Source organism: Solanum dulcamara, chromosome 7, assembly GCF_947179165.1.
Source record: "Solanum dulcamara chromosome 7, daSolDulc1.2, whole genome shotgun sequence".
NCBI lineage: Eukaryota > Viridiplantae > Streptophyta > Magnoliopsida > Solanales > Solanaceae > Solanum > Solanum dulcamara.
Genome location: NC_077243.1, coordinates 78,840,975 through 78,908,983, shown reverse-complemented (window position 1 = coordinate 78,908,983; position 68,009 = coordinate 78,840,975). Strand labels below are relative to the sequence as shown.

At 33.7% G+C, this 68,009-nt stretch overlaps 5 protein-coding genes and 3 pseudogenes across 6 annotated transcripts; 4 read left to right on the top strand and 4 right to left on the bottom strand.

Annotated features, from left to right (window-relative positions):
* Positions 1 to 15,583: 15,583 nt before the first annotated feature.
* On the bottom strand, positions 15,584 to 16,642 carry LOC129894945 (chlorophyll a-b binding protein 3C, chloroplastic). Its single transcript, XM_055970541.1, has one exon. It carries the CDS (start codon positions 16,578 to 16,580, stop codon positions 15,777 to 15,779), a length of 804 nt encoding a protein of 267 aa, XP_055826516.1. The 5' UTR covers positions 16,581 to 16,642; the 3' UTR covers positions 15,584 to 15,776.
* Positions 16,643 to 18,153: 1,511 nt separating this feature from the next.
* On the top strand, positions 18,154 to 19,221 carry LOC129894944 (chlorophyll a-b binding protein 3C, chloroplastic-like). The gene has a single exon (XM_055970540.1). It carries the CDS (start codon positions 18,233 to 18,235, stop codon positions 19,034 to 19,036), a length of 804 nt encoding a protein of 267 aa, XP_055826515.1. The 5' UTR covers positions 18,154 to 18,232; the 3' UTR covers positions 19,037 to 19,221.
* Positions 19,222 to 19,677: 456 nt separating this feature from the next.
* On the bottom strand, positions 19,678 to 33,190 carry LOC129894943 (uncharacterized). The gene is made up of 10 exons (XM_055970539.1): positions 32,837 to 33,190; positions 28,641 to 28,684; positions 28,243 to 28,342; positions 28,023 to 28,137; positions 27,023 to 27,648; positions 25,744 to 26,017; positions 24,936 to 25,203; positions 22,745 to 22,906; positions 20,924 to 21,385; positions 19,678 to 20,279 (listed from the first exon to the last, which is right to left on the bottom strand). The coding sequence occupies exons 1-10, from the start codon at positions 33,030 to 33,032 to the stop codon at positions 19,986 to 19,988; spliced, it is 2,541 nt and encodes an 846-aa protein (XP_055826514.1). The 5' UTR covers positions 33,033 to 33,190; the 3' UTR covers positions 19,678 to 19,985.
* A 6,504-nt stretch (positions 33,191 to 39,694) lies between these two features.
* LOC129895671 (3-isopropylmalate dehydratase large subunit, chloroplastic-like) lies at positions 39,695 to 48,508 on the top strand (annotated as a pseudogene). Its single transcript, XR_008767817.1, has 15 exons — positions 39,695 to 39,892; positions 40,204 to 40,338; positions 40,448 to 40,618; positions 41,419 to 41,571; positions 41,682 to 41,747; positions 41,842 to 41,958; positions 42,634 to 42,708; positions 42,851 to 42,928; positions 43,014 to 43,108; positions 43,282 to 43,331; positions 44,427 to 44,481; positions 44,773 to 44,904; positions 46,435 to 46,482; positions 46,584 to 46,742; positions 48,034 to 48,508. The product of XR_008767817.1 is annotated as a 3-isopropylmalate dehydratase large subunit, chloroplastic-like (transcript).
* Positions 48,509 to 49,202: 694 nt separating this feature from the next.
* On the bottom strand, positions 49,203 to 50,372 carry LOC129894914 (uncharacterized; annotated as a pseudogene).
* A 5,614-nt stretch (positions 50,373 to 55,986) lies between these two features.
* Positions 55,987 to 59,870, top strand: LOC129896576 (uncharacterized; annotated as a pseudogene).
* Positions 59,871 to 62,231: 2,361 nt separating this feature from the next.
* Positions 62,232 to 62,878, top strand: LOC129895592 (mitochondrial import receptor subunit TOM9-2-like). The gene has a single exon (XM_055971317.1). It carries the CDS (start codon positions 62,321 to 62,323, stop codon positions 62,633 to 62,635), a length of 315 nt encoding a protein of 104 aa, XP_055827292.1. The 5' UTR covers positions 62,232 to 62,320; the 3' UTR covers positions 62,636 to 62,878.
* A 1,608-nt stretch (positions 62,879 to 64,486) lies between these two features.
* LOC129894913 (agamous-like MADS-box protein AGL29) lies at positions 64,487 to 65,050 on the bottom strand. The gene has a single exon (XM_055970511.1). The coding sequence runs from the start codon at positions 65,048 to 65,050 to the stop codon at positions 64,487 to 64,489; it is 564 nt and encodes a 187-aa protein (XP_055826486.1).
* Between the last annotated feature and the right edge of the window lie 2,959 nt (positions 65,051 to 68,009).

Below are 68,009 nucleotides of genomic sequence, written 5' to 3'. Positions count from 1 at the left end.
TCAAAGCAGTGTTCAAAGGTTTACAATTAATAACAAGTCTGGGAGAACATCTTTCTTTCTCCGCTGCATTGTTAACATAAAAAGTTGAATAGCTCCATATGGATTTAGAAGGTCTAATAATTCTATTGGCCAGAAGAGTATCAATTTCTTTTTTTACAGATTTCCATTAATTCATGGTTCATCTGAATAGGCCTAGCTTTCGTAGAAATTGCCTTTTCATTGAATCCATCAATGTAAGGAAGTTCAACAGTATGAGTTTTTCTTTACCAAAAAACATTAGGAAAATCTGAGCAAATATTTTCTTCAAAAGTTTTCTGAAGATTGGCAATCTTAGTTACCATTCGCGCGGTTTTTAAAATTTGCTCAATTTTCTTAATTTTAATATCAACTTTTAAGAAAAATATTTGTTGAGATATGAGGTTTATTTTGAAAGCAGTTTGTCTATGCAAAAGTTTACTTTCTTCATGAGAAAGAGTTTTTATAAAAGGAAATGAAATTTCTTTTCCTAGAATATTTGTGTGTATAGCATCAAAATATGAACCATAAGGTTTTATCTGAGTAATAAAAGGTGTACCCAAAATAATTTCTTCATTAATGTTTTTTGTAATAACAAAGTCATTAGAAATACAAGTATCATGCAATGGATAACTTTTAGTCTATCAAAATATGTTCTCCAATAGCGCTGTATAATTTAGTAGTTTCCTTAGTAAGGTATTTTGTAGGAATCAAGCCTTCGATAATTAGGGGATTTTGTTAATTTTTTCGTATGTGTTAGCCCACATATTTCTTAGGTTCCAGGAGTTCGGGTCGAACTTTCTTGAATTCATCATCAGTAACGCTCTTAACAACCTAGTGAATGATCTAATATCCCCGATCGGGCTTCTACGGCATTTAAGATCACTTTAAGTGCGACACAACAGCAATTAGGCGATTTTGTCATTTTTTCGTGTGTGTTAGTTAACGAAATTTTTAGGTGTTGGGGGTACGAGTTGACTTTTCTTAGATTCTTCATTAGTAGCAGCTGTAACGACATGGAGAACAACTCCAGTAGGCCTGGTGGAGCTTCTACGACATTTAGGATCATTTTAAGGACGATGTTATAGGAATTAAGCGATTTTGTCATTTTTTCGTGTGTGTTAACCTACGTAATTTTTAGCTATTCGGATCGATTTTTCTTGGACTCTTCAGAATTAGCGTGTAATGAGCTGGGGAATGACTTCAGTAGGCCGGACAGAACTTCTACACCATTTAGGAGGATTTTAGGGGCGACGCAATAGAAATTAGGTGATTTTGTCATTTTTTCGTGTCTATTAGCCTATGAATTTTTTAGGAGCCGGAGATTTGGGTCAAATTTTCTTGAATTCTTCTTTAGTAGCATCCGTAACGACCTGAGAACGACTCTGATAACCCCGATGGGACTTCTACAGTGTTATTAGTATTTTAGGGGCGACACAAATAAAATTAGGTGATTTTGTCATTTTAGGGTTGACGCAATAGGATTAGGCAATTTTGTCTTTTTTCGGTATGTTATCCCACTAATTTTTTAGGTGTTAGGAGTCCGGGTCAAATTTACTTGAATTCTTCATTAGTAGTGCCCGCAATGACCTAGGGGAACGAATCAGTAGCCTCGGCAGGGCTTCTAAGGCGTTTAGTAGCATTTTAGGGGTGCCACAATAAGAATTAGGCAATTTTGTCATTTTTTCGTAAAATAGCCCACAAATTATTTAGGTGTTAGGGATCCGGGTCAAATTATCTTAGATTCCTCATTAGTAGCGTCTGTAACATCCTGGGGAATGACTCAAGTAGGCCTGATAGGGCTTCTACGGCGTTTAGGAGCATTGTAGGGCGACGCAAGAGGAATTAGATGTTTTATCTTTTTTTCGTGTGTGTTCGTCCGTTGATTTTTTAGGTGCCGGGGGATCGGGTCAAGCTTTTTTGGATTCTTCATTAGTAGCATCTGTATCGACCGAGAAAACGACTCCAATAGGCCCGGCAGGGATTCTACGGCGTTAAGGAGAAATTAAGGGGAGACGCAACAAGATTTAGGCGATTTTTTTTTGTGTGTGTTAGCCCACAGAGGTTTTAGGTGCTAGGGGTTCGGGTCGAATTTTCTTGAATTCTTCATTAGTAGCATTCGTAAAGACCTAGTTAATGACTCCAGTAGCCCCGGCGTGGCTTTTACGGTATTTAGAACATTTTAGGGGAAACATAACAGGAATTAGGCAATTTTATCATTTTTTTCGTGTGTGTTATTCCATGGATTTTTTAGGTGTTGGGGGTCCAGGTCAAATTTATTTCTTAGATTCTTCATTAGTAGTATCTGTAATGACTTATAAAATGACTCCAATAGCCTCGGCAGAATTTCTACGATATTTTAAGAGCTTTTTAGGGGCGACACAACAGAAATTAAGTGATTTTGTCATTTTTTCATTAATGTTAGCCCGAGGATTTTTTAGGTATCGGGGGTTCGGGTAGTATTTTTTGGATTCTTTATTAGTAGCATTCATAACGACCTAGGAAATGACCATAGTAGGCCTGGTGGGCTTTTACGAAGTTTAACAGCATTTTAGCTACGACGCAACAAAAATTAAGCGATTTTGTCATTTTTTCATGTGTGTTAGCCCACATATTTTTTCGGTGTCAGGGGTTAGGGTCAAACTTTCTTGGATTCTTCACTAATAGAATCCGTAACGACCTTGGTAATGACTCTAATAGCCCCGATGGAGTTTTATGGCGTTTAGGTGTATTTTAAGGTGACACATCAGGAATTAGGCGATTTTGTCATTTTTTCATATGTATTAACCCACAGATTTTTTTAGGTGCCAGGGATTTAGGTCGAACTTTCTTGGTTTCTTCACTATCAGTGTTCATAACGACCTGGATAATGACTCTAGTAGCCCCGACAGGGCTTTTATGGAATTAAGGAGTATTTTAGGAGCGACACAATAGGAATTATGCGATTTTGTCATTTTTCCATATGTGTTAGCCCTCAGAATTTTTAGGTGCCGGAGGTTCAGATTAAATTTTCTTGGATTATTTATTAGTGGCATCCGTAAAGATCTGAGGAATGACTCCAGTATGCCCAGTGGGGATTCTACAGCGTTTAGGAGCATTTTAGGGGCCACTCAATAGTAATTAGATGATTTTGTCATTGGAGAATTTTTTTTAACGCTATACTATGTGATTTTTAAAAATCTTAAATTATCAAAATGTAACACCTCAAAAGTCCCTAAGTGCATGTGCAGAAAATCCGAAGTCCAAAATTTTTTGGAATTTATGCATGAAATTTATGGACCGTAAAACAAACCACGGCCCGTGGAAACCATCCGTAGAGAAGTCTTCAGCATATTTCTGAGCTAAGATTATGACTCATAGAATCTTTTATTGATCATAGATTATAGTTGTAGATCAACTTCAAAGACTTGAAAAAACTGGACTTGTACAAGTCGAGTTAAGATTACAGGACATAGAAGTGTTTACGGGTCATGGAGGGACCTCGTAAACGAAAATTTCGGAAACTTAGAATTCCTCCGTGATTTTTATGAACTCTTTTTTACAGATCATAGATTGATCTACGTACCATAGAAGTGTCTTGTAGATCAAACTTCAGAACCTCAGTATTTCAGTACCTCATTTCTACGAATCACCAGGACATGTCGCAGAATTGTTTACGGACCGCATATTGTTCTATTAAACCTAATCTTCAGAAATCAGAAATCTTCCTTGACTTCTACGAACAAGCTATACAGTCCAAAGTAGGAACTACATTTCATTTATGCCACCAATGCCTCTGTCAAATATTTAATCAAGGGTTTTTCAGTCTTTTTCTACTCTTTTAATCTCTATAGTATGTTGTTTTGGGCTATTTTAAGTGGGATTAAGTAATTCCTAGCATTCTAAATCTCTCATTCTCTCATTACTCACCTAATTAAGATTTCTTCGCTATAAAGTTTCCTCCTAAGGCAAGATCTAGCCTCCATTGAAGGAATTGATCCAAGGTTTCTATTCAAGGTATGTGGGATTTCATCAATGGGTTTCTTTTACTCATTGATTCCTAAAGAAAAATCTTAATTCTTCAAGTTCTATGATTCTACCAATCTAGGATTTCGATGATCTTCGGGGGTTCTTTTTGAATTTCAAGTATTCTTCAAGTATGATATCTAATTTCATGAGTTTAAGTATAATTCTATGTTTTCAATAATAATTTAATGAACCCATGTTATATAAGTATTTTCATGACCTAGAATTTATGTAATTTCAAGTGCATATCTCAAGTTATTCGATTTTCATGATTTTTGATAGTTTTGAGTAAAGTATCCCTTAGTTATGATTAGTTTTAAATCATGACTCAGGAGTTACTCAGTATTATCAGAATTATAATATCATCAGATTATTACTGCATCTGTTTTATGCATGTTTTCCATGAGAGTATTAGTTAGCACTGAGCAGACTTAGGGATGAAAGATTTCGATCAGCATTTGTGATCCTTTAGTAGCAATCCCTACATTCCAGAATTACGTGCCACCGTATATTTGTCCCGATTGAAAGTAAGCTTAGTGGATTCACATTAGCTCAAACTCATGCCTTTATATCTTGGCAAGTATATTGTGACCTTTCGGTTGGGAAATACACCATAGTATATGTTGTAGCTCACATGATTATATATCGATTAATAGTATCTACCACAGTCAGTTTTCAATTATTGCATTAATCAAGTCTTTCAGTTATGTTCATGTTCAGATATTTCGATTTCATGTTATTACATGATCATTGCATCAATATGTATTACAAATTTATCACGTTCAGATATTGTGCTCATGATGCATATTTCTCATATCAATATATTCCAAATACTAACCACATACTTTCTGCCAATATTTTTTTATAATTCAGGTTCTGACACCTCTCTTCTAGCTCACGGCTAGTACATATCCAGTCTACTTAGTATTATAGTTGGTGAATCCTTATGTTTCGAGGATGATATTATCTTTTCATTATAGTATTTCTACCTTCGATTACAAATTTTGGAGTAATCTAGGGACTTGTCCTAGCAATTCACTTATGTAGTAGAGACTTTCAGATAGTTCGTTAGACTTTCGTATATATGTTGTTCAGATTTGATTAGACTATTTTGTTATTTCTGCTTTTCGGTTGATGTTTGTTATATCTTAGAGTCGTTCCATGCCATGAGCTTACCTTGGGTCCACTTGTGGTTTTAAACACAGTGTCTCGACTAGGGGATAGCCTCTGATCTTGAAAAACTTGGTATCAGAGTCTCAGGTTCAAGTGTCTTAAGGTGTCTGAAAGCTGCGTTATGTAGAGTCTTATTCATAGGCGTGAAGTACACCATATCTATGAATAGGAGACTATGAAACATTTAGAAACTAATTCACTTCTTTCATACTCTCAGTCGTGTGATAGGGTGAAACTCTATATAGTTTCCTTCTAACTCTTGCTATATATGTTTGCAATATCATTCCTCCAAGAAGAGATTTTATCATAAGAAACAAAAGATAAAGAAAAACAAGCTCTTTCATCTCCAGTAGAACCTTTGAATGAACAGGTCTATCATGCTGAGTTTATTCAATTTTATCATTTTTTTCGTGTGTGTTAGCCCTACAGACTTTTTAGGTGTCGAGGATTCGGATCAAATTTTCTTTAATTCTTCTTTATATTGTCTTAACAACCTGTGGAACGACTCCGGTAGGTGCGGAAGGACTTCTACGGCATTTAGGAGTATTTTAGGGGCGACGAAACAGGAATTAGGCAATTTTATCATTTTTTCGTGTGTGTTAGCCCATAAATTTTTTAGGTGCAGGGGGGCTGGGTTGAATTTTCTTAGATACTTCATTAGTAGCATCCGTAACAATGTAGATAACGACTCTAATAGCCCCTGGAGGGACTTTTACGGCATTTAGGAGCATTTTAGAAGTGACGAAACATGAATTAGGCGATTTTGTCATTTTTCGTATGTGTTAGCCCACAGATTTTTTAGATGTCGGGAATCTAGATCGAATTTCTTGGAATTTTTATTAATAGCATATGTAACGACCTAGGGAACGACTGTAGTAGGCCCGGTGGGGCTTCTACGAAGTTTAGGATCATTTTAGAGGCGACACAACAGGAATTAGGTAATTTTTTTATTTTTTCATGTGTGTTAGCCCACAGATTTTTTAGGTGCCGGAGGTTCAGGTCGAATTTTCTTAGATACTTGTCCCCCGGGTACTTACAGAGGGTACCATAAAGGTTTCACAAAAAATAATTGACCGAAATCCATATCACCAAAAATATTACGGGCTAACACACGAAAAAAATATAAAATCGCCTAATTCCACTTGAGTGGCCCATAAATGCTATAAATATGTCGTGAATTATGCCGAATCTACACATACTGCTCCATTGGATATCTACGGTGGGTCCCATAAAGATTTCGCAAAAATATTGACTGAAAATCCTATCAGCAAAAAAATTCATAGGCTAATACACACTTGAAAAATATGAAAATCGCATAATTCCTCTTAAGTGACCCCTAAATGCTATAAATATATTGTGGATCATGTCAAGACTACACGCATTTCTCCCTCGATTACTTACGGAGGGTCACATAAAGGTTTCACAAAAAAATTGACTCAAAGTTATATCACAAAAAAAATCATTGGCTAACACACACAAAAAAAATGAGAAAATCACCTCATTCCTCTTGAGTAGCTCTTAAATGATATAAGAGTATCATGGATTGTGCCAAAACTACACGTACTTTTCCATTGGGTACTTACGAATGGTCCTATAAATGTTTCACAAAAAAATTGACCGAAATTCATATCACTAATAAATTAAAGGGCTAACACACGAAATAAAAAATGAGAAAATCACTTAATTCTGCTTGAGTTTCTTCTAAATGCTATAAATATGCTGTGAATCGTGCTGAGGCTACACGTACTGCTCTTTCGAGTATTTACAGAAGGTCCCATAAATATTTCTCAAAAAAATTGATCGAAAACTATCACCAAAAAATTCATGGACTAACACATACGAATAAAATGAGAAAACCGCCTAATTCCACTTGAGTAGCCCCTAAATGCTATAAAATACTGTGGATCGTGCCGAGACTACATGTACTGTTCTCCCTGGTACGTACAGAGGGTCCTTTAAAAAATTTGCCAAAAAATTGACGTAAATTCATATCGCCAAAAAATTCATGGGCTAACTACACGAAAAAAATAAGAAAAATCATCTAATTCCGCTTAAATGACCCCCAAATACTTTAAATATGTCGTGGATCGCTCCGAGGCCACAGGTATTTCTCCCCCAGGTACTTATAGATGGTCCCATAAATATTTTGCATTAAAATTGACTGAAATCCATATCACCAAAAAATTAATGAACTAACACACGTAAAAAACTGAGAAAATTGACTAATTTCGCTTGAGTGGCCCCAAAATGCTACAATTATTTCTTGGATTTTGCCGAGGTTACACGTACTGCTCCTATGGGTACTTACGGAGGGTCTCATAACGGTTTCGCAAAAAAACTGATTGAAAGTCATGTCACCAAAAAATTCATGGGCTAATACACACGAAAAAATATATTGCCTAGTTCCGCTTGAGTGACCTTTAAATGATGTAAATATATTGTGGATCGTGCCGATGATATACGTACTACTCCTCTGGATACTTATGGAGGGTCTCATAAATGTTTCGCGAAAAATTTGATCGAAAGTCATATCATCATGGTATAACTATAACCTTTTTTGTGAGCATTATACAAAAAAATTGTTACATTTTAATCATATTTATCATATTCAATATTTATTATGATCGCACGAAGCGCGGCCAAATTTACTAGTATCCTTATTCTTGAATATCTATATCTACTTTTTTGTTGGTGGATGGATGATAATTTGTAACATTTTGCATACTTGTCATTTGTCAAAGTTCATTAAACATGACTAGATTTTCTTAGATACTTTACATGTTTTAAAACTCTAACCCAATGAAGATTTTCTCTCTTATATCCAATCAATAGTTGCCATATGTGATTGTTGATTATTGCAATATAATATCCATTTTGTTCACCCACTTCATTTTATTTGGCTGACATATGAAATAGGACCACTTTTATGAGTGGCAAATTGACAATGAGGCAAAATAAGGAAGAAATTGAACTTAGGTAAGGCAAGTTCAAGTGTCCCAACAGCTAACCTTCCATGAAATACGATTTTCTTTTTGGGGTGAGATACAAAGATGGTAAGAAGTCTTGCTAGTTTCGTGAAAATTGTCGACCAATTGAACGATACGTACAAATTTTATCATCAATTCGGCAAAACTTATGAACAATTGTAATAACGTTATGCTTGTGTGTCCATCATAGCTTTGGTAATACAAGTTTAGCTTAAGAATGTGTCAATAATTTGTATTAAAGTTATGACTCGTATGACATAGCTTGTCAAAGCTTAATTTTTCCATTCTTACGCCTTGTGAAAAAGTTGAATTAATATCCCAAAAGGTCACTCAATTTTAGAGATTTATCTAGCAAAGTCATTGAACTTTGTTTGTATCAATAAAATCACTCAATTTAGGCTTTGTATTAACTAGTTTTTCGACACGTGCGTTGCACATGTGATAACATAAAGTAGATGATATATAATTATTTATACGTTGAAAACTTTGACTACTTTGTCTTAATGTTAGTGTTCATTTCTTTCAAGTTTCTACATCCTCACCATCTATTCTAGCATAGAGTCCTAAATATAGAAGCCAAAATACATTGAAGTTTTTTACTTCATGTCGATGGGCCAAGTAAGTCGGGCTAACAAAATGTAGTATCTATCCTGCTCCTACTATCGTCAATCTATTGTAGATACTTCCTTCGTTTTAATTTATTTTTCTTAATTTTTTTAGTCCCTTTTAAAAAGGATGTTCATTTTATTTTTTTAGAAATTTTCAATTTTTACTTTCCACATGACATGTTTAAGACAATAATACTAAATAACATATTGGTACATTCTATATATTTTAAATTTAAGACCACACAATTCAAAAATATTTAAATTCTAGTTTCTCGACACGTGTGTTACATGTGTACAACAACAACAACAACAACAACCCAGTGAAATCCCACATCATGGGGTCTGGGGAGGGTAAAGTGTACGCAGACCTGACTCCTACCAATGTAAGATGGCTGTTTCGAAAGACCCTCGTCTCAATAGAAGCATAGAAAAAGGTCAGACAAGAATATTAAAAATAGATAAGTAGATAACGAAAGCGGTCCAAACAATAGTATAATCAAAGCACAAAAAACAGTAGATATTATTAGATAATAACATAAATACCATAAATAACATAAATCAGAGTACAAGAAATCATAATGCATTAATACGCCTATGAATAAGGGAGAATAATGCCACTATGTACTAGCCTTCTACCCTAATGTGTGTCATCCACACCCTCCTATCTAAGGTCATGTCCTCGGTAAGTCGTAAATGCGTCATGTCATGTCTGATCACCTCTCCCCAATATTTCTTCGGCCTACCCCTATCTCTTCTGAAACCATCCATGGCCAACCTCTCACATCTCCGTACTAGTGCATCTAGAACTCTCCTCTTCACATGTCCAAACTATCTCAGTCGCGTTTTCCATATCTTGTCTTCCACCGAGGCCACTCCTATCTTGTCTCGAATAGCCTCATTTCTAATCCTGTCACTCCTGGTATGCCCGCACATCCATCTCAACATTCTCATCTCGGCAACTTTCATCTTTTGCACGTGGGAGACCTTAACTGGCCAACACTCCACCCCATATAATATAGCTGGTCTAACCACCACTTTGTAGAACTTGCCCTTAAGTTGTGGTGGCATGTTCTTGTCACATAACACACCGGAGGCGAGCCTCCATTTCATTCATCCTGCCCCAATACGATGTGTGACTTCCTCGTCGATCTCCCCGTTGCCTCGCATGATAGAACCAAGGTATTTAAAACTACTTTTCTTTTGGATGGCTTGGTCCCCGAGCCTAACTTTCGCGCCAACCTCCTGAGGTGTCTCACTGAACTGGCACTCTAGGTACTCTGTCTTGGTCCTACTCAGCTTAAACCCTTTAAACTCCAAGGTGAGTCTCCAATCTTCCATCTTAGCGTTAACTCCGCTACGAGTCTCATCGATGAGGACTATGTCGTCCGCAAAAATCATACACCATAGCACCTCACCTTGAATTTATCGCGTCAATACATCCATCACCAAGGCAAATAGAAACGGACTAAGAGTTGAACCTTGATGCAACCCCATCACAATTGGGAAGTGTTCTGAGTCCCCTCCTACTGTCCTTACCCTGGTTTTGGCATCCTCATACATGTCCTTGATCACCCTTATGTACGCTACAGATACACCTTTAGCCTTCAAACATCTCCATAGTATCTCTCATGGGACTTTATCGTAAGCCTTTTCTAAGTCGATGAATATCATATGCAAGTCTCTCTTCCTCTCCCTATATTGCTCCATTAGTCTCCTCATAAGATGGATGGCTTCGTAGTTGAGCGTTCTGGCATAAATCCGAATTGGTTCTCCAAAATAGACACGCCTCTTCTCACCCTCATCTCCATCGCTCTTTCCCACACTTTTATAGTATGACTTAGAAGCTTGATACCTCTATAGTTGTCGTAACTCTGGCTATCCCCCTTGTTTTTGTATAGAGGGATCATGATGCTCGACCTCCATTCTACGGACATCGTTGCCATCATAAAGATGACATTAAATAACCTAGTCAGCCATTCCAAACCTACCGAGCCCGCACTCTTCCGTGTGCTACATGTGTATGTCGAGATATTAATGTACACTAAAAAAAAAGGGCAGCCCGGTGCACTTAAGCTCCCGCTATGCGCAGAGTCCGGGGAAGGGCCCGACCACAAGGGTCTATTGTACGTAGCCTTACCTTGCATTTCTGCCAGAGGCTGTGAGATATTAATGTACACTATTGTAAATAATATTTTGTAAACAATGAACTTGAATGGAAAAAGTACAAGTTCAATGTCTCTGAATAATCATTATGGATGTTGTGTGATGACTTGTTTGTCGATGTCAAAAAGACTGAATATTGTCTGAAAATATATAATATAAAGAATCAAAATTTAATTTATAGATACATATTTTATTTTTATGAGTTTCAAACATTACATTAATAAGTGGTTATAAGTAGATAGTAGTTCATCGACATGCCTATTTCTAGGCGAGGGTAACTGAAAAATTCAACATTTCAATTTATTTGTCTTACTTTCCCTTTTAGTTTGTTATATATTTGAAAATTACATAAAAAAGTTCTACAATTTACAATAATTAACAACTTCAAAATATTTGACTAACTTTCAAAATTTTATTCAGTATCACGTAAATTGAGACAGAGAGCAAGATTTTTTATTTGATAAATGAAAAAGAAAGTTTTTATGGAAAAAAAGCATAAGTTCAAGCTGGATTAGAGCAAATGCGGCAGAAAAAAATCACACTTAAATAGGTATAAATCATTCACCTGCTCACATTTCACGGAGAAAGTAACATATATTATTTGAAAAGAAAAAAAAGATTTTTTATGAAAAAAATGTAAAATCAAATTGGATTAGAGAAGATGCAACGCAAAAATATCACAGTTAAATAGGTAGAAATCAGTCACATTGCAAATATTTTTTAATTCTTTGAGTACAATTTTAATTTGTGCCCTAATTTAACTGAAATCAAATAAAAAAAATTCGACCTTTGTAACCCAATAAATTTATCTATTTGAGAAACCTGCAAATATCAATATTCTATAACAATATTTTCACTCATCGACCACCATAAAAAGTCAAAAAAGAATAATGTAAACCAAAAAAGGGTATTCCCTTTCCTGTTGAATACCAACAAACTAATAGATATATTCTATCCCAAAAAAAAATTGAATTTTGTAAAAATAACATGTACCCGTTCTATATAACCAATAGTTTTATTGATAGTTCAACTGATAACATATTAAAATTTGTAGTTATGTTTAGAGAGACACAAAAAGATAAAAACTTAACTATGGTAATTGGTTGGTGTATGAACCATTCATAAATATTAGAATGAACTTATGTCGTGATATCGGATCATCTCTTTTCACTTACTTTGATGTTTTTGAATCTCTTGATAATGTCTTAACCAGAAGACATGACATGAATCGATATTGGTGTGTCAATGAATATGTTCAACTTTTATGGGGTCGACACAACCATTCATAATATGCTCCTTGAACTCATAAAATCGAAAACAAGGGACGAGTCTTCAAGAAAATTTGGCAGATAACCTGCTGTCCCTATAGCAGTAATCAATATTATATATGTTATATTAAGAAAATATTTACCATTTATAGCAATAATTTTTTTTCTCATTGAACACTTATAAATATTTTGTAATACAATTTTAATACATACTAAAAGAAAGGGCAGCCCGGTGCACTTAAGCTCCCGCTATGCGCAGGGTCCGGGGAAGGGCCCGACCACAAGGGTCTGTTGTACGCAGCCTTACCTTGCATTTCTGCCAGAGGCTGTTTCCAAGGCTTGAACCCGTGACCTCCTGGTCACATGGCAGTAACTTTACCAGTTAATACATACTATCGAGATTAATTTATAAAACAAATATACTACAAGTTCTATTCATGGATAATATATTTATCACACACTTTAATACACTTATAATATATTGTGTAAATTTCTTACTAAACAAGCATAATATATTTTAAAACACTTCTAATACATTTATATTATATGCATAATTCACTTTTAATAGTAAATTTATCATAGTATTACTATGTATTGTTATATATAGTAATAAATAAATAAAAATATCATTAAAATCAGTAATTATTTATTAAAAAATGTGTTCACCCAAGTATTTTTTTCATATTATAATATGCTTCTTCAACTCTAGGCTTCATCAGTTCAAGGGGCATATTATAATATATATATATATATATATATATATATATATATATATATATATATATATGGCAGATGGTAATTAAATCAATTTTGAGATAACGTTTTCTTAATAATTTATAAAAATAAATAGTGTTATACAAAAATTTATCTTTTATTTTAAATTTTATATTATTTTATAATGAAGTAGTAGTTTTGAGTCATTTGTTTATTATTTTAATCATGAACATAGCATAAAAAATAATTTATTTTGTCATATCAAGATTTGTTTAATGATAAATTTAGTTGGGTGATTTTAATGATACAAAACCTAAGTTGAGTGATTTTATTGATACAAAATAAAGTTTAATGATTTTGCTAAATAAATCTCCAAAATTGAGTAACCTTTTTGAAATATTAACTCAGAAAAAGTTATGACCCGCTTCTAAAAGTTATGACCTTGAAAATTATTTTTGCCCATCCGTATAACTTAGTATAACTTACATAAATGTCATAGTGTAAGGAACAAATTACATCATGTCCCTGTCATTTTTTAATTTACAAAAATCTCCTAAAATACGAGTCATCTGGATACATCCTAATATGCATGATACATAATAATTGATACGATTAAAAGGAAACAAATCATAAGCATTAATATGAAATCCACAAATCACGTTGATGTCAATCTCTTCCAAGTTATAACAACTTCAAACAATTCAAATTTTAATTTTTCTTCTCTCACATCTCTCCCAAATCTTTCCAAATTCAAAAAAAATTGAAAAAATTATCTGATACATGATGAATGTATCTATTTTGTTGAGACATTCAGGAAATGGAAAAGCGATGTGAGTTATAAACGATACAAAAGTGATGGAATAGTTGTTGGACAAACTACGGCTTCACCCAAATTATAAAAATTTCTTTCAAAATCATTGAGAATTATAGAGATATATCATGAATATCTCTATTTTGTTGAGACATTCATGAATCTGAGAAAACAAGGTGAATTATAAACGATACAGCACATGTATTATACTGTGTAGTAGATTTTAATATTTATGATGTCGAGATGAATACATAAAGGGTGCGAAGGACCACCACTGGGACATCACTAATGTATATGTGTGCATAATACACAGAGATACAGTCAAAAGCTCAATATGTTTATGTATCAAAAATATTATATATTTGGAGATAGATTCATTTAAAATTGATACACTTAATGTATCACTAAGAGTATGATGTATTAAATGCATCATATTTTGTATCAGATGAAATAATTTCAAAATTCCATTCATGATAAAATTTATAACTTGATAAAATGCATTTGATACATTTTTTTGATAATTATGTATCAGCTAAATACGAATTTAACATTAAAGGAACAACACATTGTACAAATAAAATTAGGATTTATATTTATCAGACGATGCAATTTAAATCAGGATACATTCAAATCAATAAATCACCAGAGCATCTACCAAAAAATCACGGTCACCAACTTTATGCTCAATGTTACAAACTACAACACCTTCAGATATAGATTTGAGTGCAAGCACATTACCGACCATAAGATTAGCCTTTTTCCCACAATAAATAAACTGATCAGTATACATCCCTTCTGCAACAACGAACAATTCCTTTTGATGCTAGCAGAATTTTGAATATGAAAATTTTAAAAGAAAATAGACCACAAAGATGAATGGTAAGTTGGAGAAGAAGAAGAACTAACCATGAAATAAGTTGAAATTTTGATTGACTGGAGAGAGAATCAATTTGAAATTCAAAATAGTAATTGTTGTGATTGAGGGAGTGAAAATAGGAAGAGAGAAAATAGGAAGAAAAAACGTGAATTTGAGAGTTGTGGAGTAATGTATCCGGATGATTTGTGTTTTGAAGGAAAAAGAGAGATTTTTAAAATATTTTGAAATGATACAGAATAATAAAAAATATGGTAAATAAAGATATGTAGATAGGTTATTTTTCCTAAACTTATGAATAATTTGTATCAAATTTTTAACTTTTCTGCCACTCATAAATAATGTTGGAACAAATTATACTTTGGAAGTCAATAGGAAACAGGAGAATAAAAAGAAAATTAAACGTATGTAATTGTTACAAAGTATTAGAAGTCATGAACATCATTAATCAAGAATATTATATAGTTTAAAATACGAAAAAGTTATGGATATATACCGTTCGACCAACTAATCTATAAACATGATTGAAATATACACTACATATACACTAATAATGTATATATTGTGTATATAGGTATGTATATATTATAATATTATTAGTATAGCATACATGTATATTTTGTATAAAGTATAAACAATCTATACATTCTGTACATATTTTGTAAATTAGTTGACTGAAGTATTTAGGATTATAATGTTCCTATAAAAGTACTTAATAATTGTTTCATTATTATTGATGAAGAGTGTTACTATTAATATTGCTTAGAATATCCAACAGTTAGAAACTTTCTTATTTTATGCAACTTAAAAACCTCTATTCAAGAGCGCACTCGTATATTGCTAATCAAATTATATTAAAAGTTGAAGTTGTGTATAATGTTGCTATTGTAAAGAATTTTTTATACTAATGATATAACTATCTTAAAAATAAGACAGTTTACCTAGATTGAAAGTAGAAAAATAAATATGAAAAGATTCACAAGTTCTTCATTAATCCAAACCAATTTAGACCACATTAGTGTATTACAATCTCTTTACTGAACCCATAACCTAGAATGCTTAAAAAATTGACCCCTTCTATAGATTCATCTCTCACAACCTAAACAACTCATAATCTCACACTAATTGGAGATTATAGAGATCTAGATTTTGTTGCACTCATTTTCCGGGAACAAAGTTTGTGGCAAAGGCCCAGGCGTTGTTGTTAACTGGATCGGCAAGATGGTCAGCAAGGTTCTCCAATGGACCCTTTCCAGTGACAATAGCTTGGACAAAGAATCCAAACATGGAGAACATAGCAAGTCTGCCGTTCTTGATTTCTTTCACCTTGAGCTCAGCAAAAGCCTCTGGGTCGTCAGCAAGGCCTAATGGATCAAAGCTACCACCAGGGTAAAGTGGGTCAACAACCTCACCAAGAGGCCCACCAGCAATACGGTAACCTTCAACAGCTCCCATCAACACAACTTGACAAGCCCAAATAGCCAAGATGCTTTGTGCATGGACCAAACTTGGGTTTCCCAGGTAGTCAAGTCCACCCTCGCTGAAAATTTGTGATCCAGCCTTGAACCATACAGCTTCACCGAACTTGACACCATTACGGGCCAAGAGTTCAGGGAAGACACAACCAAGAGCTCCAAGCATCGCCCATCTGCAATGGATCACCTCCAATTCACGGTTCTTAGCGAATGTTTCAGGGTCAGCTGAAAGTCCAGCAGTGTCCCATCCGTAGTCACCAGGGAACTCACCAGTCAAGTAACTTGGGGATTCACCAGAGAATGGGCCCAAGTATTTGACACGGTCAGGACCATACCATGGGCTACCAGAGGAGACAGGCTTGGCCTTGCTAGCGGTCTTCCTCATGGTGAATCTCCCATTTCCGGTTATTTCAGAAGAAGATGGTGTGAGTTTTACTGCCTTTCCAGCAAAGGTAGAGGAGGAAAGAGCCATTGTAGAAGCAGCCATTGTAAAAAGTAGAATGAAAAAACAAAAAAAGAAGAATTGATTTGTGGCTTGAGTTTCTTGGGCCTTGCATCAACTATATATAAATTGGAAATTACTCCTTAGCCCCAATATATCATTATCCTTGAATATCTCTATCTGAATTTTCATTGGTCGATGCAATTTGTAACCTTTTGGGGTTATTGTCCATTTGGCAAAGCTCAACACCATTAAAGATGACTAGATATTTTTAGAAAAAAATCCAACACATTGTAGATTTCCTTTCTTACAACCAATCCAGAGTCGCCACGTGTGATTGTGGATTACTTCAATATAAATATCCACTTGACCAAACACATAAGAGTAACTCATGGCCATGCAATAGTTAACACACTTGTGTGTAAAATAGGACCACTTTATATGAGTGGCAAATTGACAATGAGACAATAATGTTTGAATTTAATTTGCATGATAATTCATATGTATAGGCTCTTCGTGAAGCTGCATTTAACTAAAGGAAATTTCTTGAATATGAAGAGGAGGGGGGGGGAGGTAGGTGGAACAATATTAGATTTCATTCATGTATTTCAAATTAGCAAAAGAAAAAATTGAAAATAATTATTCAAATTAGCAAAAGGAACATAAAGAATTAAATTTAAAAAGACTGGTTAATTTTGCATCCTTCATTTTCACACACAAAAAAATCTCATAAATATTCTATAGTAGATAGATTAATATTAGATAGTAGGAGGTCACGGGTTCAAGCCTTGGAAACAGCCTCTGGCAGAAATGCAAGGTAAGGCTGCGTACAATAGACCCTTGTGGTCAGGCCCTTCCCCGAACCCTGCGCATAGCGGGAGCCTTAGTGCACCGGACTGCCCTTTTTTTTTTAGATAGATTAATAAATGATTGGCTACAAAGGGATTTTTTTTAGTGAACGTGTATAGAGAAGTTAAACGTCATATTTTAGTAGTAACTTTATATATGTGCATAAAAAAAATTGACCCTATATACACGATATAATTTTTCAATGATGAAGCTTGAATGAACCCCTTCTGCCCATAATCGCAGTAATGGAGCGACAAATTTATACACCTAAGATTTTGAAGTTGTGATCTAAACTGATTATTCAACTTGCGACTTGACTTGATTTTTTCCTTACATCAAAGGAATTCAATAATTTATATACAGGTAATAATCCTTTTTATCTTATTTACACAGTATGATTCGTATAATTTCTTAATGAACAGGATTCCATTAAACCCCTTTTCCTCTACTTAGCTCCAAGACTGATTCAAAGCATGTATAGAGACTAACTTCAGAAAATTTACAAGTTTTAGTTTCCTTGAATTAATTTTTCAGTTTTCAGATCAACACTTGCATGAAAAATATCAAAGAATCTTACTGAGAGCATATAGGACAGTTTGCAATATTCATAGCCACATATTTGTTGGACCAAATATCTTGAAATATTGATAGGATTACAAAATGCCATGTAGACTAATAGAATCTTGAAAACCAATGAAATTGTAGATAGAGATATCATAAGATAAGAGTAATATTCCCTTTCCTCCTATATATTATATAGAGTTATTAATCCCAATTGATCATAAATCATCACACAACAGCAATCAAAAAACACTTAGTTTCTTTTTATTAAAAAAAATAAAAAAATCATGGCTGCTTCTACAATGGCTCTTTCCTCCCCTACCTTTGCTGGAAAGGCAGTAAAACTCTCACCATCTTCTTCTGAAATTACTGGAAATGGAAGATTCACCATGAGGAAGACTGCTGGCAAGGCTAAGCCTGTCTCTTCTGGTAGCCCATGGTACGGTCCTGACCGTGTCAAGTACTTGGGCCCATTCTCTGGTGAATCCCCAAGCTATTTGACTGGTGAATTTCCTGGTGACTATGGATGGGATACTGCTGGACTTTCAGCTGATCCAGAAACTTTTGCCAAGAACCGTGAATTGGAGGTAATCCATTGTAGATGGGCCATGCTTGGAGCTCTTGGATGTGTCTTCCCTGAGCTTTTAGCCCGTAATGGTGTTAAGTTTGGTGAAGCTGTATGGTTCAAGGCTGGATCACAAATTTTCAGTGAGGGTGGACTTGACTACTTGGGAAACCCAAGTTTGGTCCATGCACAAAGCATTTTGGCTATTTGGGCTTGTCAAGTTGTGTTGATGGGAGCTGTTGAAGGTTACCGTATTGCTGGTGGACCTCTTGGTGAGGTTGTTGACCCACTTTATCCTGGTGGTAGCTTTGACCCATTGGGCCTTGCTGATGACCCAGAGGCTTTTGCTGAGCTCAAGGTGAAAGAAATCAAGAACGGTAGACTTGCTATGTTCTCCATGTTTGGATTCTTCGTCCAAGCTATCGTCACCGGAAAGGGTCCATTGGAGAACCTTGCCGATCACCTTGCTGACCCAGTTAACAACAACGCATGGGCCTTTGCCACAAACTTTGTTCCTGGAAAGTGAGCTTAACAAAATGTTGATCTCCAATTAGTGTGAGATTATGAGCTTTTTAGGTTGTGAGAGATGAATCTATACAAGGGCGTCAGTTTTTTAAAGCATTCTGGGTTATGGGTTCAGTACAAGATTATTGTAATGTGGTGTAAATTGGTTTGGATTAATTAATGAAGAACAAGTTAATCTTTTTCATATATTTTTTCTTGCACAAGCAATTTTTAATATTGTAGTTACAATTTTCATCCCAAATATATCTCTTTAGATTTAAGTTGTTATAAACAAATAAAAAAACGCATCATTAATATTTATATCAGGTTATCAAATGTGGTTTATCAATATTTCAGTTTGGGTTTACAATGTTTTTTCTTAAAATCTTAAAAACTCATAACCAAAGACGATTTCAAAACATTTTAAGCAAGTTCTCAACACTAAACTCATTTGTAAAATAAAAACCATAGTCCATATCGAAAATTATTGGTTCAGATAAACCCATACCCAAAAAGCAAAACCCGCCTCTGTTATTAAAAGATTTGGTAGTAGTATATGCACAAAATTAGTATTAACCACATCAAACGTAGCAATATTTCAAAACAATTTATGTGATAGAGACTGGACATGAAAGTAGAAAGTGGGAAACGTAATGCAATAGATTACTACTGGGAAACATAACACTAATAACTATAAATTAAAAACGACGAAAAAGGGGGTTAACCGTGTCAAACAAGAGCTAAAAGAAAACACAGATGAGACCACTAGAGCACTGTGTTAGCTCAGACATTACCTACGTTACATTTTAACTGAGATAAACACGTAAAAGTACAGCCTCGTGGCACCGGGTAGCAGCCAGTCAAGTCTCTTCAGGGATCGTGAACAATGGTTATTTCCACAGAAATAGCTCGAAAGGCCACTTTCACACTCATTACAAGACCCCAAGAAAAAACAAGGGAGGCAGTAAGATTTAGTAGCCGTTTTGCCATATCTGTTGTTGAGACTGCTTTGGCTGACCTTGTGAACCAGCTAACGATCCATCCCGAAGGTTTTGTTGCTGTTGTTGATCCAACGAGATACCAGCCTGAGAATTGTAGAAATGTGGGTAGCCCCCCAAAGATCCATAGCTCTGTGATGGCTGTTGGCCTTGCCTAAATCCGCCTGTTTGCTGATTCTGTCCTTGAAAGCCATAATAAGTGTTGGCGGGCACAGCTGACATTGTTCTTGAACCAGGTCCATGAAGCCACAAAGCTGAGTTCTCACTCTGAAAGAGGATGGAAACAGGAGAGTCAAATAAAGCGAGACGCACATGACAGATCGAGCCAGTGACAAATTGAAATTTCAGTGCATTTCTAAAGTTTTGTGACAACCACCAAGGTGGAGCTTCATAAATGTAATTGACCAAACAAAAGCAGTAGCTAGGGGCGTCAAATGGGTTAAAAAGTGGATCATGACCCACCCAAAAATTACTTGAGCAGAAATGAACTTAAAAGCGGATCATAACTCAAACCAGTCCAATTCTTACTAAGTTTTAGTTTCTTTGATTATTCTTTAATAGTTTTTTAAGCACCTAAAAACTAATATTTTTTTTCTTTATTATGGTTATATCTAACATAACATATTTAAAAAATGTCTTTTTGAAAATATTTTGACAAAGTTTCTATCGATCAATTTGAGCTACATATAAGCCCAATTTGCAGATTGGCTGAGATGGGTTGGACTAAAATCGGTTGAGCTAATAAAAATGGAGAACGGATTGGGCGAATCACGTTTTCATGGACTGATTTTGCTACCTCTAACAATAGCTATCAAAATGATCATGACATAATGACGAATCATGACAAGCAATTTCTTGGAGAGAGAGAGAGTTCAGTAGGAATAGTTGTGCTTGCAAAAAGAAAAGGTTACCTGCTGAAGAGACATCAAGTGATTGGTATCCTTGAACTGAGCACTTAACACATCATCATAACTTAAGTTAGTACCAGATGGAGCAGCAGGGGGGTTGATTGGGAAGTTCCCGGGGATATTGGTTGTATTTCCAAAAGCACCATATCCAGAAGGAATACTGGCAGACTGAGGCAAGCTGCTGGCAGAAACTGTATTCTTATATTGAGGGAGCATTGCTGCAAGCGACTGATGGTAACTGCTGTTACCAGGAAATGCTTGTTGGAATGCAGATGGCATATATGAATAGTTCTGATGCATATAGGGATAACTAATCATGTTTGGAAATGGTCCTATAGGAACAGCTTGTTGAGAATATTGGTGTACAGTTAGATGTTGTGGTACGCCAGGTCCTGTGGCGACACTATTTCCAGAAAGCATCTGTTGAGTAGGCTGTGCTGATGAAAAACCAACCGTCTTTGTAGCCTGCAGGAAATGCGAACACCGTCAACTATTACAACATCGACATACCCAATGTAATCCCACAAGTGGGGTCTAGGAAGGGTAGAGTGTACGCAGACCTTACCCCTACCATGTAGAGCTAGTAGAGATAGAGAGGTGGTTACCGATAGACCCTCAGCTTAAATAAAGCATTCCAAACAGTTTGAAAAAGGGGATACAGATATGGGAGCAATAACGACGACGAAATAAGGAGAAATAGAGAGCATTGCACAATAGACAGAAGAGAACAACGATTACACACCATAAAAACAAGAGAAGGGAGAAAAATTATTGCACTAACTTTGAAAGGGAGGAAATAGGATGGATAATGCTTTCCCCTTCTCAAATCACCAATTCATACTACATAGAGTTGTGATAGACAGCACACTGGCCAGAATATGAATCACCGATCAAACTAAAGTAACACGTCACTTAGAGGAACCACATTTAAGATATGTGTGATCAATATTTGTATAAAATGCTGAACCTTTTAACCACTAAAACCTATAACTTTATTTGCTTTTGGGATGATCAGAACAGTCCAAACGAAAAGCTTCCTTGAGAAAACAAAAGTGTACTTCTGAGTACCAGACTTGATACTTACGAGAATGTTAAACACCAACTCCAGCCTCATTTTACTAGATGAAACAGCACTTCTCTCTTCCCTCCTTCCACCAGTTATACTTGATTGCCACAAATTTAGCATTCAAAATACTCTGAGAAACCATGACTCTTTCGGGGAAAGTCGGAAAGAGGGTGTTGCAGATACAATTTTGTTAAGAATGAATATTGACATGCACTAGAGGGGAATTTCAAAATATACAATGTATTTTGGGACTTTGAGAGAGGATAAATTCCAACTTTATTTCATTACTTCATTTATTTTACAAGTTAATTTATAACTTCATAAGTATCCCTCCTTTTGTTGAATTGATTGAAAAAAACGGGGAAAATAACAATGCAAGATGCCTATACTAGAAGGATATCCTTGGCTCCAAACAAAATATAGCATGAATTTAATGTGAAAAGCTTCAAGATTCATAACTTTACTCCAAAGTGTTACATAGTAATCATCTTCTCCTTTATGAACAATCTACTTCATCAGGGAAAAAAGAATATAACCAGCTTTTAGCTAGACCCTGACTATTCAAACTCGCCTACCTGGAAATCAACAAGCATAAGCACTTGTACATTTTAACTCAAATCAAACTGGTCAATTTTTTCCCTCATTCAATATAAAATAGTTAAGGTCAATATGCCTGCAGGCAAAGGTACCAACACCACAGCTGAATCTAGGATAGAAAGACATGTGCAATATTGATTAGATTCCTGCAGAAACATTACCTCAGGCATAGAAATTGCTGAACCACTGATTGATGAAATTGAGTTGCCATATTTTGTGGGCATTTCTTGTGTTGTTGAGAAAGGAGAATATGAAAGCTCAGACTCTCGACCAGGATGAACATTAGCAGCCAACAAGGTACTCTGCAAAGAATTTGTGTAGACCTACTCAAACAAAAAATAGCAAGAGATCAAATTTGGTAAAACACAGATATTATGCTCTAGCAAATAATGGTAACTCGGATCAGGTTGGCGTGCTTCTGCAGTTAAAAAAAATTGACATGGGACATGCTTCTTTATTGAAGTTGTCTCCGTGTGACCTATAGGACACGTGTTCGAGCCATGGAAGCAACCACTAATGGGGTAGGTAGTCTACATCACACGTCATGAGGAGCGTCCCTTCCAATGTGGGATGCTTTGTACACCAGCTGCCCTTTTTTTAACATGCTTCTTTAGTATTCTGTTGGGAGCATTACGGATGTTCAGCTACTTGAAACTTTTTTGGGGGGGATAAGATATTATTCGACATAGAGCACCAAGCAGGCAATACTTTTCTATACAAAGTTCACAAATAGTTTAGCTACGTTGGACTCGTAATAATTGGCTGAGGGTCTTTCGAAAACAGCCTCTCTATCTCCGTGAGATAGCGGTAAGGTCTGAGTACATCCTACCCTCCCCAGACCCCACTTGTGGGATTCCACTGGGTATGTTGTTGTTGTTGTTGTTGTTGTTGGACTCGTAATAATTGACGGTCAAGTGAATTAATGCTATGATATGTTAGAATGCTTCTAGGTTATAATATGAAATATTTATTTTAAAATGGAAAACTGGATACATTTCAAATAGTATGAAATATACCGTGTTATAATAAGGAATCCAGTAATTAGGAAAGTTTCCATAACCTATTTCGAGTAGCCTAAACACCAACGTAAGGAGCCTCTTATTTGTTTCACAACCTATTCCAACAAAGTTCACTTTATTAATACTTGTTACAAGACTGACCAATTAGTGAAAATAGCAAAACATGTCATGTCGAGAGGCTACACAATATTACACACATGTTTTATTAGTTACAAGCTCGCAACCAGCATATTGTGTTGGGCACTTTAAAAATAGATTAAACAAAATGAAGCACTGTCAATATTATCTGTTTCCCCATAGCAAAGGAGCCAAAGAAATGAGAGCGTCTATGCAGTAAAGAAGACTTGCAAGGATTAAAGTACTCTTTGCCTCGAAAACACCAAAACGGTAATGGAAACGGCTGAGTAAGTTCATATGACAGGAACATACGCACACCTCAATTTAATACTTGAATATTATTTTATTACAAAGCTAAAGTTCAAAAGAAGTAAGCCGGTGACTAGTGCAAAATTTTATTTTCCTGTTAATGTGCAAAAGACCTAATTACATTACTTTGATATATATATATATGTATATATATATGGTCTAAACCTGTGGAAAAGAGAAGTATTGTCTATGACTTTCAAAAGTTTTGAAGTTTTTTCTTCTAATGTAGAATATATAACAGAGCTCTCAAGCACAATTGAACACCTAACCAGAAGAGGTCCCTAGAACCATGCCAAACCTTTCCTTTTATATGCATCCCTCCACCGGAAAAGAAAGCCTACACAATCATATAGTGGCAGAATACAAAGCCAACTAAGTTCGATATTTAATGTCACTCATCACTCAAATATACAGAATAGCAATTGCCAACTCTGCAACTCGCACTGCAGCCATCCCATGTCTCTCCACCACACATATAACTCAAAAATTAAGGGGTTGTTTGGTATGAGAGATGAGGAATAATAATCCTGGGATAAAATGCAAGATTAATATCCTGCGTTTGGTTAGGGGTATTAGTTAGTCCCGGGATTATTTATCCCAACCATTTGTACTATAATGATGGGATAAGTTATCCCATATTGGTGGGATAACTTTGTCATCCCATCCCCCATACCAAAGAACCCCTAACAGAATAGCATTACCAGCACTGCAACTCCAGCTGCAGCGTTCCTTGTCTCATGCGTAGCATACACACTAAAGTCATTTTCAAACTTGGGAACATAATATTATCAAAGTTTAACAATTGGATGATTTTTTGCAAAACTAACAACAGGAAGTGCATCCCAAGGAGAGTACAGTACATGAAACCATTTTATATCCTGAACAAAAGGTAGAAAAGTATTCTTACCGTCTCATTTGATAAAGAAGCAAGATTTTGCATATGTGAACTCGTCTGTGGCTGACTGAACGCTGCATTTAATTGTTGAGCACTTTCGTATGAATAGCCAGAAGCAGAGGACGGATATGAGTAATGCCCATCACTAGTTTCTGCTTTCAGAGATTCTGGTTGTGAAGCAGCTGGCAATTCATAATTTCCAGGATTTGCATTATTTCTGTGGAATAAATTACTATCGGACTCATTTCTGAGAGTATCATCACCATAGTATTCAGCGGCCCTGTAAAATAGTGTAAGTTCACAATTAAAGACTAGCATTTCCCCATTGCTTTGCATAGAAGATCTCTCCTTCAAGAAAAATTATTTGTACTAAGGGCATACAAGTTTCAAATAATGACAAAGAGAGCATTGTGTATTAAATTTTAGATGGAAAAAGGCAATACATCATCATCATTTTAGTGCATCAAACAAAGATTTCATTAATGAGAGTGCAAGCTAATATTACTATTTGATTGAATAAATATGGAACAATTCTTGAAAACCCAATTAGTAAAACAAAACGAGATACATGCAAGGATATTCGGTTGATGTCATTTATTTATCAAATGAGAAAAATGTATAGGGAACCGATAAAAAGATAAACCTACATGACAAAATAAATGATTGAAGAACTTTTTAACATCATTGTCCACGTACAGAAAGAGTTAACTAGAGTTCTCAATTAACATATCACAAACAGACAACTTCCACAGTATATGCAAATATTTAATATAACAACCTAGCAAACTAAGGGAAACACCCAACTTAAAAGAAGGTAAACCTGGTGCCCAAGGGCCCAACTGAAGAACTATCTGCATCTCTGGATGCATCTTCCAAGCTAGTTTTCATGGGGGCAGAGGCCAGTGATCCAGAAAAGGACACACCACCAAAGCTACCAAAACTTAGGTGTGAGCAGTCAGCTGTTTGAACTTGAAGATGGTCTGGAATCACAACAGATGGACTATCCCCATCAGATGGCAAACCTGCTGCATCCTTTACATTTAGTTGTTGCAAGTCCGCAGCAACTGATGAAACTGAGACATTAACATCTTCAACTGCCACAAGATAAATGAACATTCTTATATAAACGAGAGGGTAGTACTTTAAAATTTTGAAGAAACAAAATTACAGTTGTACCAAGGAATAAATATTTACTTAAAAGTGCAAGTTGCAACAGCTTACTACGGATTGGTACTTTTCTTGATAAAGTTAAGTAGACATAGGTACTCTCAAGTTCAAATATTCATTCCTTCAGCTCCTGCACCTTTTTCTTTAAGAACTAAAGACAAAGGATGCAGGATGAAATGCATCCTAAGCAGCTCACCCATGCATGCCAAACACCCCATAAAGTTGTAGCTATGCTGGGATTTGTAGGTCAGAAGATGGAATTTATTTATATTGAAGAGAAAAAAGGAAGCACTAAAGAGGGGGAGGGAGGGGGAGACTGCAAACGTGTGTTTAGAGGAGCCAGGGCCACATCTACTCAGGAAGATCCTCATAAAAGTAATTTGGCAGGAACATTGTCAAAACAAACAAAAAGTTGCAGAAGTTTAGAAGGAAACCGGTTATCCAAAACATTTAGGTTTCTGATATGCTAAATATCTAACAGAAGTAGACAGACAAACAGACTGACACGAAGTAAGGATGAGATAAAGATGCTACTACTATAAGATTGGCACACAGTTAAGATTTAACATTTCATCTCTTTCTACTTAATCCATCTTCCAACTTCTGCAAATTAAAAGGCCGACATCTAATGATAAGATCAGATAGAGGGAGAAACAGCCATAAAATAGATCTGATGATCCCAGGATGTCACAACTGCATTCTTAGAACAAAAATCTCAAGATCTACTCCTAACATGCCATATTAAAATAATAAGGTAGAGGGAGATACAACAGAGAAGATTGAGTTAAGAGGAACTAAAGACCCGCCAAATCAATTCCAGAGCCTCGCTGCTAAAACGCCAACCAATACCACCTTAGTTGAACTAAACAAAGATTAATATATCCAATAATATGCATATCTCATGCCAAGCCAAGACTTCCACATATATTCACCTTGTGGATGGTCAAAAGTGTGATTCTGGTGCTGATATCTGTAGGGGTCATTGTCATAGAGAGAAGCACTATCAGCATTATCCTCCTGCAACTTTCTACTGGAAAGAGAACTATCAAGATCTTCATTAACACTTTCATCTGCCTCTTGAGACTCGTCCATCTGAGTTTGATGATCAATGCTGTCAAAAGACATGTTAGACGGATCAGGATGCAGCACGGAATTAGTGGGAGGCTCCAAGACAGCAGGCTGGCTAGCATCTGATGGCTGCTCAATTAAAGGCCATTCATCATTCGCAGAAAGATTTTGAGATGAATAATCCCTTGGTTCCTGATGTACCTCAGGAACTATCGAATGATCATCAGAAAACTGCATATTACGATGTGATGTGCCATAAGGAGGTGGTGCCTGATCATGGTTTTGGTTGACACCAACAATACGGTCAGATATATTGGGTACACTAGCCACTTTACTCTGTGGCCTACCCATCTTCACAATATCAGCCATTGATACTTGGCCTGGCACCCCGCCCCAAGTAGGTTGATATCCAGAAGAAGGCTGTGAAGCAGCTGCATGACCATCAACTGCTGCTGGTGCCAATCTTTTACTGTCATTTCCAGCAGCATCACTGCAACAAATTAAGTCAAACATCTCCAATAACATGCTCACTTTGCACATATGAATACATGCAATTCCTGAATACACACAATCCCTGAATTACTTAACATGCATGGGTTTTTTTTGTTGTTGTTTGATGAGTATATTCAACTTAGTAATTTGATTCGGCAATTACAGATTGTTACTGCTAACTAAGTTTGATTTTTCAATTACAGCTCGAGTATGATAAGAACTTCCCTCTAGTGGAAAAGAGACATTGACAAACTTAATGGACCATACAGTAGGGTTCAAAGTATTATTACACTCAAACCACCAACAGAATCTGAAAGCAACTCATTGTCTAGTGAAAGAACCAAAACCTTCTAACAAGACAACAGTACTAACCTGATGGCAGTTGGTCTCCTGTCTGTGTTGCTTCCTGCAATTAGAGGGGTTGAAGAGAAATTGTTTGTTTGTGATCCACTCTCCTTCCTGTAAGCAGGAGCGGGCTTGGTAGACTCTGTCAGAGTTGGTTAGAAATCAAAACATTCCAGTATCAGATAACATCACTTAAACAACTCAAACCTACCTCTCTTTCAGAAATTGTGCATTAAAATGCATATACCTGATCCACCACGCCCAGCATATCGTTCCCCACCAACCCTACTGCCACGGCTTGGAGTGCTACTCGTGATCCAGGACCTAGATTCAGTTGTATCCTTAATCTGAACCAAAGATGAACAGAAGTAAATATATAAATATTTAAAAGCAATTGAATTAAAGCACCTCTTTAAGGTCAGTGACTCAGTTGTAAGCAAGCTAAGCTTTGAAGAATCAAGAAACATAGTTACAAATCAAGTGGAGTGTGTAATGCAGGGCCCTCAGGATTGTACCAATGTAAATCAGATAAAATAGAACTTGGAACATCAAGAATATAGAAAGCATTACTCTAGAGATATAAAGTTCAGAAAAATCTAGAAATACATTGGTTCTGGAATTTATGCTTTAGTAATGATTACGAACCTCTTTTCTCTTTTCTCGTTTGCTCTTCACCTCATGAAAAGGATCTAGTCAATTAACAAACTTCAAATTAGAAGGTGGTAAGAAATATCAACTTATTCCAATTAACAAACTTCAAATTAGAAGGTGGTAAGAAATATCAACTTATTCAAGCAGGGAAGATTGACAAAATATAACTAGGTTTTTAGCAAGATAACTACAAAAAATGTCACTTCACTATCACAGTATAAAACAGTGAAAGCATAGGGAGAACATAAATAGCAACAGAAATTCAAATTTTATGCAGCTTAGGCAACGCAATAGTGCTAAAATCACCGGCAGAATTAATCTGAAGCTTTTTCAGAGCCCAATACTTGATTCTTGCTTAAACCTTGTTTCCAAAGGCAGCCTATTGTCATCTCAAGGTAAATTCTAAATAATGTTCCACGTATGGCATTTACAAATAGTATCAAAATACCACCTCCCATCTGACTGGTGAGTACAAAGTCATAATGGCTCACAAATAGCTACATTTAGTTGTTGTGTGTTTTTTGATGAAGTAAATGTTTTCTTTCAAAAGGCACCAAATAGATGCATGTGCCTGGTTTGACCAGTAAAAAGTTTTAGTAAACACTTGGTTTCAAGGACATGATTAGGAGTTGTAATACCATCAAAACATCCTCTATTTCTTTCAAACCTTTTATTCCTATGTTAATCAACATTGAGATTGGCAATCCACAATTACCTCCAAAAATACAAGTGAAAAGGTAGTCATCTCAAACTGAAATACCACAGGGTCCATTAAACATAAAGATGACTCAAGGATTTCACCAAAAATTCTTCTGGATTTTCAATATACATACCAAAAAATCAAAACTTTTACTGACCAAATGGGTATTTCTCCATAATAAAAGTTACAAAGGATTACAAATATGAAAACTTCATATATACACAACACATTAGATTAATCTTTCTTGCTTAGTCAAAGCTTGAATTTAAAGAACACTAAACTCAAACACAAGACACCACTAGTGTTTGAAACAAAGATAGCAATTTGCAAAGCATAAAAAGGGATAATCTATTCTTCTTTTCTTTTCTTTATCCACTTATTCTTACAACCCATACCTTGGTCTCTCTCTCTCTCTCTCTCTCTCTCTCTCTGAGTATTCGTTTCATATATTTTTAACATTATCATTACTAAATATTCTTATCCAGAATAGCAACACAAGGCAACTGAAAAAGAAAAGAGGTTACTTCACATATAATCTGAAAACTGAAAAATAGCATGCACACAACACTAAAGAACCAAAAAATCCCCAATACCCAGATATTAATTACAAAAATTTACCAAAAAAGAGTTCAACTGTAAGGGTTTGTAGTTTAAACTCAAAGGAACCTCAAGTAAGAAGTCAATAGACAGCTTCATTAGGGTACTCTAAACTCTAAAAACAGAAAAATTGTATTTTTCATGCACACAAAACTACAGGAACAGAAAAATCCCCAACACCCAGAAACTAACTATGAAAAAAGTGTTCAACTTTAAGGGTTTAGAGCTTAAAGGGACCTTGAGTAAGAACCCAAACAACGGTATGGAATCTGAAAACTGAAAAATTGCATGCACACAACACTAAAGAACCAAAATATCCCCAAAACCCAGAAATCAATTACGAAAAAAGAGCTCAGTTTCAAAGTTTTATAGCTTAAACACAAAGAAACCTCAAGTAAGAAGCCAATTGGCAGCTTCATTAGTGTACTCTATAGTCAGAAAAAAGCAAAAATTGTATTTTTCATACACACAAAACTCTAAAGAACCAAAAAAATTCCCAAAACACAGAAATTAATTACGAAAAAAGAGCGTGAAAGCTGGCCCGGACACCACGGTCATCAAAAAAATAAAAGAGCTCAGTTAAAGGGTTTATAGCTTAAACTCAAAGGAACCTTCTCAATTGACGACCGTCATTAGGGTACTATATAATCTGAAAACTGGAAAATTGCATGAACACAACTACAGGACCAAAATCCCCTAATGCCCAGAAATAAATTTACGAAAAAGAACCAACAAAAGAGCTCAAATTCAAAGGGTTTATAGCTTGAACTCAAAGGAACCTCAAGTAAGAAGTCAATTGACAGCTTCACTAGTACTCTATAACCTGAAAACAGAAAAATTGTATTTTTCATGCACACAACACTAAAGAACCAAAAAAAATCCCCAAAACACAGAAATTAATAACGAAAATAAAACCAAAAAAGTGTTCAGCTTTAAGGGTTTATAGCTTAAAGGCACCTTGAGTAAGAAGCCAATTGACTCTATATAATCTACAAAATAAAAAATTGCTTGCACACAACACTAAAGAACCAAAAAGATCCCCAAAATTCAGAAATCAAAAATGGAAAAAGAGCTCAATTCAAAGGGTTTATAGCTTAAACTCGAAGAAACCTCAAGAAGCCAATTGACAGCTTCATTAGGGTACTCTAAAATCTAAAAACTGAAAAATTGTACTCCCTCTGTCCCAATTTATGTGGCACTTTTTGTTTTTCGAAAGTCAAAACAATTTAAGTTTGACCGAAAATTTGAGCATGGAATCTTCAATTTTTTTGAAATGAAATTTATATATTTGTAAACTAAGTAAAAAATACTATTCGGCAAAATAATTGACAATTCAAAATAATTAAAAGATATATGAAAATTTTACGATCAAAGATAGACTTGTTTGAATCTCGAAATCCGAAAGATGTCACATAAATTGGGACAAGGGAGTATTATTTATGTATTTTGATAAAGTGAAAAAATTGTATTTTCCATGCACACAACACTCGAGAACGAAAAAAATCCCCAAAACCTAGAAAGCAATTACGAAAAAAGACTCAATTTAGAGGTTTTATAGCTTAAACTCAAAGAAACCTCAAGTAAGAAGCCAATTGACAGCTTCATTAGTGTACTCTATAATCCGAAAACAGCAAAAATTGTATTTTTCATACACAAAAAACTCTAAAGAACCAAAAAATCCCATAAAACCCAGAAATTAATTAAGAGAAAAGAGCTCAATTTGAAGGTTTTATAGCTTAAACTCAAAGAAGCCCATTGACAATTTAATTAGTGTACTCTACAATCCAAAAACAGAAAAATTGTATTTTTCATACACACAAAACTCTAAAGAGCCAAAAAATTCCCAAAACCCAGAAAACAATTACGAGAAGAGCTCAGTTTCAAGGTTTTATAGCTTAAACTCAAAGAAACCTCAAGTAAGAAGCCAATTGACAGCTTCATTAGTGTACTCTACAATCCGAAAACAGAAAAAATTGTATTGTTCATACACATAAAACTCTAAGAACCGAAAAATCCCCAAAAGCCAGAAAACAATTACGAAAAAAGAGCTCAATTTAAAGGGTTTATTATAGCTTAAACTCACAGGAACCTTTTCAATTGGCGGCCTTCATTAAGGTACTATATAATCTGAAAACTGAAAAATTGCATGAACACAAAAACTACAGTACCAAAAATTCCCTAATACCCAGAAATTAATTTACCAAAAAGAACGAAAAAAGAGTTCAGTTTCAAGGTTTATAGCTTAAACTCAAAGGAAACTCAAGTAAGAAGCCAATTGACAGCTTCAATAAGGTACTCTATAATCTGAAAACAGAAAAATTGTATTTTTCGTGCACACAAAAAATAAAGAACCAACAAAATCCCCAAAATCCGGAAATTAATTACGAAAAAACAGCTCAGTTTCAAGGTTTTATAGCTTAAACTCAAAGAAACCTCAAGTAAGAAGCCAATTGACAGCTTCATTAAGTTACTATATAATCTGAAAACTGAAAATTTTCATCAACACAAAACTACAGGACCAAAATTCCCTAATACCCAGAAATTAATTTACTAAAAAGAACCAAAAACAGAGCTCAAATTCAAACGGTTTATAGCTTAAATTCAAAGGAACCTCAAGTAAGTAGCCAATTGACAGCTTCATTAGGGTACTCTATAATCTGAAAACAGAAATTTTGTAATCTTCACACCAAAATATCCCCAATACCCAGAAATTAACTTACAAAAAAGAACCAAAAAGAGTTCAGTTTCAAGGTCTTATAGCTTAAAATCAAAGAAAACTGAAATTTTGTAATTTACATGCACAAAAATCCCTAATACCCAGAAATCAATTAACGAAAAAAAAACCAAAAAGAGAAGAGTTTAAGCTAAAAGGGTTTACAGTTTTGAAATTCACCTTGAGTAAGAAGCCTATTAACAGCTTCATTAGGGTCCATATTACACTCTTTAAGCATAGCATAGATCTCAGCTTCAGGACAATTAACTATTTCCTTTAAACTTTGTACCATCTTTCTTGAACCTGGTGGAATTGATTGTACTTCAATTCCTCCTCCACCATTGTTACTGTTTTTTCCTCCTCCTCTGCTAGTCATCGAAAAAAAAAGTTGTAAAACTCGGGAAAAAAAGAGAAACCCAGTAAATATTTTCGACTCAGATCTATTTCAGTTGATTTTTTTCACACAGTACACACAGTGACGGCTTCGGTTATGGCTCTTTCTCTCTCTACTGTGAAAAGAAAAAAAGAATCCGTAGCGAAGAGGAGATATATCTAATAAGAAGAAATTTTGGGTTTTTTTCTTTTTTTGGGAAAAAATATCTATTTTCTTTTTTTTTCTCCTTAATTACACAACGATTATAAGGACTCTTTAGGTACGATGAATATCGAGATTATTTTTAGAATGAATTTTTTCATCTTTTGTTAAAATAAATTATGAAAAAATTATTTTAAAATTAGTTATTTAGAATTATAATATTATTTTTATCATATATTAAGAGTTAAATAACTATCTCAAAATAACGAATTTATAAATAACTCGTTTTTCAATCAAATGAACTCTAACTATATTGTAATTACACAAGTATAGCCATAAAAATATAAGAAGTAAGCATCCTTAATTCTATTTTTATGAGATAGGACTTATTGTTTCTGATTGATCTGAAATAATTCTTTTTTTTATTCAAATTTTAAGTTGATAATGTGAATAAACTAGAGTGCAAGTTCAGTGAGACACCTCAAGAGGTTGGCGCGGAAGTTAGGCTCGGGGACCAAGCCATCCAAAAGAGAAGTAGTTTTAAGTACCTTGGTTCTATCATGCAAGACAGCGGAGAGATCGACGAGGATGTCACACACCGTATTGGGGCAGGATGGATGAAATGGAGGCTTGCCTCCGGTGTGTTATGTGACAAGAAGGTGCCACCACAACTTAAGGGCAAGTTCTACAAAGTGGTCGTTAGACCAGCTATGTTATATGGGGCAGAGTGTTGGCCAGTTAAGGTCTCCCACGTGCAAAAGATGAAGGTTGCCGAGATGAGAATGTTGAGATGGATGTGTGGGCATACCAGGAGTGACAGGATTAGAAATTAGGCTATTCGAGAAAAGGTAGAAGTGGCCTCGGTGGAAGACAAGATGCGGGAAACGCGACTGAGATGGTTTGGACATGTGAAGAGGAGAGTCCCAGAGGCACCAGTGCGGAGATGTGAGAGGCTGGCCATGGATGGTTTCAGAAGAGGTAGGGGTAGGCCGAAGAAATATTGGGGAGAGGTGATCAGACAGGACATGGCGCATTTACGACTTACCGAGGACATGACCCTAGATAGGAGGGTGTGGAGGACACACATTAGGGTAGAAGGCTAGTTCATAGTGGTTTTATTCTCCCTTATTCGTAGGCGTATTAACGCACTATAATTTCTGGTACAATGTTGTATGTTATTTATGGTATTTATGTTATTATCCAATAATAATATCTACTGTTTTTTGTACTTTGATTATACTTTTGTTTGGACCGTTTTCGTTATCTACTTATTTACTCTAATACTCTAATATTCTTGTCTAACCTTGTTTTATACTTTTATTGAGCCGAGGGTCTTTCGGAAACAGCCGTCCTACATTGGTAGGAGTCAGGTCTGCGTACACTCTACCCTCCCCAGACCCCACGATGTGGGATTTCACTGGGTTGTTGCTGTTGTTGTTGTAATGTGAATAAACTCATGTGTTACTAACCTTTTTAAAAATAATATTATAAATTACAATAATTTACGAGTTAAAATATTTTTAAAAATATATTAAAAATTTGATTGATCCGCAAAAAAGTTTCTACGCCACATAAATTGGGACAAAGGAGTAACATAATATTATTTGAAAATTACATAAAAAGTACTATAAATCATAACAATGATTAATAACTTAAAATATTTAAAAATCATATAAAAATTTAAGTGACTCTTCTAATTCTATGTGTGCATATAAACACAGATGAAGTGACATATACTTGCACGGACTCTTGTATTTAGTTCTATAAATATAGACTATAGTTTAGACGTATATATTCCCCCCTTAAAATTTGTTAGGTTAACCTTTTTGTTTTCACATAAATTTTTGACCAACAACTATGTACGTCTTGTGTCCAACAAGTTGTAATCGAGAACGCCTATGAATGCAAAGAGGTTTCACCAAAAACTGGATGAAAATTTAATCTTCAACGATGCGTCTATTGGGGATCTCTATCACCTATGTCTATATTATAAAATGATGCAGCGCTAAATGGCGCTAGTACATGAAATGTACGGTATGTAAAATAGCTGGAAAAAAACTTACTCAAAGATACTCAACTCAACTCAAGTCAATAAAGCATGCAATATATGAATTAGACAATGATTTGCAAGAATATAGATATTTAATGCAACTCTATATAAAAATAACATTTTACTCGTCGGGAGTTTCTCTAACCGACAATCATCACTTATTAGTTACGTGATGATACAATGAACTGTTGTCGTTGCCACGGTCATCTAATACCTTGTCAAGGTAAGGGGCGCATCTCATGATATCTCATGGATCCATAAAAGCCATCCATGAGGCTGTGAGGAGTCACCCGACTAAACAGCACAATTCTATCTTACGCTGGCTACATAGTCTATAAGGTTCGAGTTGTTCTATAGTCTTACCCAAATCGATACTCAATACTACTTCCAAAATATATTTATTATGTTTATATCTCAAGTGAGTGTATGTGCTCAATTAACTCATTTAGTCTTATTGGACTTTACTCAATAACTCAACTCTTCTCAACTCATCCTCTTCTCTTTAAAAGATTATATTTTCAACTCAAATGAATGCATTTAAAACATAGTTTGACTTCTCAACTCAATCTCAAAATAAATATTTAATTGCATTAATACTCAACTCATTTAGACTATGTCACGATCCGAGTCTACGCCCTAGCCAAGATACGATACTTAGAACCACGAGTGATTCCAAGTTAACCCTTGGCATAATACATCAAATCCTATCATAAGAAAACTAAGCAAAAGCTAACAGATATACATAAAAGATCTTATTAGAAAGATAACATATCCACGAAGACTGAAAACTAATGTCTGAAACAAGCATCTAATATCTAAATCAAAAGAAATAAGTTTGCCGGAACATGGCCTTTGGCTACCATCACTTAGTAAAAGAACTAACTAAAACTACTCCATGAAGTCCCTGAATAAAGAGTACTCACCAACTGCTGACTGAGAACTGATGCAACCTTACTAGCTATGAGTTTGAGAACGAGTGCCAGAATCTACATCATAAAATGATGCAACGTAGAGAAAGTATGCGTCAGTACGTGAAATGTACTAAGCATGTAAGAGAACACTATCATAATCATATAAATAACATATGGAGGAACAGTAAACTAAGATTTCTAAAATCATAATCATAATAAAGGAATTGAAAAAACAGCTGAAATCCATGCATAAATATCAGTTTAAATAGACCTTCTTTCAGAATCATATATATCAAGGTAAGTCTAAATCAATATCCTTGCATAATCATATTCATAATATAGCATACTTAAAAATGAACTATATAAGGTTAAGAACATATAGTAAAAAAAATACATAAACTGGAGAGTTTCTTATAATCGACATACATCATATGAGCTCGTGATGTTCAACAGCTAACTCAGTTGGGAGGGATTCCCTATACCTTGTCAGGGTATAAAACCATATCTTATCTATGTGGATCCACTAGTCTGTACCTCTCAAGGTCATGTGGGATTGTCCGACAAAGCGGTATACTCAAGTCCTATGGTGGCACGTAGTTCTGGGACTTAGGAATTACTACTAAAGGTCCACGGACGCTAACAAAAATCTTCATCCCTAAAGTTCACTCGGTGCTAAATAGTCCTCCCAAAATAACATAAATACATATTAATGCTCACAAGTATAAAAATTATGCATATATCTGAATCATATGTGAGACTAAGCTCAAAAGACATATGATAAATCACAAATTAGACTAAGCTCAAAAGTCATATCGTAAATCATAAGTAAGACTAAGCTCAAAAATTATATCTTGAATCATAAGTGTTATAAGGCAATACTCAAATATCTCTTTCATAAACATATCTTTACTTCTATGCATGTGACTTTAAACATGAGACAACTTACTTGAAATCATGCATAATCTGTAAATACTCAAAAGTAGTTTCCATAACGTTATAAATAATATTGACACATGCTTGGAGAAGTATAATCATATAATAAAACATATAGTTCATAGTAATTGAGTGAGATGCATAAGAAATCTTTCATAAAAACTCTAACTTTGCATAAAAATCATATTATGAAAAAGATTGGGTAAAACCCAAGATTTAAATATAATTCATCATATAATCAAAACACTTTAGGTATGAGAGTTGAAGAAATACTCTCATTGAAACTTTACATACCTTAGTGAAGAAGCTTAATGGAGAATCTTGAGAGATGAACCCTAACCGTGGTGTTTTATTGAAGTTCTTGAGCATAGAAATTTGAGAGTGAATGACAGGGTTAAATGATGGAAATCTGTTTTTCTACGTGTTTAAGATCATTTAGATAACTCCCCAAAGGTTTTAGGACTAAAATACCTAAAAAAAAAACTCAAAATCTGCCAAAATTACCGTTCTGTCGTCATTTAAGCGACGGATCGTCTCTTGGGTGATGGGCCGTCATAACTGGCCCAAAAAAGGGCCATTCTGCCTAAGTGTGACAGCCAATTCTGACGGCCCAATTTTTTTTCCGGCGGACACTGACAGCTTGCAGCATCGTGTAAAATGATCATAACTTTTTACTCCGAACTTGGATTGAAGTAAATTGATGGCGTTGGAAAGAAGATTCAAAGAACTCTAATTTGATAGGTTATAAGCCACCTAACTCTTTCTATGCTAAGAGATATGGTCGTTTGAAATTGACCTTAATATGAACTCATGCAAAAACTTAGACGATAAAAATGATTTGAACTTGGCTTGGTATTCGATATTTTTTATGACCCTAAACCACATCCAATACACTTCAAATACTTAGGAAGGACCTTAACATATATGCCCAACTTAGAAATCATCGGGTTTGGACCTATATTCATATGGAGGATGGATCGAATCTTTGCTTAAAAGTTGCAGGGCGTTACAGACTCAATAATGTTCATGCTCAAAATAGTAATTAAGAGACGCGATGTAAATAATCTACCCTAATACAAACATTAATTGTTGTATTCATGACTCGAACTTGTGACCTAAGGTCAGACAAAAATAATAGAAAAAAAACTTTCACTATTAAAAAAATAGAAATTAACGATGAATAAATTATATAGCTAAAACAATAAAGTTTGTCGCTAATTAGTTATGAGTAATTTAACTATTAATTAATAATGAAATTTGTAACTAATTTCAATTATTTTTTAGTAATTCTAATTAGAGGTACCACATCATCTCAACAAGCTAGTTGATCCTAATTAATAGCACCAGCCAATAAATTATAGCATCCCAAAAAACACACAAACGAGTGAAATTAGATGTTAAAGGTTTTCACGAAAAGTTCGGTAGGTTATAATTGAAAAGCAATAAGTGTGTTCTATAAAACTCTTTGATGAATTAAAAGGCTTTGAAATGCATTACAAATATTTTTTTTGATCTCCCACCCGGTGTTCAGAGTCCGTAGAGCATCGATTAAATTCGGATCGCACACTATAAGGACCATTCGAGAGTGACGCTCCCAACAAGATTTTTTTCATATCCAGAACTCGAACTCAAAAATCTGATCAAGGGTGAAATAATCCACCACTACATCACAACCCATGTTGGTGCATTACAAACATTTCAATGTGCTTGTATGAGTGTTAGCAATAGAGAATAATGATATAGATTTCAAAGGTTTTCAAATAATGTTGTTTTTGGTATCACATTTACTTTTCTTTTTAATAGTACAAATATACAAATTGGCTATAAAGTCAGTCTAGATTATTTTACATAAGTTTAAGAATAAATTAATTCTTTTTTCTAATAAAGATTTTTTACGTGTTTAATAGCTTCCATATATATTCTGTAGAAATAAATATATTTGACGCCCTTCATCTAAATTTATGTGAATATATTACTATTCGAAGAGTTAAACATTTTTTTAATTACAAATTTCTCGAGCTTCTTAAAAGTAGTTTGAATCATTAGTTGTATCGACTTTAGTACTTTTGTGTAGTTTCAATTGTTTAAATTTTATTTTAAAATATTTCAAAGTAACAACAACATATTCAGTGGAATTGCACAATTAAGGTCTGGAGAGGATGGTATGCACACAATTCTACTCTTACCTTATGAAGATAAGAGAAATTATTTTGATAAACATAGATTAAAAAAATATGTCAAAAATCTTTATGTGAATTTGTAATTAAATTTAAGTGCTTTAACCGTCATACTCCTTATACATTTACATAAATTGGAATCCTCTAACTCTAATCAATAACAATAACAACAAATTCAGTGTAATTCCACAAGTTAAGTCTAAGAAGAAAAATATGTACACAACCGTATCTTTATTTTTTTAGAATAGTGAGTCTATTTTTAATTGACCCTCTACAACCCTTTTTTTTTATTTGGACTTGGGACCGATAGTGTGAGTGAAGTCACCGAGGCGGAGTTCCTCAAAAATTGAGACGGAGCGTAATAAAAACAAATTTAAACTATTTTTCTAAAATTGAATATATAAATAATATAAAAAAGAATAGAAGTTGTTTGAGTTGTTGCTTCCACATGATTCATTTTATTTGTGACAATCACCAGAGCTCGACCATTTTTACCTTCATCAGAAGCCATTTATTTGGGCTAATAACTTCTTCTTCTCAAGTTTTCAGCAGAACAAAGCTTGATAATTTCTGTCAGCAATGGCGGCGTCTTCAGCTATAGCTTTAAGTTCTACAGTTTTCATCAACAAGGTTTGTGTGTGTATAAATGATTGAATTGAGGTGCCCCCTTTCATGCAAAATCAAGTTTTTTTCACCCCATTTTGAATGAATTTATGCTGACCCTTTTGCTGAAAAAAATCAAGATTTCTTCTGTTTTGAGTGAATTTACACTGACCCTTTTGCTGATTTTCTCTTATTTGCTGAAAAAAAATCAAGATTTCTTCCGTTTTGAGGAGGTTTGTGCTGACCATTTTGTTGATTTTCTCTTATTTGCTGCAAAAATCAAGTTTTCTTCCGTTTTGTGCTGACCCGTTTGCTGATTTTCTCTTATTTTGACGCAGAAAGATGTGGGTCTATCTTCTTTCTCTTCGCAATCTTCATTTTCCGTTCAAACTGTTCGGAAAAGGATTTCCAAGAAAATCGTTTCTGTGATGACACCACAACAGACTGAAAGAAAACCTTCCACAACTGGATCAGTATGTATTTCTGATTGTTTTTTTGTGCTCTTAATTGGAAAAAAAAGTTGGCTTTTTGTATCATGGGGTTTTTGATTTGGTGATTTTTGATTATTGGGTTTGTTGTTAGGTAAAGACTGGGATGACTATGACTGAGAAGATATTAGCTAAGGCTTCTGATAAGCCTGAAGTGAGCCCCGGTGATAATGTTTGGGTCAGTGTTGATGTTCTGATGACCCATGATGTTTGTGGCCCTGGTTCTATTGGAATTTTCAAGAAAGAGTTTGGGCAGAATGCTAAGGTATATATGTTGCTAATAGAGTAACTTTTTTGTGCAAATTGATTGTCTTGCTATTTTGGCACAGTAAATTTGATTTTGCTCTGAGTACTTGAAAACTGATTCTTAGCTAGCGTTTGGTTCTAGATTTAGTTGGAACTTGAAAAAAAAAAAAGCCTTCTTGAAGTTTTGTTGAAAGATAGTTTCTGGAACTTCAACTTTTTTTGGACATGCAGTTTTTTGTGCAAGTTGATTGTCTTGCAATTTTGCAGAGTAAATTTGATCTTGCTTCGAGTACTTGAAAACTGATTCTTACTGTTTGGTCATAGGTTAGTTGAAACTTGAAAAAAATGACTTTTTGAAGTTTTGTTGTAAAATAGTTTTTGGAACTTGAAGTTGCGTTTGGAGATAGCATTTTACTTTGAAAAAAATTGATGTTTTGTGAGTGTGAAGTGAAATTTCACCCAAAAACTGGTCTGGGCTAGTTTTTGGAACGCGAAAATCTTTGGAAGATAAATTATCAAAAACTGACTAATTTTCACAAACAAACAATGTTTTCAATTTTTTTTATTCTAAAAATCTACTCCCAAAATCTATGGCCAACCGGGTGCTTAGTATGCTACTTTTCTTCATGACCTGGTTTTGTAGTAGCTATATGTACTGATTGAAATTTATTTAGTTCTCTGGTGGTCCGGTAATGGTGTTATTAAATGTGGAAATATGAACTAAAGACTATGTTTCTCAACCTCAAGCTTATTTTGTTGATTAGATGCATTTATTTGAATTATATACCTTATGGATGTTTCCTTATTTCAATATCATAGGTCTGGGATAGTGAAAAGCTTGTCATTATACCTGATCATTACATATTCACAACTGATGAACGAGCAAACCGAAACGTGGATATCTTGAGGGATTTCTGCAATGAACAGAATATTAAATACTTCTATGACATTAAAGATCTGGGGAACTTCCGTGTATGGCTATTTCCTTCTAAGAATACCTTATTATGTGCTGTGCTGAAGCTTTTACTTTGTTTGTCTGCTCATAGAAAATGAAAAAAACTAAATGTGTGATAACTATACAGGCTAATCCTAATTACAAAGGTGTCTGCCACGTTGCTCTTGCAGAAGGTCACTGCAGACCTGGAGAGGTGAATAATCTTTGACAATATCCACATTGTCAAGACATTTTGATATGTATTTGCATATGCTTTAACTTTATGAAATTCGTATGTTTGTTCCCAGGTTTTGGTGGGTACAGACTCCCACACATGTACTGCTGGAGCTTTCGGGCTATTCGCCACTGGGATTGGCAATACTGATGCAGGTTTTGTGTTGGGTACTGGCAAGATTCTGCTCAAGGTATGTGATTCTTGCCTTTATGGGATGCAGTTCTGGATTTACAGTTGTGTTGTTTGATTTTATTGGCACTATGAAATTCCTAATTAAATATCCCGGGGAGCTTTGTCTGCATTTTCTACTGTTGCATAGAGGTGTAACTCACTCTCTTTTTTGTTGTTCCTTACCAAAGACTTAACCTTTTTAGACAACAGATGACAGAACTAAAGACTTACAATAGTAAATTATAAGTTCATAGAGCATGTCACTGAGCTTGCTCTCCTTTGCATCTCACAAGATTCACAAGTAACCAGAGCACTTTTTTTTAAATGACAAGGGAACCCGCAGCCACTACCCTTTGGTGCGTACAGGGTGAACCTGTTCCTGTGCAATAGTTTGCAAATCACACTAAGCCCCGGGCGACAAGCTTGACCTAGAAGGTCAACCCCCTGTGACGGGTTTCAAACTTGAGACTTCCATTATGGAAGTCCCAAGCCATCTGAGCCAGCCCGTAGGGTGTAACCATAGCACTTTATTTTTCTTGAAGGTTCAAACCATCTACTTAAATGCATTTACGAAGAAAAACGCAAGAACTGACAGTCACACGTGCCTCTTCGACATTTCGTTCTTTTCATAGTTAAATAACTTCTCTTTCTACAAGTGACATCATCTATGAAATTTAACATTTGTATGATGCAGGTGCCTCCAACTTTGAGATTTGTAATGGATGGTGAAATGCCCTATTACTTGCTTGCTAAGGACTTAATTTTGCAAGTAAGTTTTGTTAGATGCTCTTTACTTCATTTTTGTGAGTTGTTATGATTTATTATGTCTGTTATTCTGTTTCTCTACAACGTTGTTGGATTGATAAGAATTCAAAGTTCAATTTTTTGTCCTTTGCTTCAAAAAATTGCAGAGTATTGGTGAAATTTCAGTGGCTGGTGCTACTTATAAAGCAATGGAGTTTGTTGGCACGACAGTTGAAAGCTTGATTGTAATTTTTTTTTTTTTTTTGATATTGTTGATGGGAGTAACCTGGTTGGATATTTAAGTAGTTATGGATCTTAATGTTTTAATAGATGGAAGAAAGAATGACATTATGCAGTATGGTTATTGAAGCTGGTGGAAAAAATGGTGTCATCCGAGCTGATAAAACGACTATGACTATCTTGAGGTAAGTGGGGAAGCTGGGGACTCAACTTCACCTCTTTAAACTTTTCCACCTTCCTTGTGAGCTAAATGTCATCTGAGACATGCTGCCAAAAAGACCTTATAACTTTATATTCAGGGGTGACTGAATAAAGAACCGCTATTCAGCTAATGGATTTTTATTTTCTACTGTCACAGGGAAGGACTTCTGTGCCCTATGAACCTGTTTATAGTGATGAAGGAGCCAGGTATTTAACCCCATAGACCATTGTAGCGATGTCACCAATTGATTCCATATTATTCTAGTGTGTATTTGTCTCATTTCAAATTGAATTGCTAATTCTTTTGTTGGTACACATTTTCTTTATTGTTACTTTGAGCACTCCATATGTGGCCAAAATTAGGTGATAATTACTGATCATTTGTGAAGGTATCAGATAAACTAGTTTTCCGAAAGTGTTTATGTTTTAAAAGGTATATGAGATTAAATGGAAAAGAGCAAAGTTTTTTGAAGATATCAGTATATGTTTATATGTTCAAGTCCAAGAACAAGGTTGAAATACTTCATATGTTTTTGGTAAAAGAAGTGGGAAATTAGTTGATGAGACAAATTTGTTCTACATTAAGCTTTATAGAAATAATTTCCATATATCCTGGCGAATGCGGTGACACATTTTGCCAAAAATAATTCCCTTTCTTGCCATCATGTTCTTGTAATGAAAAATAATTATTTATCAAAAGTAAATAAAGAATACGAAGGAGGAGTAGATGTCCTGAAAATTGACAAAATCAGAATATATTATTAGAGTGCATTTATCAGCTACTCCTTTCTGTTTAGGTGATAGTATCTTGTTCTGAGGCTCATTATGTGACTCAATAATGGAAATCTGGCCCATGATGAATGTCTGAATACTCTGTTCTTTAGATGAAATTTTTGTGCTTCCAGCGTGTAGTGAATTTTTAACTGATGAATATTGGGAGATTGGTTGCCTAATGAATTGTAGTTTTGTCCAGCAAGGTGTTTTTAGTGGCTGTGGACCTTCTATTTTGGATAGAGCTAACACCAGAAGGGTCTGAGATTGGTTTCTTTTCAAAATCTTTGGCTTATAGAAGTCTTTTAGTAAAGCAATAGCCCTCTTTCATGAAAGCGACTTGTTTTATTTCCACCGAGAATGTAGGGTTTTATTTATTTGATGCTACTCTTTCATAAGGTTGAGCACTTGTAGTCATCTCCCGTATAATCTTCTCCTATTCTCTCGTCTCACCAAAGGAGTATATTAGATTATCATTTGTGAGTTCAAATTGCCATGATTTACATTTACACATTGTTTTTTGTATATCAGATATATTAAGGAGTACAGATTCGATGTTTCCAAGTTGGAGCCCTTAGTGGCTAAGGTTGGTTATGTTCTAGCCTTCTCTCTTTGGGGGATTCATCCATGGTATTAACAGTGTTCAGTTGTGTGGATATAATTCATAAGGTGGTAAAATTTGAACTTAAAATTTTTATTTTCAAAAGATTTAGAACATTAGTAGAGAGTTCTTTACAGAGCTCTAAGGTAGTTTTCTTCTTGTTTAGTATCTGGTTTATTTCTCTGGAGACGGATATCTACTCATTTTTAGTACTGCCTGTTCCAAATGTTCTAAATCTTCACAGTTTCAAAAAAAAATCTTCTGTGCATCCTGCAGCATCATTCTCCTGATAATCGTGCTTTGGCAAGAGAATGCAAAGATGTCAAAATCGATAGAGTATATATTGGATCTTGTACTGGTGGAAAAACAGAGGACTTCATGGCTGCTGCAAAAGTTTTTCTAGCTTCTGTAAGATGTTACTCCAATTTCTATTTTTGACATTTAGTTATTGATTTGGTGCACTTAGCAAACACAGTTACTATTGTGTTCTAGTTGCACTAATTTTTATACTTTGGTACTTCTCATAAAAGTTAGAGGAAACAGCCTATTTCTGGTCAACCATTAGCGTTGAAGGTAACAAAATTGTCAAACATCCAACAAGTCGCCCCAATCCACCAATTTTAACCAGTTAGGAAGGATATTGTCTTATTCATTTTCCTTCTCACATCATTTATTTTTATGAGAAATTGGGTAGCCAATAAACCAATAATTACTCAATTTTACATTCTTCTATCAATTTAGACTACATCTATGGTACGTGGACTTCACTGTGAGTGTGGGACAAAATTATGATTTTGACAGGAGGATGTTCAGTTTCTCAAAATTAATCCTGAAGGATCCGTATGGAGTAGTCATATCCTTGTTATGCTCATTTGATGAGTTCATCAAGGCAGCTGAAAGGTCTTCGCAATGTGGTATTTATAGCCATTAATAAAAATGTTTCTTAAAATATTATTCACAATTAATGGCCTATACTGCTGCTCGATGACTGCGGTATGCTAGAAATTATGACCAACAGTCTTAAATAATGTTTCTTTCAATTCGGGAGACTGAAAAATTATATTGATGCATGTTCAAATCAGTCAGTGGTTTTATTAATATCTCACAGTTTTACCTGTTTTCTTTTATGACCTATGATCTCTCTCAATTAATGTCGACTTAACTAAGAACAAAATACAGTAGGTCAATGTAGCCAATATCAACTATGCGTGATTAAGACTTTGATGTTGCTGTTATATTTAAATTAGGTCCGCTGTTTGTGAGGAGTCCTTTTGTTTTGGTTAGAGACTTTTATGGCCATGTAGGTATAAATGGTAAAGACAACATTTTAGTAGCTGAATGAAATTGGCTTGGATAGAGTGGAATGAATATGGAGGATTAATGTAAACCGACTCCATCTAGTTTGGTCGAGGCTTAGATGTTTGATTGATTGACTTTAAACCTTCACCATTTATCCACTTTTTCTTCTGTATTGACTCAATAGTTGAGGCGCATGATGTAATGTCGATTTCCACATTAGGCCACTTGTCTTTTCTGCAAGTCTTATGTTCTTTCTTCTTTTAGATTTGTTCTTGTCCTTTATTGGCGGATTACTATATATGCATGCAGTGATGCTTCACCATGTTTCACAATTATCTGACACTATTGTGCTTACTTTCTCACTTTTTGTGGCAATTTTCACTCTCACTCCTGCAGCGAGAGGAAATACTCACTTATTTTTCTTGATAAAGTCCTTCGTCTCATGTTTTCCGTGCAATAAAACTCAGAACTAGTGGATCAGATCTTCCATTATGATCTTCAATTGATTCTAAATGTTCATTGTTTTATTTTCTTTTTGATAACTTAAAAAATGGAAGTTGTAAGTGCTGTGATCTACTCCCAATTAATCAGGATATGTTAGATATTTCAGATTTTAACGAATAACCATGTCTTATGCAGGGAAAGAAGGTAAAGGTTCCAACTTTCCTTGTTCCTGCTACCCAAAAGGTTCGTAATCTTATTTTTTTGATCCTGCGACTATGTTGGTATCTTAGCTGCGTTATCATTGCAGAAGTGTCATATGATGTAAATATTTGAAACTGTCTCAGGTATGGATGGACATTTATAGCCTCCCTGTTCCAGGATCAGGCGGCAAAACATGTTCCCAGATTTTTGAGGAGGCTGGCTGTGATACACCTGCAAGTCCTAGTTGTGGTGCTTGTTTGGGTGGACCTAAAGACACGTATGCACGCATGAATGAAGCTCAGGCAAGTTGTGATTTGTTTATAGAATAGTTGACTTACTATTAATATGCTACTGTGTTAGGTGTATTCAATTCTTGAATAAACATCTGTGACAAATAGGATGTCATAATGGATTTTCGATTGACCAGGAATAAGTAAATTCAATCTTATGCCACCTAGTTAAAATGTACATTTGAAATTTGATATATTCTTATCGTAAACATTCTTTAGAACACAGTTATATGAAGAGATAACTTAAGAAGTATTTACATTAAAAAAAACATATTTGTCTCTTCCTGTGATTAACCCTTTCCTAGAAACATAATCGTTTTTCCTGCATCAAGTAGAAGTGAAGTCCATACAATCTCTTGCTATATATATATATATTTTTTGATAAGGTAATCGCTTGCTATTTTTGAACTATCGGTCTATGTGCTATATATCATTATGCTAACTATTAAAAAAATTTCATGATGCTAACTATAGCCGTCGATTATATGCTGCACTTCTAAAGCTTAAACTTATCACGTGGTTCGCAAAATCTAGACACAAGCAAATAAGAAGCTGTTTGGTTGATTGGTTCAATATAGTGAACAACGAATGGCATTTACGTGCATATTTCTGGCTCACCATAGCATGAATTAAGATTATTTATAGGTTTACCGTTATTCCAGATTGCTTGACCTGTTTTAGTGAAGGACTTGCATAAATTAAATCAGCTTCCTCAAGTGTATGGTGCTGATCCTTGGATGTCGTAGGTGCATTATTAGTTGATTTTTCTTTTTTATGTTGTTGTCAAAGGCGAAAAGCTCTAAAGAACACTCCAAGCTTGTTGGGGCTTTAAGCTCAATAAATTTGTGGGCTTTCACACAAACTACACTCCTCAGACCCCACTTGTGTGATTACACTGGGTATGTTGTAGTTGTTGTAAATTTGTGGGCTTTAGTTTAAAAGGCGCAATCAAGGGAAAAAATAAAAATATCTATGCCCTTTATCAAGAAAAAATATATGTAATTTAAGATAAAAGTAACAAGCACATTCATAATGTTTTGCTCAACAACTAATACACTTTATTTGCCAATTATATTTGTTGCTTACTACATTTGGATTCAATATAAAACTCATGGGTAATGAGACCCACACCTTAGTGCCTTGCCTACATTGAAAAACAGCTTTAGTGACGCAAAGCGCCCTCACTGAGCTTTTTCTGAGCTTCAAGACTTAAAGTGCGCCTTTGACAACAGTGTTCAAGAGGTCAAATTTGTCATCACTGTAGCTCGTTAACTAACTCTAAGAATGATTGTTTGTCTTGCAGGTGTGTGTATCAACCACGAACAGGAACTTCCCTGGTCGAATGGGGCACAAGGAAGGCCAGATCTATCTTGCATCCCCATATACAGCTGCAGCATCAGCATTGACTGGTTATGTCACTGATCCTCGAGAGTTTTTGCACTGAAGTTGCTCCATGACCTCGTTTTAGGAGTTGGGATTGTGTTGTACACTAAAAGGTCATTTGGTAGAGTGTATAAAAATAATGCTAAATAGAGTGTATTAGTAATGCTTGCATTAGTTAGGAATTGGGATGGTGTTGTACACTGAGGGATCGTTTGGTAGAGTGTATAGAAATAATGCTAAATAGAGTGTATTAGTTATGCTTGCATTAATTATAGATAGAATATTTCTTATGCATTGTTTGGTTCAGTGTATTTAAAATAGCATGCACTGCATAAAAATATTTATTTACAAAAATATCCTCAACAATTTTGGTGGAAAAGATGCAAAAAAGATTTTGAGGGTAATTGAGTCTTTAATCATGTTAATGAATGCATTAAATCTCCTTGTATTACTAATACTATGGATTTCTAGGTATTAGTTATACATAACATGAAAAAGTGTACCAAATAAGGTACTACTAATACACTTAATTAATGCATACATTAATTTTGTTGCTAAAATGGAAAAAAGTCCTGCAGATTAATGTCCAAATTTCAATAAAGACTTGTTTTTTTGTGTGTATATCTCCTACGTGAGGAGGGGGGAAATGAAAGTAAGAACCATGCGCATGGATGAAAGAGCGCAAATAATAGATGAAACAACAATAACATATCCAATGCAATCTCATAAGTAGGGTCAAAAGAGGGTAGAAGTTACGCAGAGCTTAGAGGTAGAGACGTTATTTTTAATAAATTAGGCTCAAGAAAAAGCAAAATAAAGCAGTTTGAAAAAAGAAATAAAGGGAGTGAAGAAGCCATAACAAAAGTAGGATAATCAATTTTTTCCAAGAGAAGACATATCAATCAAGAAGACAATAATGTACATAATTTTGAGAAGGTTAGCTATTGAAAACAAAATAGAAGAATACTTACAACATTGTTAATAAAAAATAATAATGAAAAAGAGTGACCTAAACAACAAGACCCCCCTAATTCCTCAATATTCTTCTTCTTGCAATTGGGCCTTACAAATCTAATTGGGCTTGGTCTTTCAAAACCATGATCTGCTAGCAGTTGATGGGCTTCTATACTTTTTGTTGTTAACACTTTTCCTTTTGGGCTTCCCACAAATGCATTGGCATTCATAGCCACAAATATTACCAAAGCAAGAAAACAAAGTACTCCCTCCATTCGAACGCCTTCTAGAGTGGCGTCCAGTCGAATAGTAGCTACTTGAGCCCGTCCCTCGATTTTGTATTTGAGGGAGCTCAGTCCTCCACTTCTCGAGCTTCGACCTGAGCCCCTCAGTGCTCTCGTCGACATTCCAGCCATCCAACACTGAGCTCCTTTTGTCATCCAATGGATATTTCCTTTCAACTAATGCAGCAGCCACTACAGATGAAGGCCCAATTTCTGATTCAGATAATGGGCCTTTTGGGCCTCCAAACTCATTTCCATAAATCTTCATAATGGGCTTTGTAATAGACTGCTCATCCATTACTTTAGTTGCTGGTGGGTCAGCGCCAGGCCCTTTTTCATTTATGGGCTCATATTTGGGCTCTATTTCCAACTCAATAAGTTTGAGTTTGGGCTTTTCTATGTTGGGCTTATCATAAAGAGATGACCCTTTACTTACAATTGAATTACTTAAAACAGAACTTGCCTTACCTTTTTTATTTTCTATTTTTGATTTCTCATTTATTAGCTCAGCTCCATTTATAACAGAACTTGCTTTTCCCTTTTTTTTCATCATATGAACTGGAGGTTCAAATGAAATATTAAGTATTGAACTCTCTTTTTCATGATCTTTACCCTTTGTTTTTGAGGAATTGCAACTATTGAACCATTATCAATGGAAATATTGTCCAATGCCATACGTTCGCTATGTTCACTCTTTATTCAACGTAATATAGGTTTTGAAGCATCAATATTGTTATTGTTGTTATTGTTCTGTTTGATCTCGTTGTTGTGTGTAGAGTGTGTGTCTTGATCTTTCATTAAATCGCGATATGCAACTGCTGACGTGCTCATTTGTCTGTACAATGGCATACTTCTCATCGAGCTATTGAGTAACGTCACACCACACCAATGTTCAATATGCCTTGAGGACGTCCCGATGGACGAGGAATCTACATACACCAAAATACATAACTACTTATTGTTAGAGCTAAAGAGAATTAAAACTTCTTCTAATATTTCTTCTTCCATCGAATACCACCATTGCGGTGGAGGTAGGGGGTGAAAATCGAACACACACTTAAACAATTGTTAGAAATTAGGATTCTTTCTAAACATATTTTGCACAAAAAAATCTGCTTAGATTGGGAGAAGATCTCCATTACAATTTGACTATAACGAAAGATTATGTAGAAAATGTTAGATTCATGAATTAACATCATTAATCACAAAATAGTTCTTCCTTGGTCTTATTCTGAAGTTTGAAATACCAACTTATCCAAGTTAAGAATAATCTTCAAAGAGACAAAAAGAAAATTCTCATCATCAAAGATAACTTGAGACCTTCTACTTTCTCCCAAATTAGCCATGAAGTCCGCAATTAAAAGAACTTTAAACCATAAGAATATCACACCAAAGTAAATGATAGGAGTAGTCTTGTAAAACATTATAAGGACCATACATATGTGGAAAATAACTGCAACTGACAACAAGACCATGCAAGCTATTACATGAAATCCCAATGTAACTCCCACAGTAAGGAAGAGAGAGGCTACTTGCCAAAGTAGACTCCGTATCATTATCATCATTAAGTGCTATATGTGAATCTACTAGCTAACCATAAAGGCAACCTACGATGGCTACCTTCTCTAAAAGTATGGTCCAAAAGTAATTTGTATTGCTCTAGAAGGTGAATGCAATGTGCTGCAGAACAATTTTGATTCCCTTCGATTGTGAACAACAAACCGTGACTAAAATCATCTACGCTAAAAGAATAATAAAGCAAAAATATCTTCTTGACCTTCCAAACTGTCATAAGTTTCGAAAAGCAAAGTCAGTGAGGAAAGAATTCTCCATTGAAGTCCTTGGGCCTCTTAAAACAATTACATTTAAATCCCTCAGATTTTATTAAGTCTCTTTGAGAAGGATCGGTATGTCTTTTCATATTACTGCAATCACCCATTCCTGATTAGGAACAATTTGAAAAAAAATAATTTGAAGTTAAAGCCTCTCCAAAGTAAAAATACTCAAATATCTGAAGATAAAAGATTTTATATTTCTCAAAGTAAAACACAAACTTCTCATTTTTCAATCTTGAATAGAAATATGAGTTAAATGAAATTCAACATATATACCTTTCTAGCTTTTTCAGCCAACCTAATTAATTTTTGCTTCATTTAGGAATCAACTCGAGTTTTACAATTACTATAATATTCATCGCTATACTTTCTTCATTCTTTTACAAAAATCGAGCACTTTCTTTAATTTTTTTGAATTTTATATTTAGAAATAAATCAATCATTTATCACAAAACTGAGTAATTATATACCCCTCAACAACTTCAATATGTCCAGGCAATATTTTGAATTAGATATTACTATTCAAGATTTGCATTATGTCATACACATGTCAAGGGAATATGCCCTTGCACAAATAAAAGATTTCATACTTCGCTTTTTCTCACACATCCATTGATGTGTTAGGAAGTTTTATAGTTTGTGAATTCAAGTTATATCCTAGTGAAATGGAGACAACTTCACTTGTGAAATTCAGTTTGTGCACTATTAAGTTATAATTGATTTATTTGTTCTAATCATATTATCGTACAATTATATTTAAGTTGAAAGCCATTGTTTTGAAGAATACTATGTTAGGACCTTTAACGTTTTCACTAATCAAAGAGAAGGCGGTAAGCATTCTGTAATCATTTTAAGTTTTCCAGGCTGCCCAAGGGAGGGAGGACAAATAACAAAGTAAAAATATAGAACAGAAAAGGTAGAAGGTATTGTGGTAAGACATCCTATAATATTGTCATAAGTAATAGCTTCATCAAACTTTAAGAGACTTTTTGTCTTTCGAAAATACTTGTTCAGTTAATATTGTGTGGCTTTTGCACTTCTTTTAGAGAGGTGATGTTATAATTAGTTACTATTGAATTTTTACTACGAGGTTTTAACTGGTATTGTCTTTTTCTTTCAATATTTATAAAAAGTAAATAGATAAAAGACGACAAAAAATCAAAGTTTCATTTTTATCTTTGTTTCACCAGCCAGAGAAAATCTAAATAAAAAACAATTACTTTCAAAAAAATAATATTGCACTATTTAAGTGAACAGTTGAAGTGCAGCAAACAAAGAATCAAAACTTTTAATATTGTTAGTGATGATCTCTTGATAAACTATCAAAATATAGTAACGATAATCAAGTAACATAAAAATATGTGGAGCAGATAATTACCAAGTTGATTTTCTTATACTCAAATTACTATGTCAAACATAATTTCACTTTCAAGACAAATAATGTGAACCCAAAAGACAAATAGTGTGAATCCAAATGGAAAGTAAAAAGAAGGCAAGAAAAAATTCACCAGAACTTTCATACTTAAACTTGCACTCTAGTAAAGAATATACACACAAAAAAGCTTCACAAGAATTCTTATTCTTAAATTTATATTATGTCAAAATCTAATGTAAAAAAATAAAATTTTAATGCATAAATACATGAAATAAAACACCAAAACTTGTAACTTCAGATATTTCTTAAGGATGCTAAGCTTCTTTTATGATATTGTTCAATAAGTCAGCCAATGAAAGTTCTCGACTTTCCCTTCTAAATACTTTTAACGGAACTCTATTAAGACGTCAAAATTGCATAGCAAACTTATCAAGAAAACATATACAAATAAAAAGGGCAAATAAACATCTTATTGTCATTATCTATGGATTCTAAATTCATTCAGTGAATATATTGAAAATTAATCAAGCCTCACAAAGTGGACTATGAAATAATCAAAACATATACTATGTAACTAAATCAGTGATAATTCTTTAATATCATCCTAAAATTTTGAAATTAAGCAAATTCAAGAAATATACAGATCTGCACTTTTAAGTAATTATGATCATAACAGAGACAATTAATCAAAGAGATAACCATGAAAGCGATGTGCAGAAGACGATTAATCAAATTTATTTGAAATATAAAGGAAGTATTTCTATGCCCATGTAATACATACTCGTAACAGATTTTATCAAATCATGATCGAAGATGTGGATAAGGCAATTTATGAATCAATCTCATGTGTTGTTGCCAAACAAAATTATACTGCCACTGAATCAAGTCAGACCTTTATAATGTTAAATTTAGTTGAGTAATTCTTATTGATACAAAATAAAGTTTAATGTTTTTGCTAGATAAATTTTCAAAGTTAAGTGATATTAACTCTCCAACAATCCCATTCTAAGAAAATGTGAACTCCAAAAATCATAAAGGAAAAAATAACGAAATAACCCAATTATTGAATAGGTGATCCATGAAAGCAGACAACAATGAAAGTAAAAGTATCGACATACAAGAAGGACATAGATGCTTGTAGTTTGGAACCAAAACTTAGCCTGCATATGTTCTTCTCTGTATTGTTTTTCCTTTTTTATAACTGAAGCAGCATGTGAGGCTCAACTTCTCTCTATTGTGTGAGAATTAGAGGGTAAAATCCAAAAAAAAAAATTCCTCATCAATGGAAGATGGCACACCAGGTGTGTGTATAGATAACTTTAAGCATAAATGAATAATAATTATTATTTTCTTTCACAAAAAAAACACGACTATTCGTGCTCCTCACTGCCATTGATTCCATTTTAAGTGATAATTAATATTTCACGTTGACCCTTCCGTTTTCTATATCTTCTTTGAAACATGCCATAATCTTCATTCAACTTAAAATCTCTCATAACCCACATTCAGTAAAAAGTTTTGCATTCATTTCAAACTAAAAAAATATTATTTTTTTTAAAAAAGGAAAACAATCGGATGAAGAGTCCAAAAAACACTAAACACTGCCAAAAGACACATTCTAAAAGCTTTTTTTCACAGGTTACTAAAAGCTTTGTTTTTAGAATCTGGATGTTAATAGAAGAGTACTCAATTACCTTTTTTTCACTCATTACTAAAAGCTTTGTCTTCAAAATCTGAATGTCCATTAGCCCTTGCATTTGCAAAATTCACAAAAGCAAAATCAAATTAAAAATTCACATGCATTTTTTATTTGGATCCTCATTTTTTTTTTAAAAAAAGGCACAATCGGGTGCAGTCACTTAAAAGGTAATGGACTCCTCAGTTACGGATGTGTTTTTTGGTAGTGTCTATTGCCTTTTGGACTCTTCATCCGATTGTTTACCATTTTTTTATATAAAAAAAATTATCTTATTTCCTAAAAAATGCAAAAAATTGTAAAAATAAATGAATAGGAATCCTGGCTTGAAGTGGCGCCAGGATTATAATACATGAATATAAATTCGATTTTCTCATAGCTATATAAGAACATGATGAAAATATGTATGCCCTGGAATGATGGTTCGACTTTAATTTTTAGAATGATAACAATCGACTTATTTTTGTCTTTATATTTTTTCAGCATAACAAAGTTTGTACTATTTTTCGCAGTTACGCACATAGCATGCCATTGACAATAACTCTATTATATATGGCGCCATAAATTCACAAGATGATCCTATGTAATCGTTGTTGTTTATTGTTCAAATACAATTTAAAGGTATGCCTCAATCTATGCATTTTCATTCTTTTATCTCCATGATAAAGCCATTCTACAATCTTTATATATAGAGAGGGTTTCTATTTTCATTTTTTTTAATGTTTCCATCATTAATCATGTTTTTTTCTCAACATAATATAGGAGTTGATTCATCTTTATATTTTCATATGATGTTAGTACTCACAGTATTCTTCACCAAAAAAAAGTACTCACAATATTATTTGACAACAAAAAATATATGAAGACAGAGTTGCTAATTAAGGTATGATCTCTTATATTCCTCAACGAGTTGTTATTATTTTTTATTTTTTTCGTTTAGTCATGTTAATACGTTTACTTTAGGTCACATGCTTAGAGACGGAGATAGGAAATTTGACAAGAGATCGGATTTTAAAAAAATAATCAAAATATTCCCTGTAAACAAAAGAATAAAACAAGGGAATTCAACGGCAAATAGTGTGTACATGAAATAAATCACCTATCTATATCGTGTAATTTTTCGGCGAAGGAGTGTCAGTGTGGATCTCTGTCAGGGCATGTCTATCGAGCTCTAGTAACTACTACCCTCGGTAAAAATATTGACGTTTTAGAAAAACAAGAAGCATTTATTATTTTAGTTATGAATTTACTCTTATTGCTTCAACTTGGATTGTTAATTAAGTGAGACGTTTAAGAAGATAAACTATAGTCTATAGACAAATAATATATAAAAACACTCACTTTGGTACAAATATAATGTTTCTTAATTAGTATAGTAGTTTCAGAATTGCATTGTTTTTTAATTTCACATATTCTGTAAGTCAAAATTGAAGGTGACAGTTATTAACTACTACTTTTATCTTTTTTTAACACTTTATTTAGGATCTCCATAAAAGTAGCAAATCGAGATTTCTGAATTAATCTCAACAAACAGCCAAAGTTACAAATATGCTGCTGAGAAGCACATCAACTCCTGTTTCACAAACCATTTTGGTAGAAAGTAAAAAAAATGACTTTGATAATACCTCTGCAGGTCACAAAAATATTGGCAAAGTCTCATTTCACTCTGCAAACCATTTTTGTTCTTTCTCATGCAACTCTTCATCTGATCATCAATTAAACCCAAGAACGTCCAACAACAATCTTGGTCGAAAATCACCCGGAGAGTTCAATCTGATGGGAACTTAAAAGGTTTTGTGTCAAAATGTGAGCTTGATGATGTTTATAGAAAAGGGTTGATGTCAAAATGTGATCTTGATGGTGTTTATAGAAAAGGGTTGGTCTCAGAATCTAATATTGATGAGGTTTATAGAAACGGGCTGGTGTCACAATGTGATGTTGATGAAGTTTGGTTGGTGTCAAAATGTGATCTTGATGATGTTTATAGAAAAGGGTTAGTGTCAAAATGTGATCTTGATGATATTTATAGAAAAGGGGTGGTGTCAAAATGTGATCTTGATGATGTTTATAAGAAAGGGTTAGTGTTAAAATGTGATCTTGATGAAGTTAATAAGAAAGGGTTGGTGTCAAAATGTGATCTTGATGAAGTTTATAAAAATGGGTTGGTGTCAAAATGTGATCTTGATGAAGTTTATAAAAAAGGGCTGGTACCAAAATCTGATCTTGATGAAGTTTGTAGAAAAGGGTTGGTGTCAATATGTGATCTTGATGAAGTTTATAGATCAAAGGTACTACCAAGATCTTGTCACAACCAAGAGAATAACATAATATTGCCAACAGAACTATCATTTTCTATTTATAACAATCAAGATTTTGAGGAGATGATTAATGATGGAAAATTGGTGAAGGCTGTTACTATAGGAAATGAGATAGAAGATTTAGTTAGTGATGATTTTAGTTTTGGGAAGTGCGTCATGGGGCTTATTAAGGAAGACGATGATAATGAAGATTGTGATGATAAAGAAGATAAAGAATTTGAAGAAGAAAGTGAACCAGTTAGTCCAATGTACCTTGCTGCTGGATTGGAATTGATGTTAGTGGCATGGACCATAGTGGTGACATGACGTCTCTGACTGAGGGTGGGCTGATGAGGGCGGGTCATGGTGCTGACGTTGTACCTACAAATTTTGATGAAAATGGAGATGTTGAGGCACATTATAAGAATTTGCTTGAAGAATATCCTTCCATCCCTTTGGTCTTGAGGAATTATGCTCAGCTTTTGCAGGTCAGTCCATTGACTATGTTGGTCACCATATGTATCGAGGAACATTTCTATTTCTCATTGTATCTTGCACATTTTCTTTATGGATTCGACAATTGCAATGTCTTCATTGAGAGCTACTCCCTGTTTCAATTGTGTGAACCTATTTGATTGGATACGAAGTTTAAGAAAAAAACCAAATATTGTGAACTTGTGGCCTTACACATGTCACAACATTTGTGTGTTCATAAGACAAACTTGTGTCTTAGACAAGTATAACATATGGCCTTAATTATGCTCAGCTTTTGTAAGTCACTCTATTGATTCTGTTGATCACCATCCCTTGAGAGAGTGCATTCTTACTTCCTTTTACATATGGTCTTAAGATGATTGATTAGTATCCATGTTGTTTTGCCCCTAAACTCTCTGTTCTTGTTTCCACATAATGTGATAATTTAGTCCAACGCTTGGTTCTCATGTGGTGTTTTGTGTATCTCATGAGCTTTGGTTGCAGTCAAAAGGAGATCTTTCTGGGGCCGAGGAATATTACTTTTGAGCTACTCTAGAAGATCCAGAAGACGGGGATATCTTGTCACAGTATGCTAAATTGGTGTGGCAGCTGCACCATGATAAAGATAGAGCCTTGAGCTACTTTGAACGTGCCGCTCAGGCTGCTTCAGAGAACAGGTACCCCATCCGTTATGGGCTTATATGGCGGTATATAAAATGGAACATGTATAACTTAGAATCTTAATTTCTCATGAGAGAACAAATATATGGTGTATTGATAGGTTACAAATTGGAGCAGACACACATAGTATGTCTCCTTTTTGACATTCATTTTTTTGGTTTCTAGCCATGTCCTTGCAGCATATGCTAGTTTTCTTTGGGAGATCAATTATGATGACAACGAGCACGATGCAGACACACCCCACGATGAAACTAAGGTTTGCACACATCCTCTCTACTTTCTTTCCAAGTGAACATGTAATAATTTTTAGAACAAGAGCCGTTTTGCATCATATCCCTTTTAGGACTGAAGTTTTTCTTCTTAATGTTGCCATCTCTTCAAGGAAACCGAAGAAGTTGCTACGTCACACCACATGGATTTTGAACAAGATAACAAACAAGCTAGCCCTCTACTGAATCTTGCTGCAGGATTTGGGATTCGAAAATGCAGATTTAGCGGTGGCATGACTCTGAATGAGCTTATAGAAGCTGAGGATTACTACAAGAGTATGATTCAAGAAAATCCAAATAACCCCTTAGTTTTAAGAAACTATGCTCAGTTCCTTGATCAGGTAATGTCCCTTATTTTCCGTCTTCGCTACCGCGTATAAGCAGTAGCGTAGCTACATACAATGAAAGGTAGTCAAACTTGAACACTGAGTTCATATGCATATATATTAAATCTCATCATCTGAACGAAAATTTCTGTCTTCACCAATGCAATTATAAGCCATCTCTTATGTGCATACTTTAGGAGGAAAAACTCTTAATCGCACAACGACATATTATTAAAAAAAATCCTAATTAGCGACAGATCCACAGCTAATTTCTTTTTCTTTTTGTAATGAAATGTGTGCAAATATGGGCAACTTATATATAACTTCGATTATCACACTATTTTGTTGTAGTTACTGTCCCCTTTTTTCCAGAATGCTTTGGGATGCTTTCTATAGTATTTCACCATGATTTCTTTACTTCTGTTATTTCTTTTTCATCTGTTTTTCTTTTGAGTCGAGAGTCTATTGAAAACAACCTCTCTACCTCCCTAAGATAGGGGTAAGGTCTGCGTACACTCTACCCTTCTCAGATTCTACTTATGGGATTACACTGGTATATTGTTGTCGCTATTGCTTGTTATATTTTCTTGCAGTGTAAAGGAGACTTGAGAGAAGCTAAAGAATACTACTCGCGCGCGGTATTAACAGATGCTAGTGATGGAGAAATTATTTCACAGTATGCCAATTTTATATGGCATCTTCATCATGACCAAAATAAAGCCTCTTCTTACTTTAACAGAGCACTTCAAGCTTCTCCTGGAAACTGGTAAGTGCTACTCTCTCTGTTTATATGATGGTGTTTAATTAGGCACGAAATTCAAGAAAGAAAGTCATTCTTCTGTAACTTGTGGTTTAACACAAGCTATAGACATTTAATTGACTATAAATCATCTCATTGAGGGAGAAACATAAAGTTCAAAATTCCTTGTTTTAAATAAGAAGGTGTCTTTTTTGCAGTTTCATAACACCACACAATGGTTAATATACAAAGTTTTAAACATATATGTACATCGTAAAGGTGTCCTTCACTATTGTTTTCCCCTTTCATATCTATTTTGATTTGCTGTACTCGAGCTGAGGTTCTTCCGTAAACAACCTCTCTACCTCCACGAGGTAGAGGTAACATCTGCGTATACTCTACCCTCCCAAACCCCCACTTGTGGGATTTCATTGGGAATGTTGTTGTAAAGGACTATTGCACTGTCACTATATTTTAACTTGTTTCTTATTTTTCATGTTACTAATCTCATTTTCTATCGACGGCTACATGTAGTATTGTTTTTAGATAGCCATTATATAAAAAAAAATTACATAATTTTTTACATTGTTTAACATAAATTAGTACTACCATATTCATTATATATATTATGCTGTTTCAACATAAACTTCTTCAAGAATACTTAGAATATTTTATGCTGTTTTATTTTCACCAATGTACTTGCATCATATGCTAGATTTCTATTGGAAACAGAGGAGGACGAAGACGAAGACAAAGACGAAGGGTTGGATAATCAAAAATATGGATTTCAATATTTTCATGGAGTTGTGGCTGCTCCAAATGCTTAATCCCCCGACAACAAGTAAAATGGATGATCGGAGGGGATTACATGGTGGGAATATCGAACTCTCACCAACAAGGTGAAAGTTTAGGTAGTCAACCAATTGAGCTACTAAGATTTTCCCGTTTCAATAGATAAATAACAGTTCCAATAGGAATTTTTCCTTCCAAAAAAAGCTGTCATATACATAGAGATAATCTATAGCTACGTTTTTTTTTTGTATAATTGCAACGATTTGATTGCTAGAGTGTATTCGTAGCACTTAGACATACGATTCAAACCATTGCAATATACTGTATATAATAACGATTGTATAGTCGTTGCAAAAATATATTGTTGTCATAGATTTAGTTTCTAGTAGTGTCATTTCGAAACAACTTCAGATATGTGGTGTGTAATATTAAACTTCTGACAAAACTGTCTGAAGTTACATATAGCTGAATTTGATCAGACAAACATGAGTTAAGTTCAAGAAAAGAAAGTTGACTCACAATTTAAATTTTGATGTTGCTAACAAGCCAATTTGAATTATAATTTTATCAAGTGATGGATTTATGTTTACTATTGTTAGAAATTTTAGTAATTATGCATAAATGTATACTCTGTGTCAAAAATATTCAGTTTAAATGATCTGAATTATAATTTGAAGTGGAAAAAGATGATGTAAATCACCCTGTAAGTGGATCTGCAAACCTTTGTTTTAGGATCCTAAAAAAATTAATATTTATGATTTTATTTTTGCTTAGAAAATATTGTAATTTGTAGAAAAAAAGTTTGTCTTCTTGGAGATCTTCAATTAAACTACTCAAATTTTTGTATTAATATATAATTATTTTTAAAAAAAACAAGATCGATCTTTAAAGTAATGTACTGCAAATGCATAGCTAATATATTACTTATTAACTTGAATTGACACATAAATTTAGTAATGGTAAATAAGGGTATGATAATCAAATTCAAGAACTCTTTTTTAGGCAATAATAATAAAATTAGGGCAATAATACTAAAAGATCAAGTTGACACATCTAATTAATACATTTTTAAAAGATAGAAAAACTCAACAGATAACTTGAGGCGGATGGATGGAGTATTATTTAATTAAGTTTACCTCCTATTTTGTTATTTAATTAAGTATGCCTCTTATTTTTAGGGATAAGTGAATTTATTATAGGGTGTTGCCCAAGTCAAAAAACACTACTCCATATTTGAATTTATTACTTTCCCCATTTATTTTTACTTATCCATTATTCAAAAAATAGATTTTTATTTTATTTATTATTTTTAATATATTAAGAAAATATTTTTTTTCTATTTTACTCTCATTATTAATTACTTATTTCCAAATCATTTTTAATACCTAACACTTTATAGTATATATCAATTAATATGAATACAATGATAAAATACTTATATGAACCACTATTTTAAGGGACTTGCAAAGTCCAAAATAAATAAATAAAAGTAAACGAAGGGAGTATTAAGTTTTTCTTAAGAACTTGTAAAAGAGAAATCAAATATATAATTCAAAATGGAGGAATACAGTAAAACCTCTATAAATGCATATATTTGGGACCAGAAAAAATATGCATTTATCGACATTATTAGTTTATCGATAAATGCATAAAATATTTATTTATCGATAAATAAATATTTATTATTTTAGAGAGTATTTTGCAGTATGTGCCATAAGAAAGAAAAAAAATATTTGAATTAAAAATTTCAAAAGTTTAAATCTAGGAAACTAAAAAGTGTAGTCTTTGCATATTTATTATTTAAATCTAGGAAAACTAAACGAATTTAGTGAAATTTAATGTTTTTAATTGTATTCATGTATATAGAATATGAAGAGATTTTATGTTAACTATAAAAGGAAAAAAACTAAAAATAGTTATTGGTCTAGTATTATTGACTGATTAAATATATATAAATTCTTGATGTATTCTTGTAATTATTACTTTTTATTTTTTCTGGGCCTTTAATACTTTATTTTTAATTATTATCTAATACATTTAGCTAGAATATTACTTTAATATAATTGTCCAAAGTCGGGATCGGAGAAAAATATTTATTTAGCGAAATTATTATTTTATCGAATATTACTTTATCGAAGTTTTACTGTATTATTATTTAATTAAGGGTATACCTCTTATTTCCATTGTCTCAAAATAAATGTCATTTTAATGAAAAAAATTATTCCAAAATAAGAATTTTTCTAATAAGAATAATTTAGTAAATTATATATTATATTTATTAATTTTTTAATGAACGTGTTTTTTTTCTAAGGTGACATTTATTTCGAGAGGAGATAGTATTTACTAGGGATATATGTGAATTTATTATAAGTGATTTGTTTTTCTTCTATAAATGCTTTTGTTAATTGGTGAATATTTTATATATACAACAAGGGTTTAAGCCCCAAAACCCTACCGCTTTCTTCTTCACAATTTTTCATCAACAATGGCGTCTATGGGTGGAAAACGCTTTTCTTTAACCGGATCAAGAAGCCGTAGCAGCAAAAATGACGGCGTATTAGCTAGGATTTCTCAGTCATCCATTGTTATAAAGGGAAAGGAAGCAGCTTGTGGTGCGACTTATATGGGGAAAAAACTTGCGAAGAGTACTGGGAAAGCTGCCTGGCTTGTTGCTACAACGTTTTTGGTTCTGGGTTTGCCGTTAATTATTGTTATGGATCGTGAACAGCAGCTGAATGATCTTGATCTTCAACAAGCTAGTCTTCTTGGTGGTGCTTCCCCTGTTACAACCCAGAATTGATTTTGATGATGGGTTTGAGAAATTTGTAGAATGGGTTGGTTGGTTGGTTTTGTTAGATGTTTGGAGGAGCTGTAGTTTATTAGTGGGAAAAAAAGAAGATCTTGATCTTCAATAGAATTGATTTTTAGTTATGTTTTGTGGGTTTTTCTTTGTTTTATCTAGTGTTTTGATGATGAATTCGCGATTAGATTTCGAAATTTGCAGTTTAATTATTAGTGGAAAAAGAAAGACCTTGATCTTCAATCGAAGTGATTTTTCTATGTTTTGTGGTTTTATCTTTGTTTTATTTAGTATTTTGATGATGAGTTCGAGATTGGATTTCATATCTATATATCAGTGAAAAACATGATCTTGATCTTCAACAGAAATGGTTTCTGTTTGTGATTTCTCTTTGGTTAAATGTAGTGTTTTGATTATGAATTCGAGATTGGGATTGCAAAATTCATAGAGTAATTTGGTTATGTTCGCACTCATCTGGTAAATTGATCTTTGATCTTGATCTTCAACAGAAATGATTTCTCTTTGTTTTATTTAGTGTTTTGATGTTGCGTTTGAGATTGGATTGCAAAATTTGTAGAATAGTTTGGTCATGTTTCATTCCTCTGGTAAATTGACTTAATCAGGTAAAAAAATATGAAGTTTGATCTTCAACAGAAATGATTTCTTGGTTTTTCTTTGTTTTATTTAGTGTTTTGATGATGGATTTGAGATTGGATTGCAAAATTATAGAATAGTGTGGTTACTAAATGTTTGTGCCACTTCTGTGTTTATTTCTGCCCTTAATCGTAACAACTGAGCCTCAATGATCTTTCATCTAGTGGGTTGATTATGTGTTTGAGATTGGTTACTCACTAGAATAGAAGAAAAAGAATAAGTTGTCTCTATGAAGAAACAATGGGGAAACAGTTAGTGATACCGGCTGAAGGTAGTAAGTCAATTGTTAGTACGATTTCTCTTCGAGAACACTAGATTTCTTTTCCCAGAAACTGAACTGAGATGAAGTCAATTGAAGTGCTCATTGATTTTATCATCAAAAAAGGAGAACCAAGTAATAGGTTTGTGCTGCTTTTTTTTTGTGGTGTATCTGAGTTTGATTTCTTTAGATTTGTTTCCTTTTCCTCTGGAGAAATACAGCTGGTTGTGATAAATGTTTGTGCTTGTTTTGAAGTTTTTCTTCTTGTGTTGTAGCACAGGTCTTGTCTGTGATGACTTCTTCTTGTTTGCGTTAACTAGCAGACTGCTTGCTAAGAGGAAAGGCTCCTCTAGTCCCGAAACTTGCGAAATTCTATGTGCCTTGGTAAAAATAAGCCTTTTATTTTATGGGATGAAGCTGTAGTAAATATAAACAACCTCTCCACCTCCGAGGTAGGGGTAAGATCTGTGTATATTGTTGTTGTCGTAAATATCCTTTGATAAGATCTGCAAATGTATGAAGCAATTCATATTTGCCTTAATATTTTGTGTAGCTATGCGCTTTTCTTCTTTTTTGTTTCAGCTTTAATTGCTTAAGATGGTGACTTTGCTGCATTAGCAAGTGTTGCTTGTGATGTATGGGTTAGGCACAAATCAAGGTTTTGAACCCTTTTCAAATAAACAATTTGATATGACGTACTTTAAATGTAAGTTTAGACAAATTAAGTGATCGATATATTACGATGCGTATACTTTAAACACATACTATAATATTAATTCTAACATGTTGGAGAGAACAAATAGTCATAAATATAAATATCTCCAATAGGTATTATCGCAAAGTACATGAATGATATATCATCATTGAAACAAAACAACAAATAACAACAAAATTAAATAAAGGACTTTGATAAATAATATTATCTAAAGATAATTCGTCTAAAAAGCTTTAGACGAGTTATTTGCATCATCTGGTGGAAACTGTGAGGAGGACGAAGCTCCATTTTCAAGCTGCTTCAATTGGTTTTTCAACATAAATTCACCAGAAGTTAACCAAGCATCATACTTGGTTGCATCATCTTTATTGAATTGGTCTATGAACTCCCACCAACCTTTATCTCTAGTCTCGTTCATTTGGTCAAAAAAGAGTATTTTTTCATTTGCATTCTTTTCTCTTTTCTCAAATTCATTAAGCATATTATTATTTTGAGTTACTTTTTTTCGTGCTTGTTCAGCAACCATTTGGTCACCTGCACTTAATTCTGCTGTAGGATTTATAAAACGATCGATGACTGCATTACTAGTTGGATGAACTAAGGAATACGGTTTACCTTTCGGCGAAAACATAACAATTCCAAGATCGACATCACATTCTCTAACAAGTTTACTAGCTTTTTCATATAAGCTACAACGTCGTTTAGAGAATGAAGAGTATCGAGTAGCTTCTTTTTCTATTTTTGCTAATGGAATTTTTTGACGTCCTGCTGATTTCTTATTCTCCATGCTAGAATATAATAAAATATATATGTGTACAAATAAAAAGGGAATATCACGCATATTTATATACATAAATTTCACAGTGGTCATTGAATTACTAGCCAAATAACGCAAGAAAAGTAATCTTTTCTTCATAATGAAAATTATGATAGGAAATTTACATTTAATTTGACATTCAAAATCTGATTTTATAATCTATTCTATACTATCTTAAAAGCATGAACTTTTAAATTTAAAAGTTAAATTACCTAAATACCCTTTTAAAATTTAAAAATATCCTACTAAAAGAAATAATACCCATCGCTTATCAAAAAATTCAAAATGAAAAGTCACAACCTTTCCAACACTGCCAAACACCGATAACTTCTTATATGAAGGGTTGTGTCGACCCCATAAAAGTGGAACATATTCATTGACACACCAATATTGATTCATGTGATGTCTTCTGGTTAAGGCACTGTCAAGAGATCCAAAAACATCGAAGTAAATGAAAAGAGATATCCGATATCACGGCATAAGTTCATTCTAACATTTATGAAAGGTTCATACACCAACCAATTACCATAGTTAAGTTTTTAAATTTTCGTGTCTCTCTAAACATAACTACAAATTTTAATTTGTTATCAGTTGGACTATCGATTAAACTATTGGTTATATAGAACGGGTACATGTTATTTTTACAAAATTCAATTTTTTGGGGGGATAGAATATATCTATTAGTTTGTTTGAAACAGGAAAGGGAATACCCATTTTTGGTTTACATTATTCTTTTTTGACCTTTTATGGTGGTTGATGAGTGAAAATATTGTTATAGAATACTGATATTTGCAGGTTTCTCAAATAGATACATTTATTGGGTTACAAAGGTTACATTTTTTTATTTGATTTCAGTTAAATTAGTGTACAAATTAAAATTGTACTCAAAGAATTAAAAAATATTTGCAATGTGACTGATTTCTACCTATTTAACTGTGATTTTTTTGCGCTGCATCTTCTCTAATCCAATTTGATTTTACATTTTTTTTCATAAAAAAAACTTTTTTTTCTTTTCAAATAATATATGTTACTTTCCTCTGAAAATGTGAGCAGGTGAATGAATTATACCTATTTAAGTGTGATTGTTTTGTGCTGCATTTGCTCTAATCCAGCTTGATTTGATGCCTTTTTTTCCATAAAAACTTCCTTTTTTTCTTTTCAAATAAAAAATCTTGCCCTCTGTCTCAATTTACGTGATACTGAATAGAATTTTAAAAGTTAGTCAAATATTGTATATGTTTTTTCTAAAATATTTTGAAGTTGTTAATTATTGTAATTTATCGAACTTTTTTATGTAATTTTCAATATATAACAAACCAAAATGGAAGTAAGACAAATAAATTGAAATGTCGAATTTTTCAGTTACCCTCGCCTAGAAATAGGCATGTCGATGAACAACTATCTACTTATAACCACTTGTTAATGTAATGTTTGAAACTCATAAAAATAAAATATATATCTATAAATTAAATTTTAGTTATTTATATTATATATTTTCAGACAATATTCAGTCTTTTTGACCTCGACAAACAAGTCATCACACAACATCCATAATGATTATTCAGAGAAATTGAACTTGTACTTTTTCCATTCAAGTTCATTGTTTACTCAAAATATTTTTTTATAATAGTGTACATTAATATCTCGACATACACATGTAACACACGTGTCGAGAAACTGGGATTTAAATCTTTTTGAATTGTATGGTCTTAAATTTAAAATATATAGAATATACCAAAATGTTATTTAGTATTGTTATCTTAAACATGTCATGTGAAAAGTTAAAGTTGAAAAATTCTAAAAAATAATAATTGAACATCCTTTTTAAAAGGGACTAAAAAGAAAATTAAGAAAAAGAAATTAAAACGAAGGAAGTGAAATTTATCAATTAGTAATGAACTATTGTGAATATAATCTATCAAAATCTTTTGGTTATTTTATAGTAACTAAATCAAAATTTTCACTTGCTCAAATAAAAATAAATCTACTATTTAACTTGCAAAGAAAAAAAATTATATTAATGTACTTATAGTTTTAAAAATAATAGATCCTTCACCTTGTAAGTTGATGTTCATTTAAGAAGTATCAACGTAAATAAGCCAAACATTCAAACTAATAATAATGAGTGAATGTATAATTAATAATATGTATTATTTGTGCATTAGTATATTGGCTAGCAAAAATAAATAGTAAATCAGACTGGTTATTTGTGGAAAGATAGATCCCTTTATTTTATCAATTCTAAACTTCCAAGTATGCTCACAAATCACAATATCTTGTGTAAGTCAAATACAAATCGATGAAAATATTGTTTGAGAATTAAAAGTGTTGAAAGGTGTTTTGCACAATTCAAGTAATATTGCATATGAACACTTGACTGATATCTTTTTTAAGAAGACGTTGGGAAAGTTGCAATATGAACACTTACTTGAGCATTTGAAGTCCTCATGCACGTATTAATATATATGGTAATATGTAATTTGATTTTCTAAAATTTGACAAAACAGACTATGGAATGCTAAACCATATAATTTGAAATGACATTAAACATGATTGAAAATTTAACTTGAATAGCAAATATTTTATTGTACTTACTGAATGAAGAGAAAAATATTCAGGTTTGTGATTAATTATTTATGGAAATTCATTAACATCAATTAAAAAGTTAAATCTTAACTTGATAATAAAAATGTTATTTTCAAGTTAAATATTTAAAATTACTAAACATAACGACTTAAGTCTTTTAATTTTGTTTCAACTGTGCAAAATATGAAGAAAAATTATTAATATTTTTTATCAATAAAATATGATAGAATAAACTCACATATCAAATTCATATTTCAAGCCCAACAATTAGATTTACATCAATTTCACATGAATTCTCTAATACACCAACCAATGATATTTTTTACTTGAGTAGCTTTTTTAT

What these genes read in the sequence shown, in the direction of transcription:
- LOC129895592 (XM_055971317.1), top strand. Translation starts at nt 62,321, where the DNA reads ATGGCGTCTATGGGTGGAAAACGCTTTTCTTTAACCGGATCAAGAAGC.
- LOC129894943 (XM_055970539.1), bottom strand. Translation starts at nt 33,032, where the DNA reads ATGACTAGCAGAGGAGGAGGAAAAAACAGTAACAATGGTGGAGGAGGA. An exon ending in AACGAGAAAAGAGAAAAGAG is followed by an intron (nt 28,343 to 28,640) that starts GTTCGTAATCAT and finishes TCTTTGGTTCAG; the next exon opens with ATTAAGGATACAACTGAATC. An exon ending in ACTTGATGTCTCTTCAGCAG is followed by an intron (nt 20,280 to 20,923) that starts GTAACCTTTTCT and finishes ATCCTCTTTCAG; the next exon opens with AGTGAGAACTCAGCTTTGTG.
- LOC129894945 (XM_055970541.1), bottom strand. Translation starts at nt 16,580, where the DNA reads ATGGCTGCTTCTACAATGGCTCTTTCCTCCTCTACCTTTGCTGGAAAG.
- LOC129894913 (XM_055970511.1), bottom strand. Translation starts at nt 65,050, where the DNA reads ATGGAGAATAAGAAATCAGCAGGACGTCAAAAAATTCCATTAGCAAAA.
- LOC129894944 (XM_055970540.1), top strand. Translation starts at nt 18,233, where the DNA reads ATGGCTGCTTCTACAATGGCTCTTTCCTCCCCTACCTTTGCTGGAAAG.